Source organism: Tinamus guttatus, unplaced genomic scaffold (assembly GCF_059628265.1).
Source record: "Tinamus guttatus ecotype Peru unplaced genomic scaffold, ASM5962826v1 Tinamus_guttatus_pri_ptg000804l, whole genome shotgun sequence".
In the NCBI taxonomy this organism is placed as follows: Eukaryota; Metazoa; Chordata; class Aves; order Tinamiformes; family Tinamidae; genus Tinamus; species Tinamus guttatus.
Genome location: NW_028289338.1, coordinates 65,634 through 126,581, shown reverse-complemented (window position 1 = coordinate 126,581; position 60,948 = coordinate 65,634). Strand labels below are relative to the sequence as shown.

Below are 60,948 nucleotides of genomic sequence, written 5' to 3'. Positions count from 1 at the left end.
GGGTAAGAGCCACTCCAGGGCCCCCTCTCCAGCCTCCCTTTGCTCAGTGACCTCCCAAGGGCCCCCAGCTGCTGCCTGGTGCCAGGGAGGGCACATGGAGTGAGTACAGGGTGCCCTTCTCTTCCCAGATATCCTCTCATCAGCCTTGGGCTGATTTTGTTATTGGATTTATTCTGCTACGGACGCCAGGCGCGAGGGTGAGCCCAGAGCAGAGGGGCTGGGGCCAGGAGCGGGTACAGTGGGTGGGAAGGCAGCTGGGCAGGGCTGTGGTGCCGCTGCCCAGCCTGGGGCTGGGCTTGCGGGTCACTGCTGGGGCCACTAACATGAGCTGGGCCGTGTTTTCCTCTGCAAACAGGCCTTGGGTGAAGAGCTCGGCGCTGGCCGCACGCGAGGCCCTGTCACCTCGGTGACATGGACTCTCGCGTGCGAGCCGCGTGCCAGCTTGTGGCCCTGAGCCTCGTGCTCCTTGCCATCCTGGGCATCCCCTCGGCCTGCCGCGTCCTGGCGTCTTTTTGGATGGCCTTGATGTTCATCCCTGGAGGTGAGCGGCCCTGTCCTGAGCGTAGCCACGGTAGTGGCTCCTGGCCAGCACCCCGGCTGCCGGCGCCCACCCCTCTGCTGGCTGGGGTTGCGCAGGGGCTGCCCCACGGCACTGACAGCCTCTTGCCTTCTCTCCCACAGTCTCTGTGTTCCTCTTTGAGCTCCCGGAGGAGCCTGCTGGGAGGGGGCTGGAAGGGTAAGTGGAGCCCGGCCCTGCCGGGGCTGCCCTGAGGCGCTGGCTTGGTCCCACGAGCAGGAGCAGGGTGGGCCAGGAGGCCAAGAGTTGGGCTGGGTTCCCTCAGACCCGCCAGCGCCAGGGCCTCCTGCTGGGGACACTGGGCAGCCCCGGGCGCCCTCCTGAGCTGCCTTCTCCCTCCCAGGTGCCCAGGCACGGACGGCGGGGTGACCGGGGAGCCTCATGGCCCTTCCCCACCTCGCCGCCGTGTGCAGTTGGGGGCCAGCCAGGTGGTGTTCCTGGGGCCGGGCAAGGAACTCCTTGACCTCATCCCCAGGGAGCCCCACCTGGATTGGCCCCCAACTGCGGCGCGCAAATCCACCCTGCTGCGTCTCTGGGCACCCATCCTGTTGGTGGAGACCAGCCCATCTGGGTCTCCACCCCAGCCCGAGCCTTCCAGCAGCTCCGGGAGCGAGGAGCCCTCCTCTGTCCCAGCGCCGCAGCGCTGGGAAACGGTGGACTCCGGGGACACGGAGGCTCCCTCCCCTCCTGCAGCCGGCTCCGGCTGGCGAGCGGCGCTTCGCTCCCTGCTCTGCCCCGGCTGCGCCTGCGGGGGCTGGCGGGCGCTGGGCAGGGGGCTCCGCCGCCGCGTCGCCGCCCTGAGGAGGAGGAGAGGGCGCAGGGACCGCCGGGCCGCCCATGACACCAGTGGGACGCTGTGAAGCACAGCCCCTGTACAGAGGCTGTGCTGAGCAGCGCCCACCGGCCCGGCGCCCCTGTCCCCCTGGGCTGAACATCTGTGCCCCGCAACAGGGTACCTGAGGCCCTTGTCATCTGGGAGAGGTGCAGCCCATCAGTGCCTCTCCCTGGGCCACCTGGTGCCCTGTCCCCATGGGGCGGTGCACAAAACATCTGTGCCCCGCAACAGGGTACCTGAGGCCCGTGTCATCTGGGAGAGGTGCAGCACATCAGTGCCTCTCCCTGGGCCTCCGGGTGCCCTGTCCCCTTGGGCGGTGCACAAAACATCTGTGCACCGCGATGGAGAACACAAGGCCCTTGTCATCAGGGAGAGGCACAGGACTCCAGTGCCTCTCCCTGGGCCTCTCCTCTGCCCACAAAACTTCTCACCTTTGCCAGACAGCCAGGCAGGGAGCACCAGCACAGAGCCACAGGAAGCCCCCCTGCTCCTGGCCCTGCCAACAGTGACCCCTCCCTGCACACGGGCTCCCACAACAACGATCCTCGGCCACCTCAGGAAGCGCGGGCGAGACGAGCAGCCAGAAGATGGCCTGAGAAGTGGCCGAACAGCCGAGCTCAGAGTTGAGCTCAGGACACAGAGACCTGGGGGAGGCCCGGAGCTCATGGGGGCCTCCCCGGCTCCTCCTGGCCTTTGTCGTGTTGAAGTTGATGGGGCTGCCAGGCCAGGAGGAGCAGCTGCGGGACACTGGAGAGCTCAGCGCAGGGCAGAGACACCGCTAACCAGCCCCGCGCTGAGCCGGGTGTCCCTCTCACCGGGGGCAGTGCAGTAAATGTGCAATAAACACTTGTGTGCTGTGTAGCAGGAGTCGAGTGATTCTTCTTCCCCAATCTCACCCTCCCCTTGATCTCAACAGTCGCACAGACAGGGGACACTGGGATGGAGAGGCAGGAAGGCCCCCTGCTCCTGGCCCTGCTCATGGCAGCAGTGATGCCTCCCTGAGCACTCTGCCCCGCACTGCCTGCACGGATGCTCTGGCTGCAGGACCAGCTCCTGCCAGGCAAGGCACCGCCATTGGCAACAGCAGGTCCAGCAGCCTCACCTGCAGCCCCGTAGAATCCCCAGGGCACCCGGTGGCTCCATGGGCACACCAGCTCCAGCCTGGGAAGAAGGAGCTCAGGGTAGTGACACGCATCTACAAGGGGAAACCATGCTTAACCACTCTTGAGAGCCCTCCATGATGTCTGGGTAGAAGAGGGGAGGGCAGAGCATGTGGTCTACCTCGTCTTCTGCAACACTTTGGACACTATCTCCTTTACTTGGCAGAAAGGCAGAGCTAAGGGTTGCACTCGCGGGCACAAAGTTTAGGTGGAGACAAGAGATTTTGTGGGCAGAGGGGAGGCACTGCTGTTCTGCTGGGCTTTATACTAGCAAAGAAAGACTGGCTGGAGATTTGAAGGTGAGATTGCTGAAGGCCAGTCTTGCCAGGGAAGACAGAGGCAAAAAAGGCACTAAGCATCTCATCCCTTCCCAAGTCTTTTGTCACTATCTTCCCTTTCCCATCTAGCAGAGGGCCTGGTATTTCCTAGTCCACTTTTACCCTGGTTCCTTCCAGAGCTGAGCTGAACTTGGAGGCAACCAGATGAGACGGAGGCAAACAGATGAGAATCAGAACAGGAAGCAGCAGCTCCAATCAGATCAATGATGGATGCAGGGGCTTCCACTCTGTGGGTGAGGAGGCAAGTTGGACCTATTCTCCCAGCAGGAGCCTCCCAAAACTCCATGTCCAAGACTGCAAGGCCGGGGCTGCGGTACAGAAAAAAGCATTAGACTGAATGTGCCAAATTAATTGGGAAGCATGCTGTTAGGCAGGCCAATACAAGAAGCATGGCTGTTGGCATCTGCTACAGCAGCAAGCAAAACATAATTATGCTGAAAAAGGACTTTCCAAGTGACAGAACTCAATGCCATGAAAGTTCCCGTAGTGATGGGAGCAATACTTTATGAGGAAGATGAAATTTAAGTGTCCATACAGTCTAGATATACTTTCCTCAGAGTGCCTTATGAAAAAGAGGGAATATCATGTCAAAGACTAAGACTTCTGAGACTTGCAGACTTTGAGAATCTGAAACACACACAAACATATGGAGTTTGCACCAAACATTCAGCACTTCTACGCAACAGAAGCTGAAGCCTAAGCTGTTATTCATGAACGTACAATATCAGAATAAGGTACTTTACAGAAATGCATTAATTCCTTTGTATGACTGTAGAGACACTAGTAAAGCACTGCTAAAAAAAATAGCAGCTTCCCATCCCTCCAAAGCAAAGGTTAACAAGCTTTCTGTGGAAGGCAGAAAGTCTTCAAGGACACACTCGTGTCTCCTTGAAGTACCCCTTGCCTTATTCCCTGTTTTACCTGATAGCCACCACCTTCGGCTTGGAGGACATTAAACAGATGAATCTACACCTAGAACCAAGGACGTTTCCTGTCAGCCTAAAACAAATAAAAAGATCAAAATCTTTCAAAGCCTTGAACAAAGAGCCAGCTCCCTGCTTTCTAGTACGCTAGTGCATCTCTTCCAGAGCACATTCACATCTCTGACAGACAAGCAAAATGGCAAGTATAAGTTGCTGCTGCTCTTCCCTACCCCTGAAGCTACATGTTTGTCCCTGCTAGACCAGGGCAGCGCCACCTCTTCGACTGACGCTTTGCGGAGACACAGATCCTCACGTTGAGCTTGTGCAGCATTTCAGTGAAGCACTGTGCAAATGTACTCTGTGATGAATGAACTCAACCCAAATTCTGCACTTTAAGCCCACACACTACACAAATACCACCAACATTAAGTGGCAGTAAAACCATACAAGTGATGAAAGCCAAAAGAGTAGTATTTGCTATATGTATACACCGCTACACTGTATCTAAAAAAAAAAAAAAGAAAAGAAAAAAGGAGACCTATAGATATATCATTCACATAGTTTTGAAGGAATGGAGATAACTATGGGGACACACACAGATAATAGCTGTATTTGTAAAGAGGTTAAATATTCACCTCAGCTGAGTGTAACACTACTGTAAAATACCTTTCTCCTAATAAAGTATCAGAAACTAATACAAGAGCAGAAATGAAAACAGTGCAAAAGGTGACGATGAAGAGGTACCGCGTCAATAAAGATATGGTATATGGAAATGGTATATGCATGGGAATGGTATATGCATCACTTCAGCATCACAAAATAGTAGAGCTATGATTTTGTACTATATTATTTAGGAGATTCAAAAGAGCAGGCTTGAATTGTGTGCTGCTGAGCACAAAGCCTCTCTGTGATCAGAAATGGTTATTGGAAAGGAATATAAATGTGCAAGAGTTTCCCCTCCCACCCCAATCTCTCTTTGTTCTTTTGAACATGGAAATTCATTCCCATAGGAGTATGATCTGGTGAATCAGGCCCCCACCTACGACACTGATTTGTGACCCTGTACTCTTAAAAATTGCTTGTCCATTGCATCCCATAAATTAGACTTTTGTGAAATGGATAAATGTATTTACCTACATACCAGGAATGTTACAAGATTTGCTAATACTTTAGAAATGTTTTGATATTCCTAAGAAAACTGAAAGTTTTCCCAATGGTTTATTAAAAAAAGTCTCCCTACTAATTTAAACAAAGATGTATTTTATTTGTGCTTTCAGCAACCATTTTATTCTTCTCTGAAGTGGTTTCCTGCCTACTCCAACAGCATAAAGCCCTGAATCTGCACTTATGGATATCTGCACATATGAATCTGTACAGATGGATAGTTTGACACCTATGATCCATCCCACTGGAACTCAATGGAGTTCCTTGGGTGGGCAATTAGGATATGCATGTTTGTGGAACCAAACCCCAGATTTTATTGCGCCATTTTACCTCACAGGGGCCACTACCACTGACTTTGGAGAACTGAAAAATGAGGTTTGGGCTTCATCTGCCATGGCAATACACTGCAGAGAGGAAATTATAGCGCCAGGGCTGTGGATACAGCGAGTTTTGCCCAAATCAGTAATTCCACTTAGATAGAGTTGTTGCTCTGACAGGGCATTTCTTGTTTCACTATCATTTTCTGACATAGTCTGTGCTTCTTTTCTGACACTCCAACAGCCAAAAGAAAGAACCAAAACAGAATTTCCACTGCAGTTCTCTGCGCCAAAGATGACATCAGGGACAAAGCAGATTTTTAGTGTCAGCTCTCTGCCCTCACCTAAAATAATGTTTTTTTGTTTTTTTGTTTGTTTGTTTTAACAGCCTCTTTTTTATACCCTGTTTGTTCAGAAATTTTCATATGTCTATGAATAACCTTGCTGGAAGAAAGACTCTTTAAAATCAATCATATCCCCGTAGCTATCAAGAAGGAAATAATGGACTTGGCTCATCAGTGCTCCATTTCCACAGGACAGGAGAGCCTGGAGATGGCAGAGAAATCAGCCCAGACAGTGTTTCACTGCTGGAGCTGCTTTTGCTCTTAGCAGGGTGAGGATCTGCAGGTGTCAAGTGCTCCCTGTCAAATATTGGGCTCTTCAACAAATATCTTTTCCTGAACATGCCTACTGAAGACCTGAAGGCAGTATCCTAATATATTTATATCATAGAGTGACACAAGTGAAAAAAATAAATCAAAGCTTAGCCTGAAGCCTGATGCTGGAAACTCTTGAGAAAACAACAACGTGCTTTCTCTTCCTGTCTTCACAAAGTCATTCTGGTTCCTTATTAAACACTATTACTTTAAATTCCTGGATTTGCTGACCAGCATTTCCATATTCCACCCTACACAAACTCTCTAGAGGAAGAATACGAAGTGTTCTGGTTCCAGAGAAACTTCATGATTTTTCAGTCTTCCACATCTTATGCAAGTAACCTGAATTTAAACACAATTACAACATGAGGATGTTGTAATGTACTTCCAATGGCAAGCAGCCATTAGCAACCTCCAACATTATTTGAGTGCAGAGATCAGCACAAAGATTTAGATCCAGGCAATTTTGGCCGAACACTGAGATTGATCTCAGGCACTTAGACACGTATTTAGTAAAAGCAGAGAGAAAAGGCAATCTTGTCTCAAATTTTAAACACACAGAACCATGGATCAAGTCTATCTCAAGAAAGTTAAAAGCTAAAGTATCTGATCTGAAAGTTCCTCCTGAGATTGTCACTCCTCAGAGCAGAATCTTCTGGTATCAGGACAGACTAATGTTTGCTTCTAATTTTATACTCCTGTTCAGACCTGGGATTCAAAGCTAGTGCCATTAAAAGTGTTATGAACTTTGGAGGCTATAAGAGAAACCTAATATTCAACAAAGCAAAGAAAACGTTTTTTTTTTTCTCTCACTGCATGTTGTTCTTACAATGTCTTCGGAAAAGCCCTGAAGGTGCACAGATTAGTTAATACTAGATGACTATATTTGGACAAGAAATTGAATCTGAAATCATATCCTCAGCTACGTTAACTGAAATTTTATGTCAGCAAGAATATTACCAGGGCAGCAGTCACACAATAGCATTTCCAGGCGTAATATCATAAAATGCCGACTGTCAACTGCTGGCATTGGAGGAGAGGTAAGAGTGAATGCAAGGTCAAAACTTCAGCTTGCAGCTCCCCCAGCTGAGCAGGTTCATGCTTGAGATCTAGCCTGCCCTGTCTATAACGAGTTTTGAGAATGCTACAAGGAGACCATAGCTAGCATGGGCAATGATACAGCTTCAGAAAGCTCCAAATCCATGAAAATGTCCTTATATAAACAACTAGTTCATACTTGGTTAGTCTGAATCCTGTTTTCACTTCACTCAAACATCTCTCTGCATATAATAACAGTCTGTAAATTATCCTCTAGCTAACAAGAAGCAAATACACGGAATGGCCTGATAATGCACTGGGAGATAAGTGTGCCTGCCTTGCAGGGTGAGCCCATGGAAACACATCAGGATGTCTGGAGGAAAACATCGTGTGAAGCAAACAAATTGCAGATTTTTCTAACGGAGACCCCACACGTCAAGGAAACTGCACCTGAATAAAGAGAGCAGCTGGGCTCCTTATTGCAGCTCATGTAAGACAATTAGAAGAGATCATTTTCTATACTCACATGTGAAATTCAGGCTTGACTCTGACCTATAATTTCAAAGACGCTCCATTTTAATGACTTAAATTTCACTGCTAATACGAGCAGTCTAATCAAACCACAGGCAAAGAGTGTGAAATAATTTACAGGTTTTGCCTGGAAAGGTCAAGGTCTTAAACAATGAAAAGTGCTTTTGATATCAGACTGCTTGCCCTGCACAGTGTAAAACTAATTGACCATGATGACAAATAATGCAGGTCTTCTGTGCCCAAAGTATCTTGTTTACCACCTCGCACTAATTAATTACCAATCAACTGCTATCAAAAGTAACAGCACATGGCTGGCAGAGGTCCCAAATACCAGGCAAAGAAAATGATCTTAGTTCTTTCCACTGAAGATGAGGAAGCCAGGACAATTTAAATTAAATTTTTAAATTTTTAAAATTTTTAAATTAAAAAAAAAAAAGCCTGGCCTGGATTTTGAGGGAGATGTAAGCTCTATTCTCCTGTACTTCAATGGTGATATGGCTTTGCTAAGGGCTAGATATAAGAGATTAACGGATTAAGTGTCATTTCTAAGATGTCATTTATAAATCTTAGTGAGGGGTTGAAAGTGTGTTCATGTTCAGTATAGGTAAATGTGGAATGGGGGAACTGTTCTGGTTTCACATCTCTTAAGAGTACAGCAGCTTGTCCTTCCTTGGTGGATAGCTGGCAGTACAGGGATTCCTGCAGATACCTTAAGAAAAAATGAAGAGCTGCAAATGCCCCGATCAAGGAAAAAATTACAATGATTGATAGGAACTTTAGGATATTGGAGAAGCACCTACCTGGATATTCTATCACTGCTCGTCCTTTATATTCGCTCTTAAGGAAAGGCAAACCCTGGAAGTGGGAATTAGAACACAAAGAGGTAGTGAAAATTCCGACTGAAGAAATAGAAAAATTTCAGTCCCTGGGACCACAACACCCCCACGAACCTCTAATAGCTGCTTGGGATTGCACTGAACATGCCACTTACTGTAAGTTACAGCAAGTAACTTATTGTTACTAAGTTACAGTAACTTCCTGTTGCTTACTGTAACTTACTTACAGGCTGGCCCTGATGGAACAAAAAGATATTTATTGTTTAGCTTGACTGCATTTAAAGAAAGGGAACTACAACATTCTGAATGGGAGAAAAATGACTTTTATCCTTAGTCTGAGCAGTTAAAGAGGTTGAGAAAATACATCAAGGACAACCTGTGCAAACTAGAGGACCAATGGGCCTCCTCACAGGAGTGGAAGGGGTCTCTGGCTTGCTTACAGCAACTAAGTGCAGGAAAGCCAAGGGGCGGGCTGTGGTGCAAGGACTGTTGTTTTGGTTCTCACACCTACCTGCTCCTCTTATTATCCAAAGTGATAACGGCTCACATTTCTCATGTAAAAAAGTGGAAGAATGGGCAAAGCAAGAAGGAATCCAGTGGGTATTCCACATCCCATACTATTCCCAATCAAATGGGATGGTAGAAAGAACTACTGGCTTGTTAAAAAAGAGCCTGAACCCACACAAGGCTCAATGGGACAGCCAACTTCCCAAAGTACTCCCTCAATTCAATAATCGTTGTGGGCCTGCTGGAAGGCCTGTAAGCCCAGCATTCTTTGTGAAAGCTGAGCTTAGTGCTCAGCCTACAGGTAAAAGAGGATGTCCAACAACATTACAGCTGGACAGCCTGTGGTGGTCAATTTACCATCCATCGGCGCTGTGCCTAGGACTCTAAGTAAAGCTCGTGGCCCACCTGCCTGGGAAGGTACTGATAGCAGTGGTGCAAAACACAGAATTAGTGCATGATGGATTTTTCTTCTTTTTAAATGGGGTAACCTGTTCAGCCTCACCCCACCAAAACAAGTTGTTATTTTCTCTTGCAGCAGCGTGCAAGAGAAATTTTATTTTATTTAATAAAATATTTCCCGTGTAATTTAAAATTGCACATTACTTATCTCTTTATTGGTGAAGTCTTTGCATGGTTCCCTTGCCTGAGCTCTGCTTCGTCCAAGTAGAGCGTGTCACGAGCAGCAGGGACCTCTGCCCAATGGGCCCCAGGCAGAGGGTGTCTGGGAAAGGGGGGGACTAACTCTGAGGTATATGTTATATCCAGAGTGAGATCAACATGCAAACGAGGTCAAACGCTGCCTATCAAGGAAATTTATGGAGCACTTTCACAAACAAAATGTTCATGTGTTGTACTGAGAAAATAGTGATAGCAAAGGGAGGGAAAGAAGGAAATCTAGCAAGCAGTTGGGATAGGATTGCAAGAGATAGGCACCACCATGAATCCAGCAGCGTCCCGTTGGTCCGTAGTCTCTGTGCATGTCAGTGGTGGGGAACTCTGGATAACGGTCTATTATTGCATTGCCCAGGCTTCTGTTGCAGTTCAAATGGTGTGGCAACCTGGTTCAGGGACGGCATGGCGACCATCAGCTCGCTGACACCTATGTGGTGGACGGCAAATGGCGTTTATTGATGGGTAACACAGTGTTATATAGCTAAGGTTTACAACGTCACATCCGTCTGCTTACATCATAAACTAAACACTATTGGCTATTAGCTATTAGGGGCCCTATCTTTCCGTACAGCACGATATCTTCCGGCCACCAGACCCTAACTATCTGCAACAATTTCCCCCCTCCCTATGCTTAACAAAACTAGCCAAAATACAACTATCTTATTCTTACTTATTCTTATTACTATCTTATTCTCTTCTTATAGTTTATACCAATCTTAAAATTATATATCATAAACTTGACATAAAACATAAGGCACAAGGAAGAAGGCGCGTAGAAGGTAGGGGATGACAGGTAATACCAGGGTGTAGGAATAGGGTGTACCTTGGGATAACTTGGGGGTAATACTGAGTGGATATATTCTTAAAGCCGTTGTCGGTGTTCTACTAACATGATGTTAACCTTCTCTAGCCGATTCTTGACAAACGGCATGAGCTTATTCAATATACAGGGTCCAAAGATTAGCGTCATCATGATCATTGTGATCGGCCCTATCAAGGTGGATATCAGGGTGGTTAACCACGGCGAACCGGTGAACAAATTTTCGTACCAGCTGCGTTTGGAACAGGGTTCAATGGGTGCTAGTTGGCAAGGCATGGCACTGAAAATTCGTGACCCTGTAGTTACTTTTGTATTAATTGCTCGAGATTGTTCCATCTGTTCAAGTATCCATTTAAAGGGCTGGTGTGACTCTACCTGTCCTATAGTGACAAGCTCCAAAATAAAAATCACGCAAAGGCATCGCGGCCCCCTCTTGCAGAGGCTGTTTTGTTGTTTTCTGCATTCGGTCAGCGTGGAACTCACGGGCTCGGGCGGGACGTCTGTCACCGGGGCGTACGGGTTACGGGGGTGTCCGATGATCCGGTCCTGTGAACAGAAACTCACAATTTTCATTAGTTTTATTTTGAAGGTCTGGTTTAATAGACTTAAGCGGGCACCACTTGACTCTGCCATCTTTCCTGACAGCGACCTTTGGGTTGATCTTGGCATGGGGGGAGCGCTGCCAGCGAGTCCCCCAGCCAAGGGCAGTTTATTGCAACATGGCTGGCCTGGCCACATTTAGAACATGTCATTACGTTGGCTATTGCGGTGTGAACAGCCACCTGAATTGGGGTCAGATGCTCTTCCTTTGCAACATGCTTAATCATGTCTGCGATACTTGACCCCGCCGGCAATGATCGCAGGATTTCTTTGGTTGCGGAATTGCATTGTTGGCGTAAACATTCCGCTACGACCGGGCCTTTTGCCTCCGTGGGCAGGGACGAAGAGTCGACCGCTGCCTGGAGGCAATCTACAAATCGTGTAAAGCTCCCACTTTCACTTTGATTTATTGAGGACCGACTCTACAGGCTGTGCGAATAGATTCTCTGGCCGCACGAGTAGTTTTCATAACCTCATGGGCCCGCATGCCATGGGCCTGTGCCTGGGGGGTGATCATTGTTGGGTCTGTACCCATTAACCGCTGCAGGCTGGAGCCGTGTAATGGATGATCTGCCCCAGTTACTTGGGCTAAACACTTCGTACAGTTGCCTTCCCATTCTTGTTTGAAAACGATCATCCCTGCTCCACCAAAGATTAGCCTACAAGTTTGTTTTATATCGAACAGGAGCATATCGTCCCCCCCGAAGATACCATCTATGAGGGTTGAGACCATGGCAGAATTAATCCCTTTATCCGCAATTGCTTTAACAATCGCTTGCACATCCTTAGGATTTATCGGCGAGTAGACCCTCGGTCCTGCCTCCGTCACCCGGACTGGGAACGCTAGTGTGGCCGATGCGCCCCAGTCGGCACATACGATCTTTATTTCCTTCCAGTCCGTGAGAGGGGTTTCTCCCCTTCGCGGTTTTTCTTTAATTCGAATGGGAATATTTTGGCTCTTAGTTCTGTTTACCTTCTTTTTCTCCTTCCTTAAGTTTGAATCAGTTGTGAGCCACTCGTCCTGACTAGTGTCTGATCCGGAGCCGGAACTCGACTGACTGGTCACTTCCGGGCTCCGGTACCTTTTCGTTGGGCTCCGGCTCCGCCTACTTCCGTCCCGCCTACTTCCGTTCCGGGCGGGCTGTTCCCCCCCTCTTGTCTCGCCCCGCCTTCCACCCGCGGAGGCGCCTTTTGTGAAATGGCCGCTCTGATCGGTCCTCAGCGCCTCGCTCGGGCCTCCCTCACCTGTCCGGTCACCCCCATTGGTTCTCGGCCCCTCGCTCGGGCCTCCCTCCCCTGTCCGGTCACCCCCATTGGTTCTCGGCCCCTCGCTCGGGCTTCCCTCACCTGTCCGGTCACCCCCATTGGTTCTCGGCCCCTCGCTCGGGCTTCCCTCACCTGTCCGGTCACCCCCATTGGTTCTCGGCCCCTCACTCGCGCCGGGGGCACCCTCGCCCGGCCCTTCCCCTTGCGGCTCGGCGCCATTTTGAGGGGCATAGGGTGGTGGCCTGGCCCAGACGTCCCCAAGCTCTGACTTCTTTTCAATGTTCCTAGCTTCCTCGGCTAGCTCGCTCCAAACAGATCTCGGCTGTTTCTGCTCCTCTGTAAGCGGGACGGGGTTCGGGGATGGAGGGGATGTGTCGCTCTCTTGCAGATCTTTAGGGTCAGCAGAATCACCATCATCTGGGGGGTGCAAAGTCTGTGCGGTTGCCCCGACTCCCATTTTCGGGGTGGCCAGCAAACAGTCCCTTACCGCTACCCAGGTCTCCTGCTCTTTTATAGCTTTCTGCAAGGCTTGTACAGCTTTTCCCCAACCCTTAAGGTTTTTCCCACAACCTGAAGACATCATCTCCTCGGCTAACGCCTTAGTACATTTGTCCCACACTTTAGGGACACACTTCAAGGACTTCAGAATATCCACCGGCTGGTCTATAACCTTAATTTTTAAAAACCTCGCAACAGCGAGAGTAAAATCTTTTGGCTTACAACCAATCCCCCAATATTTATGTAATTGCGATACGACCTTCACAAGGGCTTCCATCCTCCTTGTTCGTCCGGGAGCATCCTCCCCACCAGGCTGGTCCACTCGCTCCAGCCGCCGTTCACCCGTCCAGGTGATGATTCCCGGGTTTCGGCACCACTTGTTGCCGTTCAAAGCGGCGCGGTGACCTGGTTCAGGAACGGCACGGCGACCACCCCCAGGCCGCTCGGGCCATCAGCTCGCTCACGCCAATGTGGTGGACGGCAAATGGCATTTATTGATGGGTAACAAGGTGTTATATAGCTAAGGTTTACAACGTCACATCCATCTGCTTACATCATAAACTAAACGCTATTGGCTATTAGGGGCCCTATCTTTCCGTACAGCGCGATATCTTCCGGCTGCCGGACCCTAACTATCTGCAACACCCTCCCTTGCCCCTAGGGGCTGGAATCTTAGGGCTACACACACACCTCTGCAATGGGGATGATTTCTGTGCTTGACCTCACTTGGAAACACGACACAAAACTTAAACAATGATACAGGAATGTATATTTAAACAATAACAATAAAAAAATTATAATAAACACTAACAACAACAACAATAAAACAATATCAATAACACTAACAACAATAATATCAACAATATCAAATATTACTATAAAAGTCTCCAAAGAAAAATCCAAATAAGACGTTATGGCCGGAGTCCCTGGGCCCAGCACTTCCCGGCAGCAGCCAGAGTGAAGGGGAGCTTGGTCTGCAAGGGAAGAGGAGGCATCAGCAGGGCCGAGGAGCGGCTCGGGGGCTCCCGTGGAGCAGAGGCTCTTTGGCGGCTGCGCGGGCTCTTTGGCAGCAGCGCTGCCGTCATTGGTGCCCTGGCAGAGGCTTGGCGTGGCCAGCGCAGCCCAGAGGCCGGCAGAGGGGCTGAGGCAGCAGGTGCCCAGGCCTTGGGCGCTCCTGCGCCCTGTGCAGCTCTGCCCCGGCGCCGCGGCCCGCCAGAGCGCCCGCACACCTGGGCCAGGCTCCCGCGCGGCTGCTCCCCAAAGGCAGCGCGGAGCAGCGCCAAGGGGCCGGGCACAGCCCCAGCTCTGCCCGTGCAGCCGGCAGCAGGGGCCATACCTGGGGGCTGCAGCCGGAGCTCTCCCAGTCCATGGGCTCCTCCTGGCTGCAACCGACCAGGCCGCTGCTCCCCTTCATCTGGAAGAGAGCGGGAGACCTTGGTGGGGACGGTGCGTGGGGAAGGGGAAGGACAAGTGTGTCCAGGGGCTGCAAGGGCTGTACCTGGCTTCTGCCATAACTGAGCCACTCCATAGGCTCAGGATCATTTCCAGCAGTCCCATGAATGCGCCGAATCTGCAAGATTGAAATAGGTGTTATCAGGGTAGGTGCCACAGGCAGGAAGTTCTAGTCCCAGGGTCCCTACTCCAGCTGTGGGATGCGGGAAATAGGGAAGGGGCCAGATCCAGCCCCAGGTCTACACATGCAACCCGCAGCAGGGACAATACCTGCAGGCTGCAAAAGGAGCTCTCCCATTCCATAGGCTCCTCCTTGTCCAAGCTAAAAAGGCCTTGAATGCTGAGAGTCTGGAAAACAGCAGGAGAGCTTGTGGGGACAGTCATGGTGGCATCACTGGCTCTGTGCGCGGGGCCTCGTGTCCCCTGCGTGCGCGGGGCAGGCGGTGCACAGAGCCAGGGCGCCAGGCTCAGGCAGCAGCCCCCGAGGCCTTGGCTGCTCCTGGCCCTGGCACAGCTCTGCCCCAGCACCCAGGCCTGCCAGAGCTCCCTGGCACCTCTGCCACCAGCCCTGCGGCTGCTCTCGCAGAGCCAAGCGCCAGCCGTCCCCGCGCAGCCTCTGCCTGCGCGCACAGTACCTGTCTGCTGCACCCCAAGCTCTCCCAGTCCATATCCTCTACTTCAGAGTTATCCATATTTTTCACTGTCCTGAGTCTGCAATGGAATGGAATTGTTTACATTTGCAGCCATGAGCACCAAGTGTCGCGCGGTGGCTTTGGGGCCTCCCCTGGGAGGCATCGCGCAGGCTGCCCTGCAGCCCCGCAGCTCCCCTGCATCTCATGGGCACCACGGGTGGCCCCTGGTGCTGCGCGGCCCTGCTGCTCACCTGGCCTTGCTGCTGCGTGGCCAGCACTGGGGCCACTGTGAGGCGCAGCCCTGGGAAGCATCCGTGTTCCCGTGGCGATAACTGCCCCTCTGGGATGTTCCACTGCTGCGTGGGGGGAGGAGGGCAGCGGCAGGGGCCAGGGGGGCTGCCGTGAGGAAGGGTCTGCGTGTGCTGGACTCCCCCTGGCACTGCTGAGCCTGGCGGCACAGAGCAGTGCGTGGCCTTGGGCTTGCTGGGTGCCAAGGAGGGCTCCTCACGCAGCCCCATGGTGCTGCTGGCGGCTGCCTGCCCAGAGGCCGGGCTGCACTTGGTGCTCTGCTTCTACCCCCGCAAGCAGCCTTGAAGGCCTTGATCTTTCTTCCCTGCTCCCTTTCTGCCCTTACAACCCGATGGACTCGAGAAAGTTTTGTTTTCCATAGTCAAGACGTGTTCCTTGATGGTGCAATGAGCGGGAAGGGGAGTTGTGCCCTGGGGCCAGGTGTGCGTGTCCTCAGCAGAGCCCTTGTGAGTTGGTGGAGGCCTGGGAGCCCCAGGTGCGCTGCTGGGCTCCTTCTCTTGTCCTGCCGCGCACCTTGCAGGCGCCATGTGCTGTGGCTGAGAGCAGCCTTGGTGCGGCTCCTGCACTGCTGCCCCTGCCACGGCTTCCTAGGGCTGCAGAGGGCAGAGCAGGCACAAATGTGCCCTCAGCAGCAGCAGGGACCTGCAGCTGCTGCAGCTCTGCCCAGCAATGGGCTACAATGCTCACTTGCTAAGGGAAAGAATTGCCGACTTTCAGGGTAGGACATGAAAGCCGAGGGCTGGTGGCGTGAGGAATTGTCGGCAGGCATTTGGCTACTGCCCTGGGAATGCTGGAGGGGAGGTGTGAAGCAGAGCAGTGTTCCCTGCAGGGAGGCGCGAGCAGAGGGCTGCGCAGCGAGCTCAGCCCCGTGGCTGTGAGGGCCAGTGCTGGGAGCCCCCTTGCCTGCGCGCGTGACGCCTGCAGAGCCCAGGCGTGCGCAGTGCCCCCGGCAGCAGGAAAGGCGCTGGGAAGCCCTTGCCCCACGCAGGCTGCTTGCAGAGAAGCTGCAGCTCGTCTGCCTCCTGACCTGGGCTCAAGGACCCTTGTGAGCAGTGTGTTTATTCACCGGGCAACTACTGCCCTCTTTCAGGTTGTCTGCTGTTATGCTCCCCTCAGGCTGTCTGAATTATTGAAATGCAACAAGAGTGCAGGTGGATGCAGAGTAACCCCTGTCAGACAGGGTGTCATGACTCCACCAATAATGAGGGAGTTGATGGTACATCCCCCTAAAAACACATCCATGGGGATTGAAGCTGAAGCTGAAACAGTGAAGAGATGCACAGGGGGAATCCATATGATTGCCAGAAGTGTTACCCAATGTCGTGAAATCTGCACAAAGAATAATACCAATGGTCAAAGGAAACTTTCTTCTCGGGAGGTGAAGAGAGGTTCTACACTTGGGGATTACGGGTAGGTTGATTTTTAATTGTCTTGGACATATGGAGTTAACTTGACACATTTTGAGGATGCCCTGATGCCTTCCCATGTCCTGCCAATAACGCAAGGGAGGTGGTAAAAAAAGATCATAGAATCATAGAATCATAGAATGCTTAGGGTTGGAAGGGACCTCTAGAGATCATCTAGTCCAACCCCCCTGCACACGCAGGGTCACCTAGAGCACGTGGCACAGGGCTGCGTCCAAGCGGGTTTGAAGATCTCCAGAGAAGGAGACTCCACAACCTCTCTGGGCAGCCTGTTCCAGTGCTCTGTCACCCTCACTGTTAAGAATTTTTTCCTTAAGTTCCTATGGAATTTTTGGTGTTTCAGTTTCCGGCCATTTCCTCTAGTCCTATCAGTGGCCACCACTGAAAAGAGATGTCCTTTTAATTAATCATAGCTAGATTTGCATTACTGGAAGAGTAACCCAAGGATTCCTCTTGATCAAGAGCCTCATTTCATGATAAGAATCTGCATCTCCAGGCCCTGTGTCCCTGGGGTGCGACAGCTTCCCTTTGCCTGTGGCTTGGGCACTGCGGGGACACATTGTGTGCGGCACCCGGAGAGTTGAGAGCTGCCCCGCGGTGGGGCTGGGGCTTCTTCCCCTTTGCTCATCCCCAGGGCCACGTGTAAATGGAAGTCCCAGAGGGACCTTTTTACTGTCGCCCCCTGCTCCTGGTGCCTGAAATCCTGGGGCTCCACAGACACACCTGCAGTGGGGATATTTTTGCACCTGTGCTCGATTGGAAAAAACACGCAACATATGAACAATGATACAGGAATATATATTTAAACAAGAACGAAAAAGAATAACAATAACAACAAGAACGACAACAGTATTAATAACAGTAACAACAACAATATCAATAACAATATAAAAATATCAAAAACAACCAAAACTACTGTGAAACTACATATATATTTAAACAAGAACGAAAAAGAGTATAACAACAATAGAGAAAGAGAATAACAACAATAACAACAACATTATTAATAACAGTAACAACAACATCAATAACAATATAAAAATATCAAAAACAACTAAAACTACTGTGAAACTACATATATAAAAATCCACAAAATAGGCTAGGGCCGGAGTCCTTGTGCTCAGCACTTCCTGGCAGCAGCCAGAGTGAAGGGGAGCTTGGCCTGCAAGGGAAAAGGAGGCGTGAGCAGGGCCGAGGAGCGGCTCGGGGGCTCCCGTGGAGCAGAGGCTCTTTGGCGGCTGCGCGGGCTCTTTGGCAGCAGCGCTGCCGTCATTGGTGCCCTGGCAGAGGCTTGGCGTGGCCAGCGCAGCCCAGAGGCCGGCAGAGGGGCTGAGGCAGCAGGTGCCCAGGCCTTGGGCGCTCCTGCGCCCTGTGCAGCTCTGCCCCGGCGCCGCGGCCCGCCAGAGCGCCCGCACACCTGGGCCAGGCTCCCGCGCGGCTGCTCCCCAAAGGCAGCGTGGAGCAGCGCCAAGGGGCCGGGCACAGCCCCAGCTCTGCCCGTGCAGCCGGCAGCAGGGGCCATACCTGGGGGCTGCAGCCGGAGCTCTCCCAATCCATGGGCTCCTCTGTGCTGCAGCTGCCCAGGCCACTGCTCCCCATCATCTGGAAGAGAGCAGGAGACCTTGGTGGGGATGGTGCGTGGGGAAGAGAAAGGAGAAGGGCATCCAGTGGCTGCAAGGACTGTACCTGGCTGCTGCCGTAACTGAGCCACTCCATTGCCTCAGGCTGGTCCCCTGTGGGGCTCCCATTCGTGCATGGAGCCTGCAAGAGGCTTTTGCAGGACAGGTCCCAGAGCCGGTGCTCCCTGGTCCCCAGGACCTCTCTTCCTCATCTGGGAAACAGGAAAGAGGGAAGGGGCCAGGCCCATCCCCACCTCTTCTCATGCTGCCAGAAGCAGGGGCAATACCTGGATGTTGCAGCTGGAGCTCTCCCACTCCATGGGCTCCTCACAACTGCAGCTGCCCAGGCCTTGGGCTCCCGGAGTCTGGAAGAGAGCGGGAGAGCTTGTGGGAACGGTCATGGTGGCAGCGCTGGCTCTGTGCGCGGGGCCTCGTGTCCCCTGCGTGCGCGGGGCAGGCGGTGCACAGAGCCAGGGCGCCAGGCTCAGGCAGCAGCCCCCAAGGCCTTGGCCGCTCCTGGCACAGCTCTGCCCCAGCACCCAGGCCTGCCAGAGCTCCCTGCCACCTCTGCCACCAGCCCTGCGGCTGCTCTCGCAGAGCCAAGCGCCAGCCGTCCCTGCGCAGCACAGTACCTGTCTGGTGCACCCCGAGCTCTCCCAGTCCATATCCTCTACTTCAGAGTTATCCATGTTTTTCACTCTCCTGAGCCTGCAACGGAATGGAATTGTTTACATTTGCAGCCATGAGCACCAAGGGGCACGCGGTGGCTTTGGGGCCTCCCCTGGGAGGCATCGCGCAGGCTGCCCTGCAGCCCCGCAGCTCCCCTGCATCTTGTGGGCACCACGGGTGGCCCCTGGTGCTGCGCGGCCCTGCTGCTCACCTGGCCTTGCTGCTGCGTGGCCAGCACTGGGGCCACTGTGAGGCGCAGCCCTGGGAAGCATCCGTGTTCCCGTGGCGATAACTGCCCCTCTGGGATGTTCCACTGCTGCGTGGGGGGAGGAGGGCAGCGGCAGGGGCCAGGGGGGCTGCCGTGAGGAAGGATCTGCGTGTGCTGGACTCCCCCTGGCACTGCTGAGCCTGGCGGCAGAGAGCAGTGCGTGGCCTTGGGCTTGCTGGGTGCCAAGGAGGGCTCCTCACGCAGCCCCATGGTGCTGCTGGCGGCTGCCTGCCCAGAGACCGGGCTGCACTTGGGGCTCTGCTTCCACCCCTGCAAGCAGCCTTGAACACCTTCATCTTTCTTCCCTGCTCCCCTCCTGCCCTTACAGCCCAATGGACTCGAGGAAGTTTTGTTTTCCATGGTTGAGACGTGTTCCTCAGTAGGAAGGGGACCTTGTGCAGTCTTTGTTTTTCCCAGCAGCACATTTCTGTAGCCTCAAGGTCCCTCTGAAGAACAGCTCTGGGTACCTGATGCTGTTGTGAGCTTCCTCCAGGTCTGAAAGCCCCTGCGGAGGGGACAATTCCAACAGACGGCTGTTCTGAGGGACATGAGAGCAAGGGAACATGTTTCTCCCTTGCCACATCATGGCTGCCCACTGTCAAACCAAAGGAGGTGAGTGTTAAGGACAGCATGGGGCCAGGCAGATGAGAAAAGGCTGGCATCTCCCAGTGCTGCTTTTAGAGACCCAGTAGTGAGAGTACTTGTGGAAGACCTGGTGAGACTGGCAGAGTAAGTGTTAGCAGCCTCAGTGTGTGAAACTACACACGGAGTGAATTTCCATCAAAGCCAGGCAGGCATTTTGTTTTATCAGCAACATCCAGCTGATTCTTGGGCAGTAACAGGTTAGCACAGCTTACAAGGAAATAGTTCTGATGATTTAAGGGTCACAAACGAGTTGAGTATTGAACAAACACATTTTGTTTAATGTGTTATGAAACTTGAATGTCTCTTTCCATTTGTATCTGATCATTTCTTGCCTGCCTTGTGATCACCTAGTCCAATACTGAATTTGTGGAAATTAGGATTTTTTTCTCCATCTCTTGCCCAGTGTTATTTTTCAAATAGGTTTCAGCTTACGAATAAAAGTTTGCATTCAAGCCTTTATTAATTTGCCAACGCACAGAGTCTATTGCTGTCTGAGATGCCCAGGGGCGACTGTATTGCCATATGGTGGGGGGAAATGCGATCCACGACTTACAAGCACCTGTTCAGAGCATGATTTGGTCACCAGGAGAGTTGTGGCTGGAAAGTGACTGTGAGATCTTTTCTACTTTATCGGTTAGTAGGGCCATAGCAGGTACGCAACCAGGTCTGTGCTTTTGAGATCATATCTGCCTAAGCAGATGATATGTCAGCATTTGTCTTAGGGCTAAGGAAGTTACAGTGAGGTTAATTTATTTCTGAGGCTTACAGGCCAGGAGCAAGGATATGGCTATGAAGGTGACTGTGATGACCTCTCGTTTTGAGTCCCTGATAGACCAGCAGCTTGTATCTGGTCAAGAATTAACTTGGAGAGGCCACCTCTGTCCCAGCAGGCCTGCGTATAGGCCTGCAGTGTTAGGAATCTCTGATTTCCAGGGTTTGTGTGCTGTAGGAATGACACCTGTCCGGCAGCAGGGAGCTTGCTTGAGTTGCCTGTGTGGTCTGTACCGGGTTTCTCTTCTCCATATGTACACCTGGTTTTAATACCACCTTTGGGTCTGTAGCATGTCAGGAGTTTCCAAGTATGTTCTGACTGCAGACTGGGAGCAATGGCTGTTGGACGAGACAGAGGTAATCTCACTCCCAAGGAAAGGTGTGAGAAAAATGTCCACAGAGGCCTCTTTTTGATAACAAAACAGATTCAAGATCAAGATTTCATCAAATGTGCCAGCTTCTGGCCTATCAGCTATCCTATGAGGAATGACATGAAAAGCACATGTCCCACCCATGCCCCTGTTGCTGGCCAATCAGGCACTCAGGCAGCAATGACCTCACAATCAATATCCAAGGGAAGGGAAGGTGAAGGAGTTAAATGCAGAGTGCAGTGGAGAGGGAAGGACAGCATCCCCTGGAAGGGTAGCATAACAAAATAATGTGGAAAAAAATACACAATAATATTTGAAGCAGCTCATAAAATGTCCAAACATATCTCAATAAAAAAAGCACTCATTTTGTTACGCAAAAAAAAAAAAAAAAAAAAAAAAAGTAAAATACCTAACCATAAGGTTAGAGCCTTAAAGCCTAGAGGCATGGAACTGTATGAAGTTGTGCCACAGCAACAGGTGAGGAGAGATGCAGCATCACTGATGAGAAACTGCACTGCCCTTCTAGGACCTGCACCAATATCCATGAGCGCAAAGGCACCAGGAACAGCCCCTGCAGCCCCATCCCTGGGAGCAGGTCCTGGAGCTGCCACAGTGGCTGCACGCAGTGACACTGCTCGGGGAACCAAGGCCAGAGAGAAACCACCGTCTTCCTGGTTCGGTCGCTGCTGCAGGGAGAGCGCAGCGCAGGCTGCCGAGGCCACGTGGGCTGTGGTTTTTGCACCTGCAGGCGAGGCTTTGATCTGCCGATCAGCCGCGGCAAGGGAATAACGGGCTCCTGGGTGAACACCCTGAGAGCTGGGGGGCTCTGAGCGCCTGGGCTGCCCTGTCTGCTGTCAGAGGAGTGAAATGTCCCAGCTCCCTGCTCCTGACCAAGGCACCAGCACCAGGCTGTCCGAAAGGGGTGGACGAGACCGCACGCACGGGATGTGTCTCTGGCTGCGGCTAAGAGACATTTCACTGCTGCTGCTCCCAGCACAGCGGGGCTGTAGCAGGATCAGGGGCTGTTCCTCTTTCCTTCCCTTCCTGACACAGCCCGTCCCAGGGACAATCCCAGCTCCACAGTTCTCATGGCATGGGTACAGCTGGACACTTGCACCTTGGGCGCTCGGGCAAACACAGCATGTGAGATCCCCAAAGTTCCCAGTCACCCAAGTGGAATACAAAGTGTGACAGAGCCATTTCCCTCCGTGGTCTGCCCTGTTCCGCTGGGATGGGCCCCATGATGATGCCCCAGAGCAGTGACCAGGACATCCGCAGTGGAGCCGTGCTGCATATATGGTCATGAACGGCTCTCGAGAAGTTCATTGGAGGGCTGGGCTGTGACAGAAGGGAGATAACCCCCGATAACGTCTAAAATGGTGCCTGCTGCTTCGATTGGCTTGTCCGGGAGCTGGGCCGGCACCTGCAGATATATATTGGCCTCCCATCTTTGTTGTCCTGCACAAGTCCCCAGGATCTGTGGCAGGGAGAGGGTGCATCAGGGCAGTGCCATCAGGGCAGGAGGCTGCGGATGGAGGCAAAAGGACTCCGCATCTCTTGGGTGCTGTGGCTGCTCATCTGGGTGCAGCTGTGCTGGGGTAAGTGCTGGGTAAGTGTGGGGTAAGAGTGAGCTCCTCCCTGTAATTGAGGAGGGAATGAGGGTTGGGACGGGAGATGGGGATCATCTCAATGCTCCCTGGGGACCCATAAAGCCCTGCAGGTGGTGGGTGCATTTGAGTGGTACCCATGGTGGATCGGGGTAAAGGAAATGGGTCCCTGGGCATCCCAAGAGTGCAGAGGGGAGATGTCTCACACCCCAGGGGCTGGGACTCAGCCCTGGGACCCTACACAGTCACTGTGCTGGGGTCAGTGCCCTCCTAACCGGCCCCATGTCTGTGTTTGAAGGTGCTGTGGAGGTGAGACTGGAGGATGGAGACAGCCGCTGTGCTGGGAGAGTGGAGGTGAAACACCAGGACCAATGGGGGACCGCGTGTGGTGATTATTCCTGGGACATGGAAGATGCTGCTGTAGTTTGTAAGCAGCTTGGCTGTGGATTTGCTGTCCATGTCCCTCTGTACGGATATTTTAGGCCAGGATCTGGCCAGATTTGGCTGGACTCTGTAAGCTGTCAAGGCACCGAGACCGCCTTGTCTGAGTGCACAAATGATGGTTGGGGTAACCACGACTGCATTCATGCTTGGGACGCCGGAGTTGTTTGTTCAGGTAAGGAGTCATCCAGTTCCTCAGCTCTGGAGTGGGGCCTGGGATCAGGGGACTAACCAGGCTGTGCCTTGAAGGAGCAGTACGTGGGTACCAGCTCAGGCCCTGACATTGTGACTTTCACTGCACTACTGCAGCTGCTGCTGTTCCTGGGGAAAGTCCCAGGTGAGCCCACCACGGGGTGCACAGACCCCATCAGGATCCTGGGGGCTCAGCCCACCCTCGGATGGTGCCTGAGGCTGAGAAATGAATCCCTCACCCTGTCCTACAGGTTCTAGGTCTCCATCAATCTCCTCAGGTTCTGCCAGGATATTCTGGCAGTGCTGGGTGTCCCTGTGCCCCAGGCTTCAGGATGACTTGCTCGGCAGCCCATGGCTAGGGGAATGGTACAAGATGCCTGAGGCTCCTGCAGTCATTTTCCTCACAGACAGGAGTGCCTTGGCTGACCCAAAGGGGCTTTTCAGAGGGGACAAGAGCAGGGCCTGGGGCAGAGAAGCAGGGGGATGAGCAGGGCACCCCTTTTCCAAGGCCACCCTGTAAGGACCAGCCCCCCATGAGCTCTGGGTTGGTGTCTGTGGGGCCACTCTCTGCTCCCTCCCACGTCACCACAGGCTCAGGCTGGTCCCACTGAGTCCCTGTCACTGACCCCTCCAACAGCACAGGACACCCTGGGAACAGGGAGCATTTTGGGCTGTTCCAAGGCAATTCCCCAGGCTGTCTCTGAGCTCTCCATGGCTGAACAGGCTGCAGCAATCATTAGGGCTGCGGTGCTGGGGATCTGTGCCGGGCAGTGGGGCAGCCTGTGGGGCAGCAGCATTTCCCTGAGCAGTGCCTGTGGCTATGGGTATGTGATTGAGACAAGCTCCAGAGCACTGTGTGGGTGTGAGAGGAAGCGCAGAGGATCTTGAAGGGTTTGTGTCATCAGAACCTACTGAGAGCTGCTGTTTGACATTAATGGGATCCTTTGGATGTGGCTGCCATGGTATGTAACTGCCAGAAGCTTGTGGCAACCCCATGTCATTGTGGGGTATTTAATTTTTTTTTTTTTCCCCAGGATTTGTTCGGCTCGTTGGAGAAAACAGTCCCTGTTCAGGACGTGTGGAGATCGGAGATGCAGACCAGTGGAAAACAGTCTGTGACTCACACTTTGATGTGAAAGCTGCTGGTGTGATCTGCAGGGAGTTGCAGTGTGGGGCTGCCCTGTCTGTCCGTGGGGGAGCTCACTTTGGAGAGGGGGTCGGTCCCATTTGGGATGGAGAGCTGCAGTGTGTGGGGAATGAGCCCTTCCTCTCCTCCTGCCCCAGGAGGTCCCTCAGCAACCAGACCTGCAGCCATGCCAACGATGCTGGTGTCACCTGCACACGTGAGCATTCAGGGAGGAGGTGTGAAATGCCACCCATAAGCTATATGCTAAGAGATAGGGGAGCAGGAAATTGACCATGCTGAGCATGGTGTGAGTGCAGGAGAGATGGAGTGGTTGTCTGCAGTCCTGCAGTGCTGAAAGCAAAGGAAATTGTATCTCTGTGGCATTTCTGTCTTGGGATGATGAGCTAGAGCACAAAGTGATGCTCTCTAAAGACCCTCACTTCCTTTTGTAATATATCCAGGATTCAGGCTGGTGAATGGCAGCACAGCATGTTCCGGGCGAGTGGAGATCGAGATAGAGGGGGCGTGGGGAACCCTCTGTGGCTCTGGCTGGGACATCTCCGATGCTCATGTTCTCTGTCATCAACTCAACTGTGGATTTGCTGAGTCCGTTCCTGCGGGAGGGCACTTTGGGAGAGGAACAGGCCCTGTCTGGAGAGACACTTTCCACTGTAATGGGACCGAATCCCATTTGGGACAGTGCCCTGTGACTGCACTTGGAGTGTCCCCATGCTTGCCTGACAACAATGCTGGTGTTTTTTGCTCAGGTGAGTTCTGGGAAAATGGATTAACTAATTTTGCCCCTTTTGTGTGACTTGGAAACACAAAGCAGGGGAGCTCCTGGCAGTGACAAACTGAATTTCCTGCTGGAGAAACTATGGGTTCCCATGGAGGGATTCAGAGAGCTTTGCTTGCTCCTGCAGAGCGCGTTTTCTTGGAGGAGATGAGAGCTGAGCAGGGAGCCGGCATCTGTGCTGCTCCAGGGCATCTGGTTCAGGCCTTGGGGCCACCACCAGGCCTGGGCTCCTCTTCTCTCTCCTGGGGCACAGGCCAAGGAGGGAACTGTGGGACACAGCTCCACTCCCTGCAGCTGTGAAAGATCCTCTGCTCCCTCCTGCAGCCCATACCCGATCCCAGACCATAACCTGATCCAACAGCCTGCGGGGACTGGACCATGAGTGCGCCCAGCAGGAGCAATTCCTGAGGCTGAGCAGCACCTTGGGGCTGGGATTTGCCCTTGCTCCTTGTCAGTATGAACCTCAAACTTACCCTGTTTTGTAAAGAAGGCCCTCATCCCTCTGGTTCTTGCTAAGGACACAAGCGCCACATCCCAGATCCCTAGGGATGTAGAAGGGCAGAGCTGTCCCAGCAGGAGCCAGTCCCAGCTTGAAGATGGAGCAAGGCTACTGCTCACCCTGTCACCCAGGCCTCGTACAGGCCACCACTTCCTGCTGCTGAAGCTGCTCCAGATTCATCCATAAGGACATATCTGGTGGCTCAGGAATTTGGCTTGACCTCCAATGCTTTCCCATTTCCATCACTGAGATAATATTAGAACTCAGCAAGGTTTAGGGCCTGGAAAACAAAATCCCTTGGAGCACTCCCATCCTTGAGCTCCTCACTGTGAGCTGGATATGGATAGGTGAGCTCCAGGATGTCCAAGGGCATGAGAAAGGGAATCAAGGCAGCATGCAGGACATTTCCCCTCTCTCCCAGCAGGACTCTCTGGATCCCTGCGTCTGGTTGGTGGAGGGAGCTGCTGTGACGGGCGACTGGAGATGCCCCTGAATGGGACATGGGTCCGAGTCCTGGATGACCAGTGGGACCTGAACGATGCCAGCGTGGTGTGCCGGCAGCTCCAGTGCGGAGAGGCAGAGCAAGCCTACAACCCGCCGAAGTCTGAGCGAGGGACGGGCCCTGTGGGGCTGAGAAGGGTCCAGTGTGCAGGGAAGGAGACTCGCCTGACCCTCTGCAACACCTCCCTGCCTGCGGCAGCGCCTGCAGGAATTGCCGAGGACGTGGGGGTGGTTTGCTCGGGTGAGTTGCTCTGACGGTCCCCAATGTGCTGTGCTCCCCAGGGCTGCGAGCCCCTGACAGCCCGGTTTCTCCTGGGTGCAGGGAGCCGGCGGGTCCGGCTGGTGCACAGGGCAGGGCGCTGCGCTGGGAGAGTGGAGATCTACTACAACGGCACCTGGGGGACCGTCTGTGACGACTCCTGGGACCTGTTGGACGCCACCGTTGTTTGCCGCCAGCTGGGCTGCGGGGTGGCTGTGAATTTCACCGGCTCTGCTCATTATGGGGAAGGCTCTCGACAGATCTGGCTGGATGACGTGAACTGCTCCGGGGATGAAGCTGCTCTCTGGGACTGCCCGGCCAGGCCCTGGGGGCAGCACAACTGCAGGCACAAAGAGGATGCAGGAGTCGTCTGCTCAGGTCTGTGCGGGCAGCCGTGGTGGGAGCCTGGTGCTTCATGAGGAGGGGACGAGGGAGAAGCTGGACATGGTGGAACTGCCCCGACTGCCCTGAGCCCCCTTCCTGCCCGGTCCTGGGGACACCCATGCACAGTCCCCACAGGACCTGCTCAGGGCTATAGGGAGAGCACAGGTGTCCCCACAGATCAGAGGGGAGGGTAGTGCTGCACATTGGATGCTTCTCTCTGCTCCCTTAGTAAAACAGTGCCTTGCTGGCAGTACCCTCTGACTATCTGAGCCCTGGGATGTCTAGAAGACTCCCTGCTTCTTGGTGGAGGCACGGGGGCCACGTGGAGGGCAAGAAGGTGCTCAAGAGTAGTCAGGATGGATTTACCAAGGGGAAGTCATGCTCGACTAACCTGATAGCCTTCTATGATGGAATGACCAGCTGGATAGATGAGGGGAGAGCAGTGGGTGCCAACTATCTTGACTTCACCAAGGCTTTTGACACCATCCCTCACAATATCCTCCTGGGCAAGCTCCAGCAATGTGGGATAGATGAGTGCACAGTGAGGTGGATTAGGAACTGGCTGGATGGCAGGGCCCAGAGAGTGGTGATCAGCGGTGCAGAGTCTAGTTGGAGGCCTGTAGCTAGCGGGGTTCCCCAGGGGTCAGTCCTTGGTCCAGTCCTGTTCAATTTATTCATCAATGACCTGGATGAAGGCACAGAGTGCTCCCTCAGGAAGTTTGCTGATGATAGCAAACTGGGAGGAGTAGCCGATACCCCAGAGGGCTGCGCTGCCATCCAGAGGGACCTGGACCAACTGGACAACTGGGCGGTGAAAAACCTCATGCAATTCAACAAGGCCAAGTGCAAGGTCCTGCACCTGGGGAGGAATAACCCCAGACACCAGTACAGGCTGGGGACCGACCTTCTGGAGAGCAGCTCTGCGGAGAAAGATCTGGGTGTCATGGTGGACGACAAGATGACCATGAGGCAGCAGTGTGCCCTTGTGGCCAAGAATGCCAATGGGATCGTGGGCTGCATTAAGAAGAGTGTCTCCAGCAGGTCGAGGGAGGTGATCCTGCCCCTCTACTCAGCCCTAGTGAGGCCACATCTGGAGTATTGTGTCCAGTTTTGGGCTCCACAGTACAAGAGGGATGTGGAGCTGCTGGAGAGAGTCCAGCGCAGGGCTACAAGGATGATCAGGGGCCTGGAACATCTGCCCTATGAGGAGAGGCTGAGGGAGCTGTGCCTGTTCAGCCTGGAGAAGAGAAGGCTGAGAGGGGATCTAATCAGTGTATATAAATACCTCAAGGGAGGGAGTGCAGAGGACGGTGCTGGTCTCTTTTCAGTGGTGGCCACTGATAGGACTAGAGGAAGTGACCGGAAACTGAAACACCAAAAATTCCATAGGAACTTAAGGAAAAATTTCTTAATGGTGACGGTGCCAGAGCACTGGAACAGGCTGCCCAGAGAGGTTGTGGAGTCTCCTTCTCTGGAGATCTTCAAAACCCACTTGGATGCAGTCCTGTGCCACGTGCTTTAGGTGACCCTGCGTATGCAGGGGGGTTGGACTAGATGACCTCTAGAGATCCCTTCCAACCCAAAGCATTCTATGATTCCATGATTCTATGATTCCTTCTTGCATCAGTGCATGCCCAGATGTGCAGGGATGCTGCTGCTGGAGGCATGTTCTGTGCATCACTGTGCCAGAGAAAAGGCCACCTCAAGGGAACTGACTGATGTCTCCAAAGCCCGTGGACAGCACCGGCAGCCCCTTTGCTGGCCCCAAGTCCACAAAGCAGGGTTAAGGAGATAACAAAGGGATACCAGGCACCCAAGGGCCATGACAGTGCTGTAGGGACCATGGGTGTGCATGTGCAGGGGTTGTAGGTGGGCACAGGGGCCACTTGTGACTATCACAGCTGCCTAGCCTGCGGGACAGGGCAGGATGGCAGATTTCTTGAAGCAATCTCTGGGAAAGCAAAGGTGCTACTGCAGAAGTCCCTAGGCCTGGGTAGCCAGCGGTCCATCCACACTGAGGCCCTCATTAGCCCAGTCCCTGTTCATATCATCTGGTGGAGTGAGCAGAAATTCAGGGGAGGAGAGCTAGAAGGGTGTGAGAGTTCAGAGACCAGAGCACAGAGCTCAGTGTGATGTGTCTCCTATTTTTGCGGCACGCTGCGTGCAGGCAGGATGGATTTTCTCTACAGTCAGTGTTGGAATTCATTTATTAGCATAGAGGTAGGAAACCCAGCACAACCTGGGGCACTTGCCCAGCAAGCACTGCAGTGTGACATCGTTTTCCTACAGGTGCCCTACTGCACCTGTTCCTGTCCCCACTGCTAACGCTTTCCTGTTTTCTTTCTGTAGAGAGAACTCTGTGGACAGTTCTTGTGTGAAATCCTTCAGACCCTCAAGCTCTCCTGCTCACACTCCTACCTCAGCCATGTTAGGCATCTTATTATCCTTGGTCCCTTGGTGTCAGTGCTGGAAAGGATGCTGCAGAGGGAAACTCTCCTCCCTGCACTGGGCACATCCAAGGGAGCTCAAAGAGGCGGCTCAGAGAATCCCCCCTCTCTGCTAGTGAAGGGGGAAGCCTGGCTTCCTGCTTTATCATGGTCTATGTTTAAGTGCTAGAGGAGAGATTCCTGTGCAGACGTGAAACAAAACAGGTATCTTTATTATTTATTATTTTAAGATGGATGTAAAAGAGAGAAGTAGAAAAGAAAGAAACGGATAAAATAGAGCCTTGATGCCAGATATGCTGGTGAGTGAATGAAACAGTTGTTATCACTGACCTTGTACCCACTGGATGAGTTTCTTCAGTGCCTCCTTGAGCTCCTTGTTCCTCATGCTGTAGATGAGGGGATTCAGGGTTGGAGGCACCACCGAGTACAGAATGGACACAAACATATCTAGAAGGGGGGAGGAGATGCAGGGGGGCTTCAGGTAGGCAAACAATATAGTAATGACAAACAAGGAGACCACAGCCAGGTGCGGGAGACACATGGAAAAGGCTTTGTGCTGGCCCTGCTCAGAGGGGATCCTCAGCACAGCTCTGAAGATCTGCACGTAGGAAACCACAATGAAAATGAAACACCCAAAAATTAAACAAAGACTAACCACAATAATCCCAACTTCCCTGAGGTAGGAGTGTGAGCAGGAGAGCTTGAGGATCTGGGGGATCTCACAGAAGAACTGCTCCATCACATTGCCTTGGCAGAGGGGTATGGAAAATGTGTTCCCAGTGTGCAGGAGAGCATAGAGAAAGCCGCTGGCCCAGGCAGCTGCTGCCATTCTGACACAAGCCCTGCTGTCCATGAGGGTCCCGTAGTGCAGGGGTCTGCAGATGGCAACGTAGCGGTCATAGGCCATGACTGTAAGGAGTGAAAACTCTGCTGAAAACAAGAAGTAGTAGAAAAATATCTGGGCAGCACATTCCGAATAGGCTATGGCCCTGGTGTTCCACAGGGAATTGTGCATGGATTTGGGGACAGTGGTGGAGATGCAGCCAAGGTCGAGGAGGGAGAGGTTGAGGAGGTCGAAGTACATGGGGGTGTGGAGGCGGTGGTCACAGGCTACGGCTGTGATGATGAGGCCGTTGGCCAGGAGGGCAGCCAGGTAGATGGCCAGGAAGAGCGAGAAGTGCAAGAGCTGCAGCTCCCGCGTGTCTGAGAATGGCAGGAGGAGGAACTCGTTGAGGGAGCTACTGTTGGACATTTGCTCTCTCCAGTCATGTGGGACTGTCTAAAGAATAGAAGATATGGAGAAGTTAAGATAAACTTTTGAAGATGAAAGCCCTGAAGTCATTCAGTTGTCCGATACCATCCTCCATTACCTCGCTTTAGTAAGAGTATCTTAGTGCAGTTTATCTTGTTTGTTTATTAGTCTTGTTCCCATCTGTCCTGTACGCATGTCTCCTTGAGCTAGAGAATCATTATGCTGCCTTCAAAGGAGACCAGTGTCTGCTGAGAGCAGAGCAGTGCAGTTTCAAAATGTCCATCTCCAAATTTCTCACCCTTTCTCCCCACACCTAAGGGAGATCTCCACAATCTCCTTCTAGCCAAAGACACACAGGGCTCATTTCAGCTGCTCATGGACAGCCTCCCACCACCACCTCCACACCCTCAGCATCTCGGCAGCGTCCTCACACATCGCTCAGATATCACAGATAGGCCATGAGACAGCAGAGCCTTTCTGGAGGGCAGGTGGCAGCCTGGCAGGACACCACAGGGAAACAGCAAAAGGAGCATTAGCACTGAAGACGGGGTCTCCTTAAGGGAGAGTCAGTGCAATGCCTAGGCTCACAGGCTGCATTTCCAGGAGCTCCACAGGACAAGAGGGGGTTTGGGAAACCTCACTCCCATGCAGACCCCTCTGTTCCACAACTTGTAGCATGAGTGTCTGAACTGCAGCTGAAAACATCCAGCTGCAAAAAGCTGAGAGCAAGAACAGGAAAAGCATGGACAGGAGGGGAAACAAGGAGCAACACCATCAATGTGCTGCCAAGGGAGGCAAGGAGAGGGACAGAGAGGCCTTCTGGAAAAGTTTCACTTTACCAGCTGGGTATGTCACCTCTCCGAGGGGGACGTCGCAGGGCAGTCCCTCTTAGCCCTTTGGTGGTGTGGCAGGCAATGACCTGTGGCAGGAGAGCTGCCCCTCTCCTCTGCTGCAGGTCTGGCTGCAGAGGAGGAGGCTCCTGCCCTGCACCCCCTGCCCCTTCCCTGCCCATCTCTGCTGCCTGCAGCTGTCCCTGCCACCAGCTCCTCCTCTAACCCAGTGTCCTGTCCCTGCCATTGCTCACAGATCCCATATGGTATCACCCTCTGTGTGCTCAGTTCTGCCCTGCAGAAACCTCTGGGCCATGTCCAGGGGCAGCTCTGCAGTTGCATATCCTAAGGAGTCGGTTGCATGAGATCCTGTGAGTCCACAAAGACAATATGGATGCTACCTGTAGGCTAAGGTGGGCATGAAGCGGCTTGCTGAGACTTCTCACAGACCTATTAATCTCTAGGCATGAAGATCTAGGACTCCCAGTTCCCTGCCAAAACAGAAAACTTGTTCCTTCATTCCCCCTGCAATATTGAGGAGGCTGAAAGAGCAGAGAGAGGAAGGAAAGCTCCTTCCCTTTCAAGTGGCCCTTCTGATCTTGCCCCTGTAAAGGACCCCTCGCACATGCCCTGTGTATGAGCTGGAGCTGTGAGCAGACTTCACTCTGCAGCAGCCTCTTAGCAGCAGAATGAACCTGCCTGGCGGGTGTCTGTCTCCCCACGCAGCGCTTCCCCGCAGCGCTGTGGGGAGCACCCTGGGCAGTGCTGCCCCTTGCAGGCTGCAGAGTCACTGTCCCGGGCACACAGCACCCTGGGCCTGGGGGATGCTGCTCTCAATCACAGCCCATGCAGAGCTGGATGCAGACCATGGCTTCATACCCCCCCATATTCCCTAAGAAAAGGGAGCAGGATGCCCTGTCCCTGTGAGTGTGTGGCAGGGAATCCCTGCTCTGAAGCATCTCCTCCTCCTGCTAAACCCTGGATACTCCAGGAGAGAGACATTTAAAATCTCAATCCGTAATTACATGCACTGAGTTTAGAAGAGCCCTTCAGGAAGATCAGCAGTGTTGCCCTGCAGCCAGAGACTCACTGCTTCAAGGGCTGTGAAGGTTGCTCCCACAACAGCTCTGCTCTGTCCTCCCGCTCCACACTGCCGTTCTCCTCTCGCTGCCTTCTCTCCTCTGCTGTCCACAGCAGCAGGCAGTGCCTGCAGCCCTGCTGCTCTTGGCACAGGAGCTGCTCCTGCACTCGCCTGTCTCTGGGCAGTGCTGCCAGGCTGCCACGAGCTCCAGCCCAGCTGAATTCATGAATTACTCTGTCCCTTGGGATTCCTCCCTCTGGGATATGTTCCATCAAGTAGAGTAACCTGTTTGCCTTCTCTAAAGAGTACAGGGATACAGATTCCAACATTGCAGTTTATTTCATCAGATAATGATTATCTACCAAAGTTAGAAATGTCCCACAGGAAGCCCTGATTCACATCTCTTAACTAGACAGGACACCCAGACAGGGATGAGAAGGGAGCTTGTTGATACATGGTGCATATATGATTCAGATGATTTATTCAGATGGCTTACTGGGGCTCCACATGTCTGTTCAGAAGTGCCCGGTTTGGAGAAGGATTCAGCTAACTCATGAACTCCACAAATACATGGCAGGTGGGATTCCCCCTTAACAGGCCAAGCATGCACATGGTCTGCTTGCAAGCTCCTGGCCTAAAGGTCCTAATGGAATCACTGGAGATAGAGCTTCAGTGGGAGTCCAGGTCAGGAATTTCCTTGGACATCTCTAATGACCCTGGATGCCTTCTATCCTACTAGAGCTGCATTCACAATAAAGCTGAGGGACAGGCAGATCCCTACAGCTCAAAAAGCTGATCTATTCCAGTGGAGACCATTTAGGGAATCACAGAATGGTTGAGGTTGGAAGGAGCTTTGCACATGATCTAGTTCAAAGCCCTTGATCAAGCAGTGTCGCCTACAGCACGTTGCACAGGATCCTGTCCAGGCAGGTCTGGAATATCTGCAGAGAAGGAGACTCCACAACCTTTCTGGGCAATCCATGCCAGTGCTCTGTCACCTTCACAGTCAAGATGCTTTTGCTTAAATTCAGACAGAACTTCCTGTGCTTCAGTTTGGGTCTGTTGCCTCCTGTGTCATCACTAGTCACCACTGAAAAGAGTCTGGGCCATCCTCTTCTGCTCTTGTCATCATCCCTTCAGGTATTTGCATACCCTGATAAGATCCCCTCTCAGCCTTCTCTTCTCCAGGCTAAAACAGGCTCAGTTCTCTCATCTTCTCCTCATGAAGAGATGCTCCAGCTCCCTGATCAACTTTGTTGACCTATGCTGGGCTCTCTCCAGTAGCTTCATGTCCCTCTTGTACTGGGGAGCCCAGCACTGGACACAGGACTCAAGGGGTGGCCTCCCCAGGACTTAGTAGAGAGGCGGGATGACATCCCTTGACCTCCTGGCAACAGTCTTCCTACTACAGCCCAGAAGACCACTGGCCTTCTTGGCAGCAAGGGGACATTGCTGGCTCGTAAGCAAGCTTCAAGATGGCTTGAGTGAGAGAAGGCACCTTTCTCTGGTTGCAAGGGACGTTTGGAGATCATCTAGTCAGATGATGGTCAAGTCAATGTTTGCAAGCACCTGGGAGGCCAGCAGCAGGCACATGGCACTGCTCCTGCTTGGGAGGGGGGTCACATTGTCTGTGCTCCTGACTGGACAGCACCAGGCATTAGCAGGTCCATCCATGTCTGTGAGGGTGACCGTGAGCTCTGCTCTTTGCTGAGTCCCGGGCAAGCCAGCAAGAGGCGCCTGGCTGGGCAGTTCCTTGGGAGGTCCCTGCTGGCAGAGCAGCTGCGAGGCCAGCGCTGGCCCATGGCTGGGGACGGGCTCTGAGGCCGCTCCTGTCCCAGCAGCAGTGGCGGGGACGAGAGGGTTTGCTGAGGGTGCCCCGTGGAGGGGCTGACACCTGCGGAGCTCTGCAGCCCTGGAGAAAGGCAGCTCCTTAATGAAGAGGAGGGAGATGGAGCACTTAGCACCAGGAATTTGTGCCGCTGTGAGCATGATCTTCTGTGGCGAACGTGGACAAGGAGCAGAGACTTGCGGCCAGCTACCATTGGACCAGGGAGTCCAGCAAGACCTTTTAGGCTGCTAAATGAATCCAGTGCCTGAGCAAGCATGGTGTAACAAGAGCAGCACCATTAATAATCTGTGATTGCCAGGCTCTTTGTCTGTAGTAATTCCCCTCCCAGTCCAACAGGAGGGATCTTGTGAGATTTTCCTACAGGGTCTGAACTGGGTCTCTGTCCTTCATGGGTCCACCTGCTTTTATGGTCTAGCTAGGACTGAAAGACATTAGAGGTTCGTGACTTTCTATCCAAGCAAGTTCTCCTTGGAGAACAGGTACCAATGCCTTAGCAGGAGACAGAAGGACTGTCCCCCCAACAAAATGGAGCTTGGAGCCTGCTGCCTGCTGGACGCTGAGGTTCAGGCCTGAAGCTTCCTCAGCTCTTGTCAGGATCTGCATCCAGATATCCCAAGTGGCCTGTGCCATACATACAGATATTTATCTTGGAGTACGTGGAGTAGAAGAGGTAATCTCTCAGGTGGAACTGAGAAGAACTGCTGTGGGATGTGGTCATGGAGTCCTGGACAGCTGGTGCCATTGCAGGTGCCCTCGTCCTCTCTGCTCACCCTCCCTCTTCAGCTCTGATGGCCTCTGGTCTCCCGAGGTTTCTGTGAGAGCTGCCAGGCCCAGGCAGCTCCCTCAGAGACCCCACGGCCTCTCCAAATACTAATTTTAATTCCAATATTTTCCTGTTACCTGTTAGAAGACTGAGAGTATGAAAAAATGGTTTGGAAAGTGTATATGATTCATATGATTGATATGATTCATATGAATCATATGATTCTATGATTCTATGATATGGGTAGCTATAAAGAGCCCTGCATGTTCTTGTCTAGAAGTGGAGCTTGGAGACCTCCCTCAAGTGCCCTGAGAAAGGGAGAGAAGTTGGAGATCGGAGGTTTTGAAACTGGACTTGTCTGCTCTTAGGAAGGGTTGGGTTCTTTTCAGGGGAACTTGTTTAGGGCGATCGTCATGCAGTTCAAAGAGATGTGGACACATGTCACCAGAATCAAGGCTGAAAGGCAGATGAGCTGTCCTCACTCTGCACAAGGTGACTGTGAATCCATTTTTCTCAAGATTCCCAGTAGGAATGCTGAAAATTTCTTCCTCTGAGGAACACTTCCCAGGTGGTATTTCGCCTAATCTGCTGCTATTGCAAGAGCCCTGGGGTCACTCTGAGAACCAGTCAAGAGCACAGACGCGTGCCAGCAGTATCAGTGACGGGGAGCCCCATTTCACTGGGTCTGCTCCCCACCCCAACCACCAAGACCAATGTGGAGTTAGGAGTCACCCCATGGCCTTATGGCCCCACAGCCTCACTTGTCTCCCTGGAGATTTTCTGACACCAATTGACACGGGGAGAAAAAGCTTCCAAGGGGTTTATTTGAAGCAGGCAATGGCTATTGGCGAATACAGCTTGTGTGGGCACCCGGATGCTATGGGACACAATGTGGGAGCATCTCTGCAGCCTCCAGGACACAGCGTCTGTTGTTCTGTCTCAGCTCTGCACCAGGCCCATCTCATGGGACCTGTCTGGCACGTGCGTTCGCTCGCCACTCCTCTCGCTGCCCCATGATGCAGCGGCAGCAGAACGCTCTGCGCAGAGCCCGAAGCGCCGTCCTGAGCCGCGAGCGCCATCGCCGGGGAGCCGCGACGTCCGGGAGGGCGGCGGTGCCTGCGGTGGGAAGCAGAGCTGTGGGCAATGGGCTGCAGGACACAGGGCTGCACCTGCCTGTCACTGCTGCCAAGGGCTTCCCGAGGGGTTCTGTCCTCGGCACAGCAACTCCTGAGTGCTTCCTGCTGCCGGCCTCGGTGCCACCCCCTGTGCCAGGACAGGCCCACTGTCCCCAGCAGGGCTCTCCACTTGGGTATGTACCTGGCTCAACGTCGGGTGTGGGGCTGCAGGAGGAGGGCTTCTCCTCCTCCTCTTGGGGCTCCAAGGCCACCTGCATGGGCAGAGCAAGAACACGCACCCGTCAGCCATCAGCTGGCCCTGCTGAGGGTCCCAGTGCCCCAGGCTGCACAATGGCAAAGGGTTTGGATCAGAGGAGGCTGCCCATGGCTGCATGTCCCAAGGGAAGGGACCTGCGGCTGGCACGGGAATGGGACAAGGCTCCTTGTGGGGCCGTAGCAGCAGGGCTGGGCAGGGGGAACGGAGGCAGCTGGGGGCGTGTGTGGCAAAAGGGGGCTCGTGCCCTGGTGTGGAGGGGGCTGCTGCTGGGGCTGCCCCCTCCCTCCTTGCTCGGCATCCAGACCCCAGGGCTGAATGCGACGTGGGCTGGAGGAGACTTCATCCTTGTGCCTTTGGCAATGGGAAACGGAGAGGAGCTGGCATCTCCCCATGGAGACATGGCAGAGGGCAAATGCCTGGGGTGACAGTGGGATGCCATGGGCAGAGGGGTCCCAAGGGATTGGGCAGCTCTGGGCACCCCCTCTGCTCTCCCCAGACCCAGCTCACAGGGCAGCTCCCTGGGATGGTGGGTGCAGGTGAGGCGCTGCTTGCTCACCTGGGGAGCAGGGCCTGCAGCCAGGGGAGGAGCCGCTGGTGCTGTGTCCTCAGGCAGTGGTTGCTCTGGAGTGGGGCTGTCGCTCACAGGGGGCACCTTCTGGTCAGACGTCTCCCTGTTCGCGAACTGGCTCCAGAGGCTGGGTCTGACCCATGGCAAGGAGATGCTTCCCTCCACCTCCTGGCCTTGCAAAACCTCTTCAGTAGCTTCCTCTTCCTCATCAGTCTGGCCCATGTGGTCATCCTGCTCTGCTCCCAGGTCCTTCTTCCCACTTCTCATCTGCCACTCCTTCTTGGGAGCATGGACATAGAGCCGCTCCAGCACCTCCCACTTGCACCTTGCATCTTTGAGGAGCTCCACTTGTGTGACCTTTGGGTTCCACAAGTCATAGAAGGAGTTTCTGGCGAGGAGCTAGAGGAGAGAGGGAGGTTTGTGAACAGAGCTTCATTTTCCACCTAGAATGGCCTCCTGGGTGCAGGGACAACTGGGATGTCACAATACAGCACAGCAGCTTGTCCCAGCACCGGAGGGGTTATGGCTGCCCCAGCCCTCCCTTGTGCTCACTTGTTTGGGTCGCACATTGAGCGATCCCGAGGCTGTCAGGGAGAAACGTGTCCCCTCGCCCTCCTCTTCCTCGTCCTCGCTCTCCTCCAGGCTCTGCTGCTTCCTCAGGAAGGTGCCTTCTCGCAGCTGGGCCAAGCTCTGCCCGGTGCGGGCCAGGCAGCTGCTCTCGAGCTCCTCCAGCGGATGCTGAGCACGGACAGGCAGCGCGCGGTGTTGTCTGGGTGCACACGCAGCGGCTCTGCTCCCAGGTGGCAGACGATGCCCACAGGCTGCTGCTTTGGGCCCTGTCCTGCCTGTGCTCGGCGCGGTGGGGCAGCCTTCCGGCTCTCTGCCCTCAGCTCCACTGCAATCTCCGCAAAGATGCTCTCCACGAAGCCAGCAGTCTCGAGCAGGGATGAGCACGTGGCCTCCAGTGAGGCCGTTTCACCGGGTGAGCCGGCAGCAGCCGTGTCTTCTGCAGAGCCGGGTGGTGCCTCTGCGAAGGGCAGGCTGGGGAGTTCAGCCTCCCGGGAACCCTCCTTGGCTGCTGGCGTGCACTGCTGGGCATCCTGCGGGGCAGAAGAGGCTCTTTCTTCCTGGGACACCTTGACGGGTGACACTTCCACTTGAGGAAGCTGCAGCTCTCCCCCTTTGCACCCTGAGGATGTGCTTAGCACCAAGTCCTGATTCGGCACCGCTGCCTCCGGGCGCTGGTCCTTGAGCTGTTGGCCCACCTGTGGGGAGAAGGAGGCCCATGATGGAGGTGGTTGCATGGTTACAAGTGTCCCCTGAAGCACAAGAAACCCCAGCCCTGTGTCCAAGGGAGGCTCGTGGCTGCACACAGCCTGGCTGAGCTCAGTCTAGAGCTGCTTGCTGAGCCTCAGCACAGAGCTCACAGGGTTTGGGTGGCCCTGGGAGGACCCTGGCTGGCGTCTTTTGTCCGAGAAAAAATACCCAGGGCCGAGAATAAATGAGCTCTCCTCGGAAGAGCTCCTGTCTGGCTACCTCACCCCAGCTCCCCTTCCAAATCATCCTTGTGCTCTCCGTGTCAGTCCCATCCCCTCTGCCTGCCTCTCCCTTCAGCCCCACTGCTCACCTCGCTCCCGCTCTCCTGCAAACCTGAGAGCCCGTCTGTGGGCTGGGAGCAGGCGTTGACCTGCTGCTCCTTGTCCATATTCAGGATCCTCTTGTGGGGACCTGACACTGGCACCAAGGGGAGCTGCTCTCTCCTGATCGAGCTGCTCTCCTCAGAGTGGGGATCTGGGGTCTTTTCCCCCAATAAAGGCATGGTCACCATGGGGACTGCCCCCTCACAATGACCTTGTGAGCATGATGCCACTGACATCACAAAGCCCTGCTGAGTGCCATGAGGACCTCGTCACGATGTCCTGGTGGAGACCACGGGGACACCATCACGATGTCTTGGTGGAGACCATGGGGATTCATCCCATAATGATGCCTTGGTGGAGACCAAGGGGACCCCATCATGATGCCTTGGTGGAGACCATAGGGACTCCACCATGATGTCCTGACGATCTCCATGGGGATGCCCATCACCATGTTGCTACCTCCAAGTCCTGATCCCAGCCTCTGAGCCTGCCTGGGAACTGCTATGAGGGGAGCAGGATGAATGTTCCTCCCTCCAGCTCTGCACTCCCCAGGCCTTGCAGAGGCTGTACTTCTTCAGGCGCTGCATAGCAGAGATCCACACAAGGCCATCCCTGTCGGCCTGCCCATTAATCCTCACCCCTACAATCCTGACTGACTCTCTGTCTGTCCCTAGGCAGAGTTCCCTGCATCCTGCTGCGCTCTCTGGGGTTTCCTTTGTCCACCTCACCTGCACCTTTCCCTGCCATCCCAGCCCATCAGTTCCTCACTCTTGCTGTAGTCTTCTTCTTCTTCTCTGAGTCATTCTCAATTTAAGGCTCTCCTCACCAGCTTGGCCAACTGGTTGGTGACCATCAGGTGGGCAGATGGGAACAGTCTCCTTCTAAATGAAATGTGACATCATGCAGTGTTGGTGTGGGCCCAGCTCAAGGTCCTCCTCCAGCTCTTCCTAAAAATAACAAAAAGAAAAGGAAAAAAAAAAAAAGGAAAAAAAAAGACCCTTTGCTCTTCATCCTCTCCATTTCTTGCTTGTCTTAAGCTGGTATGAGGGTACATGAAAGCAATATGAATTAGGGTACCTGAAATGCAGAATTAAAACCTGAATCTTTCGGACATGTTTCTCCTTCTTGTATCAGTGCATGCCCAGATGTGCAGGGCTGCTCCTGCTGGAGGCCAGTTCTGTGCATTTCTGTGCCAGAGCAAAGGCCACTCCAGGGGCACTCACTGAAGACTCCAAGGCCAACAGGGAAATGAGCAGGTTGTGAGGAAGCCCCAAAAGTGCCTTCGCCCACTCTGCCCATTGACAGCACCAGCAACACCTTTGCTGGCCCCAGTAGACCACCAAGCATGGGAAAGGGGATAACCAAGGGGTGCCAGGCACCCAAAGGCCATGCCAATGCCGTAGGGACCATGGGTGTGTGTGTGCAGGTGCTCTAGGTGAGCACACTTGTGTCTGTCACACTGGACTAGCCTGAGGGACAGGGCAGGACGGCTCCCAGAAGCACACTGCTGTGTTCCCCTGTGCTTCCCTGGCGCAGTTAACCGCGGTGACATTCCTCCTCTCCTGGGAACGTTCTAGGCCAGCCCAGCTGGGTCAGGCAGCCCCAACAGGAGATGGGGTTGCTGCCCCAGGGGACTCTAAAGTACCTGGGAGCATGCGACAGAGGTAAAGAGGATGTCCAGGAAGGGCAAGATGCTGCTGAGGAAATTCCTGTTCCTTCTGGATGAGGACAGCCTTTCATGTGGCCACACTGAGGACATCAGTAGCATGCTCACTGTCAGGATCACCATGAGTAGGAAGGTTCAGGAAGAGGAGACCCCTCAGCCTTTAAGAGTGTATGTTCGTGAATAGAGACCCCAGCGTCATGTGTCTCCCGTTACTGATTCCTCCTTTCATGTGTTGGTGCTCAGTTGCTGGTCCATAGGCCCTGGACCACCTTGAGAGGCCTCAGAGTTCCTGCCCTCTGCACCCATTCCACGAGGTCGTGTCTTTCCTGGAGGTGCTGTGCTGTATTTGCCAGCCATGGCTGGCTGTAATGGGCACACCAGGCACCTGGCCCAGCTCTAGAGACCTTGGACTGAACTTAGGTGCCTGCCGTGCAGGGATGTGCATGTGTCACTTGGCTTTGCTCTGATTTGAGCTCACATGCCCTAAATGCACATGTCTGGTTCCATTTCAGGTGGACAAGCATACCATCCTTGCCCCTATGTCCACCAGCTGGTGTTTGGGAAGGATGTCCATCTCTCACGATGGTTCCAAGAGAACTTGCAGACCCTTGCATTTGCCCTGGACCGCCCCAGCCCCTCAGGCATTACAAGGTGTTATTACTGACTCCTACCATCTCTCTCTAGTGATTAGAGACACCAGGGCCATTTCCTACCTGGGATGTGCTGCACAGGTCTCTGTCTTCTTGAGTTCAAGAGAATGTTTTCTTCACACAGTCATGGCTCAGACCACTTTGAGGCCATCTGCAGACCCCTGTACTACGGGATCCTCCTGAGCAGCAGAACTTGTGTTGAAATGGCAGCAGCTGCCTGGGCCTCTGGGTTTCTCAATGCCCTGGTCCATACTGCTAACACTTTCATGCTTTCTTTCTGTAGAGACAGCTCTACGGACAGTAGTTTTGTGAAATCCCCAAAATCCTCAAGCTCTCCTGCCAGGCTACAGGCATTTCCATATATTTGTGATGCAAAACATCAGGATGTGGCACAGAAGACAGATTGGTCATGGTAGACCCTATTACCAAGAGCCAAGGACACCATGTGTCCAATGGCCCCACTTGAGAGCAGAGAAATGCTGGCATGGAGATAAGATGTCAATGCAATGGTGAAAGAAGGTTCCCACTAAGAGAGCAAAGCCTGCAGTGCCCAAGGCCAGGGAGAAACACAGTGTGGCTGTGAGGAAATGGCAGGAGAGGGCTTTGTTGCCTGAGCTGATTTGTAGCACCCTGGGGCCTGTGACAGAGTTGGGCCAATCTCCAGGCAGGAGAAGGCATCATTGAAGGTGTTCTTGGGCTGGAGCCGTCTAAGATCCAGCCATCCTGAGGCCATCATTAGCCCAGTCATATCATCCAGGGTAAAGGAGGTTCTGTTTGATAAAAGCGAGAAGCTGTTAAGAGAGCAGAGACCAGAGCAGACACCTTGGTGTGATGTGCCTCTCCCATTTAGGAAGCACACTTGGCTGCAGGAGGGATGGACTTGGCCTAAAGGCAGTGGTGGGGTCCAGTTGTTTCGGCACTGGTAGCGAACCCGAGAGGTCCTGGGGTGCTTGCCCAGCTCCAGCTCCAAAGGGACATGGCTTCTCATAGATCCCATGCTAGAGGAGGCATTTGGTTATGCTGGACAACGCAGGCATCTGTCTTGGCCCAGCCAGCCTACTCCGATGTCACTGAATGATATGCCTGCCCTGAATTATATTAACTTTTTGCACTGTGATGATCTGCCTGGGTCTCTGCTTTATACTGCATGGTGCTCCCACAGTAGTGAAAGGCACCTGGGGTCATTTGAGATGGCCAAGAACATTCCCCACCTGGTCTTGTCCTGGAGCTCCATGAGAATGTGGGTCTGAGATTTGCCTCTTAAGAGCAAACAGACATGAGCAGGTTTTTGGTACCTCCTCTGCCTCTTCAACTGTCCCCAGCCGTTTGTGTGTTGCCAGCTGACTCCCACCCTCCATCAGCAGTGATTACAAGGGGAACTTAGAGAAGGAGCTCCCATGGAGATATCAGTGCTGTGCACACTTCAGCATGGGGAAGCAGAATCCCAGCTTCTGTGTATTCAGGGGAACAATGTGAAACCCATCCCAGATCAGTGACTTCTGAACCAGCATGTGATGCCCACATTGACTCATCTGAATCAATGAGCCCCCTTCTTGCCCCTGTCTCAGTGTCCTGCCTATTAGGGTCTTACTAACTAGGGACTTCCAGAGTGGGACCTTTTTAACTTGCATGGATAGTCATCCTCTGATGAAATAGATGGCAAGCTGGGAATCATTCTTTCTCCACTCAGTTGGAAAGGACAACAAGTGATTATTTTAGTTTACTTAACAATCATTTCCCAGGAGAAGGGGGCACAAGGGACAGAGAAATTGGTGAGTTCAGCTGTTCCTCTGCTCCTGAGCGGGGCCAGGCTCCTGGGACGGAGGCAGCTCGTGGCAGCCTGGCAGCACTGCCCAGAGACAGCCGAGTGCAGGAGCAGCTCCTGTGCCAAGAGCAGCAGGGCTGCGGGCACTGCCTGCTGCTGCGGACAGCAGAGGAGAGAAGGCAGCGAGAGGGGAACGGCAGTGTGGAGCGGGAGCAGAGCTCATTGTGGGGGAAATCTTCACTGCCCTTGAAACAGTGAGTCTCTGTCTGCAGGGCAATGCTGCTGAGGTTCCTGGTGGCCTCTTCTGAACTCAGTGCATGTAATCATGGATTGGGATTTTAAAGGTCTCTCTCCTGGAGTATCCAGGGTTTAGCAGGAGGAGGAGATGCTTCAGAGCAGGGATTCCCTGCTGCACGCTCACAGGGACAGGGCATCCTGCTCCATTCTCACGGGGAAGACGCAGGGGTGTGAAGCTGAGGTCTGCACCCAGCTCTGCACGGGCTGTGATAGAGAGCAGCATCCCCCAGGCCCAGGGTGCTGTGTGCCCGGGACAGTGACTCTGCAGCCTGCGAGGGGCAGCACTGCCCAGGGTGCTCCCCACAGCACTGCGGGGAAGCGCTGCATGGGGAGACAGACACCCGTCAGGGCAGGTTCATTCTGCTGCTAAGAGGCTGCTGCAGAGTGAAGTCTGCTCACAGCTCCAGCTCATACACAGGGCATGTGCGAGGGGTCACTTACAGGAGAAGATCAAGAGAAGGGCTGCTTGGAAGGGAAGGAGCTTTCCTTCATGTCTCTGCTCTTTCAGTGTCCTTATCATGGCAAGGAGAATGAAGGAACAGGTTTTCTGTTTTGACAAAGAAGTGGGAGTCCTAAACCTTCACTCTGAAAGATTAATAGGTGTGTGAGAAACCTCAGCAAGCTCCTTCATCCCCCCTTAGTCTAGAGGCAGCATCAATATCATCTTTGTGGCCTGCTAGGACTTTCTGTAACCTCCTTCTTAGGACCTGCAACTGCAGAGCTTCCCTTGGACATTGCCCAGAGGTTTGTGCAGGGCAGAGCTGAGCACAGATAGGGTCATATGGGATCTGTGAGCAGTGGCAGGGACAAGACACAGGGACAGAGGAAGGGCTGCTGGCAGGGACAGCTGCAGGCAGCAGAGATGGGCAGGGAAGGGGCAGGAAGTGCAGGGCAGGAGCTGCCTCCTCTGCAGCCAGACCTGGGCGATCTCTCCTGCCACGGGACCATCTCCAGCCTCCCCACCAAGGGACTAAGGTGTCCCCCTCTGTGAGGTGACGTACTCATCTGGTAAGGTGAAGGTTTTCCACAATGCCTCCCTGTCCCTCTCCCTTCCTCCACGCAGCACATTGAAGGTCTTGCTCCTTAATTCTTCTCCTGTCCATGCTGCTCCTGTTCTTGCTCTCAGCTTTCCGTGGTTGAGTGTTTTCAGCTGCACTTCAGACATTGATGCTGCAAGGTGTGGAAGAGAGGGATCTGAATGGGAATGAGGTTCTTCTCAAGCCTACCCTGTAGAGCTGCAGGAAAAGCAGTCCTTGGGTCTGGGAATTGAGCTGACTCTCCCTTAAGGAGAGCCCGTCTTCAGCATTGCCAGTCCTTTGGCTCTTGCCCTGTGGTGTCCTGCCAGGCTGCCCCCTTCCCTCCAGAAGGGCTCTGCTGTTTCATGGCATTCTGTGATAGCTGGGTGACCCGTGAGGAAGCTGTAGAGATGCTGAGGGTATGGAGGTGGTGGTGGGAGGCTGTCCAGGAGCAGATGAAATGGGCCCTGTGTGTCTTTGGCCAGGAGTGTGGAGCCCTCCCTTAGCTGTATGGAGACAAGGTGAGAAAGGTGGAGATGGGCACTTAGAAACTGCACTGCTCTGCTCTCAGCAGGGCCTGTCTCCTTTCAGGGCACCATATGAGCATGATGACACTCTAGCTCAAGGAGACCATTGCACAGGACATCTGGGAACGAAACATAACAGACAAACGAGATGTCCCGACTCTGCACATAAGTGACTGTGGATGCATTCCTCTAAGGACTCAGAGTTGAAATGTGAAGGATTTGTCCTTTGGGGAACACTCCCGAGGAGTGACAAGGACATCTCAAAGAAACTAAAAATTACTGTTCCTCAAACCTCTTTGCTTACTTGGGAGTAAAGATGCTGAAAAGCTCATCTACAACTTGAATGGATCTCACCTGCCAGAAAAGGTAAAACATCCAAAAGTGTGGCCTCCGTTCTCCACTTCCCACTACTGTTCAGCACAGACAGCTCTCGAGTTGAGGTCTCTGCTCCTCACAGCACACACAGCCAGTGAAAATGGAGCTCAAGCAAAGGAACTGCACTAAGACACTCTTATTAAAGAGAGGCAGTGGTGGGTGGTGTCATAAAAGAAATGACTTTGAAATTTTGTTTCTTGTAAAGTCCCTCCTAACTTTTCATTGTTTTCTGTTCCTTGGACAGGCCCACATAACTGCAGGGAGCTAATGTCCAACAGCAGCTCCCTCAACGAGTTCCTCCTCCTGCCATTTGCAGACACGCGGGAGCTGCAGCTCTTGCACTTCTCGCTCTTCCTGGGCATCTACCTGGCTGCCCTCCTGGCCAACGGCCTCATCATCACAGCCGTAGCCTGCGACCACCACCTCCACACCCCCATGTACTTCTTCCTCCTCAACCTCTCTCTCCTTGACCTTGGCTCCATCTCCACCACTGTCCCCAAATCCATGGCCAATTCCTTCTGGGACACGAGGGCCATTTCCTACTTGGGATGTGCTGCACAGGTCTTAACTTTTAACTTTTTCATTTCAGCAGAGTTTTCCCTTCTCACAGTCATGGCCTATGACCGCTATGTTGCCATCTGCAGACCCCTACACTATGGAATCCTCATGGACAACAGAGCTTGTGTCAAAATGACAGCCGCTGTCTGGGCATCTAATTTTCTCTGTGCTCTCCTGCACACTGCTAATACATTTTCCATTCCTCTCTGCCAAGGCAATGTGGTGGAGCAGTTCTTCTGTGAGATCCCCCACATCCTCAAGCTCTCCTGCGCAGATGCCTCCCTCAGAGACATTGGAGTTATTATTCTTGCCATTTGTTTAGTTTTGGGGTGTTTTGTTTTCATTGTGGTGTCCTACGTGCAGATCTTCAGAGCTGTGCTGAGGATCCCCTCCAAGCAGGGCCGGCACAAAGCCTTTTCCATGTGCATCCCGCACCTGGTCGTGGTCTCCTTGTTCATCAGCACTGGCACGTTTGCCTACTTGAAGCCCCCCTCCATCTCCTCCCCAGCTCTGCATCTGGTGCTGGCCATTTTATACTCAGTGGTGCCTCCAGCACTGAACCCTCTCATCTATAGCCTGAGGAACAAGGAGCTCAAGCAGGCACTGAAGAAACTATTCCAATAGCTACTTGTTAAGCAGCAATAAACAGCTTCTCCCCCTTCATTCATTCCAGGACTCTCCATGGGCTGACAGCAATGAGATCCTGGGGTGATGTCTTAGGGAATGAGATCTGGATTCAGCTCTTATTTGTGGTTGCCCAGTTTTTCTCCTGGTGCTGAATGGTCAAAGCAGCCTCTGCCTGGGACTGTCTCATGTTTGATATGGCTGGTGACAGATGCCCACAGTGGGGACCCTGTGAGTACAGGGGAGAGTTGTTTATGCCACCTTCAATAGAGAACCATAGTCTGGTTTGATAGAAAACACAGTAGTCCTTAAAGTTTAAGGACTAAAGAAATGTGTTGTCTATCCTCTTAGAGAAAAAAACCTATATGGGTGAGTGCAGCCATCTTTGTGCTTCCAGCTTCCAGGGTCCTTAGAACAGCAGTGAGTTATGTAGTGGGAATTAAATGGAGCAAGGATTTGTTAAAACAGTGTCATAAAAAAACACGGTGTGGGTGTTTGTATCAGTGATCACAAGGCAGACGAGCAGTTGGATACTGGCGGAAAGAGACCCAGAGCTCGTGCAGGGTTAAACAGGGTAGATTTAATAGCAGACTTGCCCTGCAGGAGCCATGGGGAGCCCAGGGAGGTGTGCGGGGATCTCTGCAGGAGGATGCTGCACACAGGGGCCGGGCACCCAAGCGGGACACCCCTGTGCAACCCAAGGGCCCCTTTTATCTATCTGAACAACTTCCTTCTCCCAGCTGTGCCAGGATGGGGGAGCCGCTGCCCAGGAAGCAGCCAGATGTTGCTGACAAATGGGATGTGTCTGCCTGGCCCTGGAGGCAGTTGGGTCAGGGAGACGCTGGGCTCCTGCCATGTGCTGTGCTGCCCGTGGGCTCCTCACCAGCTCTTCTGTAGATGTTTGCACCATATTTACCTTTAAGCCACAAAGCATCTCATAAATTATTACTATTTAGTGCGAAAATGGTTTAAACCCAAATGTGCAAAGGGAGGTCAGGTTGTCCCCATGCGCTTAGTCACTTTTCTCTGTTTCTATTGCTCAGGATGGGGCACAGTCCTGCAGGGCACACAGGAGACCCAGGTGCTGCCCTTTGTGCTTTTTACTACCTTGAGTCTATCTAGGATGTGCTGAATTAGAATTTATTTTGATGGGAATGGATTTGCATTTAAAATATATTTCTTTCCCCTTCCCTGCTCCCCCTCCCTTTTTTTTCCCCAAGAGGTCAGAACTGCTTCACTTTTTAAGTGATTGTCAGTGTTCAAGTCCTGGAAGGAAATGATTTACTCCCTGTGTTTGAACCAGGTTGCAAACATTTCCCTACATAATGGTTTTCTCTTCCCTCTGCTGCTCATTGCTGTCTCCCTCCTTTTTCTTAAATAAAAGTCAATAGGTTACATATTAATTGCAACTAATAAATGGTATTAACTCCCTTCTCCAATCTTTCCACTCAAGGCTGCACCCACAGGGCAGGAAGGTCGGGGGTGGTAAATGAGTGTGGGCAGAAACAAGCCCATGTCGGGAATCTTAGCACAAGAGTCCCAAGTGTTTTGTCTCTTCCTGGTGGCTGATTGGGGGTTGGCGCCACATGGAGCTAATGGGTTGTAAAACCCACGCTGGTGAGAGCCTCAAAGTGTGAGCAACTAAGTCAGGAGAATGACTCCAAAAAGAGTGAGGAAGTGATGGCCTGGGATGGCAAGGAATAGCCACGGGGCAATGTGGGAAAGAGAAGGGCAGGGAGAGAGCAGTGGGATGTAGGGAGCTCTGCCTTGGGGTGAACCAAGAGGCAATCGAGAGCACAGGGGTGAGGACGGGGGGCAGAGCAACAGGGTGGCCTCGTGGTGGGTGTCTGCTATGGAGCGCCTGACGAGGGACAGCCTCTGCAAGGCCTGGGGAGGGCAGAGCTGTGGAGAGGACAACCTGCACTCCAGGGACCTGCTCAGGACAATGTTCACCTCGATGTTGGGAGTCTCCATCCCACTGGAGTCTGCCCTCATGTTTTATTCCCAGGGTGTCCTGTCACGTAAGGCCAGTACATGCCAGGAGGCTGCCCGGGGCGGGGAAATCTCCACCTTCCTGTTATAGAATCCTTCTAAGACTGTGCACGTGCACATTCCGGAAGGGGGTCTCATTCCTCAGTGTGGTGGTCCCGCTTTCCTTATTCTTCTCATTCTCACAGTGACTTCGGCCTTCAAACATCCTTAGACAGCATTTTGTAGTTAGGCTGGCAGCAAGGCAGCCTGAACAGCAGTTCTTGTTTCTCCATCTTCTTTGTTTGTTTGGATAACATGTAACTGCTATGTGCTTTCTGTTCTTCCTCAGAGATCTGGGTGTTACAATCTTCCTTTGTTGGTGGCCTCTGCTGAGCGTTATCAAAGTTAAGTATTTTTCCTCCAGCCCCAGCCCTAGCACCGTCATTCTCACCCAGGCTGGGAGGAGGGGAGGCCTTGGGAGAAACAGAGCTGGGCTGTGCAGAAAGAATGGCAGGAGCGGCCTTTACCTTGGGACCTGTGACAGAGGTGAACCAATCTCCAGGAAGGACAAGATGTCAGCGAAGAAGTCCCTTGGCCTTAGTTCACAGCCTGAGGTCATCATTGGCCCAAGTCCCATTCATGCCATCCAGGGGTGTGAAGAGTTTCAAGAGAGGGAGAGCTAGAAGGTTTGAAGGGTGCAGAGACCTTGGTGTGATGTGCCTCTCTCATTGATGAAATAAGCTTGGCTGCAGACTGTTAGGAGTTGGCTGAAGGACAGTGGTGGGATCCAGACATGTGGGCACTGTTAAGAAACCTGAGTGCCCAAAACCACTTGAAAGGGACACGTTTACCCCGTAGGTCACAGGGTGTATCTGCTAGAGACACGTGGCTGTGCTGGACACCCAGGCATCCAGCATGGCCTATTTCTGTGTCAGTGAATCAAGTGCCTGAACAGAATGAGATGAATTGTTTCCATGTCAGCATCTGCTTGTGTCTCAGCTTCCTAGTGAGTAGAGCTCTGGTAGCAGTGGGCATCTGATAACATTTTGGTGGACCAAAGCAATTCCCTACCCGGTCCCAACACATGCTCTAGAAGAAAGTAGATGTGGTGATCACGGCAATCAGACACTGGCACATGCCTTCAACCACCTCTGACCCTTCCAGTGTCACCAAGGGTTTGTGTGTGTGCAGCTGACACCCACCCTGAATGACCAGTGATTGGGAGCATAGAGCAGGACCTCCCATCCAGGCATCCCTGCTGTGCTCACTTCAGCTTGGGCAAGGGGAATCCCACCTGCTGTGTGTTTCTGTGGAGCTCACCACAGAATACCGTGGCAGCCCAGGGTCTTCTAAACCAGCCTGAGAATCCCAAACTGGGTGACATCAACCAATACCTGAACACTGGGAAAGTGAGCTCTATTCTTGTGTTCATTTATCTTGCCTAGCTAAGAGTTGGGAAGAGGGGCTTCCTGAGTGGGACATTTTCAGCTCTTCCAAGTAACCATGCTCTGATGAAACAAACTACAGTGCTGACACCAGTCTTTCCTAGTGTTTAGAGAGGGATAATCAGGGATTATTTTAGTTGACTACAGTGCACATTTCCCAGGAGGAGGGAGCACGAGGGACAGAGAAATTGGTGAGTTCAGCTGTTCCTCTGCTCCTGAGCGGGGCCAGGCTCCTGGGACGGAGGCAGCTCGTGGCAGCCTGGCAGCACTGCCCAGAGACAGCCGAGTGCAGGAGCAGCTCCTGTGCCAAGAGCAGCAGGGCTGCGGGCACTGCCTGCTGCTGCGGACAGCAGAGGAGAGAAGGCAGCGAGAGGGGAAGCGGCAGTGTGGAGTGGGGGAAAAGAGGAGACCTTCACAGCTCTTGACATGGTGAGTTTTTGCTTACAGGACAATGGTACGGAGCTTCCTGAAGGGGACATAAGAACCCATCACACTCCATGGGTGGCAGCATTTTTCTCTTCTTTCTTCTGGCTTTTGCAGTGCAGAGGAAGAGGAGCTGCTTCAGAGCAGGGATTCTCTAACATACCACCTATGAGCAGGGCATCCTGCTGCCTTACCCAACAGAAACAGCAGTGATGTGAAGCTCGGGTGTGCAGACAGTGTGAGAGGTCTGCCCTTCAGAGCAGGGTCTTTGCACCCAAAGGTGCTGTGTGCCCGCAGCAGTGACTGTGTCGCCTGTGAAGGTCAGCGCTCAGCCTGCCCAGGGAGCTCCCCACAGCACTGAGGGGAGAAGTTCTGGGTGGGAGGATTATCCCCTACCAGGACAGGCTCCTTCTCCTGCTGGGAGGTGCTGCAGGGGTCAGGTCTGCTCACAGGTCTAGCTGTGAGCACATTTCAGGGAACATTTTGCAAAAGGAAAGGCAAGGCAGGCATTTCCTGGAAGGGAAGCCAATGAGATGGTGCTTAGAATTTCCTTCCACTTGCTAAGAGGAAAATGGAAACAAAATTGTCAAATTTGGACAAGAGACTGAGACTCATTAAGAGATTCAAGGAGCAGCCAAAGAGTCTGCCAGGGACATCTGAATGTCCCCTCAGCCATCCCTTAGTTCATAGACAGCACCAGCTTCCCCTGGGCTGCTGCATCAGGGTCTATCTAAGCTGCTCCTTAGCACCTGCAGACATGGAGGTGCCCCTGGACAGTGTCCTGCTCCTGGGAGGTTTCTGCAGGGAGAACTGGGCTCACTTGTGAGTGTCGTTGTCCTTCATCTGAGTGAGGTGCGAGTACATGACAGTGAGGGGCAAGGCTCAGTGATGAAGCAGGTCCCATGACAAAGTCCTAACAAGTTTTTTTTTTTTTTTTTTTTTTCCTTTTGGAATGCACAAGGGTTTATGCTGAGAATGATTGAAGCACCAAAGATTTCTGCTCTATCAAAGAATGTTCCGACAGTGAGTAGGCACTTTATCAACAGACTCCTCCACTTATCCTTTTGCAGAGAAGACTTGATTTCCAAATGTTGAAGAGCCCTTCCATAGAAGGGGTGGACATCGTCTCCTGCAGCTTGTGTGCATCAAAGCTACTCCTTTTCTTTGCAGTGCCTGGAATAAGGGTGCAGGGTTAAAACAGGCATGAGGACAAGGTCTATCTCTAGACATCTTGACATGTAGAAAGGGTAAGGTCTATCCTTGTTTCCTTTTGACTGTTTTTCCCCATTGCTGGAGTGAGATCTGGTGTGGCAGACTCAGATACAAATATCTCTGTTGAGGAGGGCAAGAGTGATGGGGGTGAATCCCTCACAGAGCTCTTCTCCTTCAGATACAACTGGTGTGAGGGCTGTATTCAGCTCTCATGGTGGTGAATGGAGAATATTCCCACCTGGTATCTGGACTAAGTCCATTGCAAGCAATGCAATATGCCATTCCAAGGCATCTCCACAAATACCACTCAAAGACTAGTGCATCTATTTCCACCTGCAGCAAAGCAAAAACAACTCCTCCGGAGCTATGGAGAGGAGTCCCTGCTGAACTTGGCACACTCAGCCAGTTCAAAGTGGAGCACCAGAAAGGGAGACGAAATAAGGGAGAGAGGAAATGTGGGGAGTTCCTTGAGAAAGTGAAATGGTTTGGCTCAGAAAAGCCTTCCTTAACTTTTGGCTTTCTTTCCTTCCTTGGACAGGACTCCTGGGCCCCGAAGGAACTAATGTCCAACAGCAGCTCCTTCAGCGAGTTCCTGCTCATGCTGTTCTCAGACAGGCGGGAGCTGCAGCTCTTGCACTTCTCGCTCTTCCTGGCCATCTACCTGGCTGCCCTCCTGGCCAACGGCCTCATCATCACAGCCGTAGCCTGCGAACACCGCCTCCACACCCCCATGTACTTCTTCCTCCTCAACCTCTCCCTCCTCGACCTGGGCTCTATCTCCACAACTATTCCCAAAATCATGGCCAATTCCCTGTGGAACACCAGGGCCATTTCCTATTCAGAATGTGCTGCCCAGATATTTTTCATGGTCTTCTTGTTTGGAGGAGAGTTTTTTCTCCTCACAGTTATGGGCTATGACCGCTACATGGCCATCTGCAGACCCCTGCACTATGAGACCCTGCTGGGCAGCAGAGCTTCTGTTAAAATGGCAGTGGCTGCCTGGGCCAGTGGTTTCCTCAATGCTCTCCTGGACACTGGGAACACATTTTCCCTACCCCTCTGCCAAGGCAATGTGGTGGAGCAGTTCTTCTGTGAGATCCCCCAGATCCTCAAGCTCTCCTGCTCAGATTACTACCTCAGGGAAGTTGGGATTATTGTGGTTAGCGTCTGTTTAGGCTTTGGGTGTTTTGTTTTCATTGTGGTGTCCTATGTGCAGATCTTCAGAGCTGTGCTGAGGATCCCCTCTGAGCAGGGCCAGCACAAAGCCTTTTCCATGTGCCTCCCGCACCTGGCCGTGGTCTCCCTGTTTGTCAGCACTGCTCTGTTTGCCTACCTGAAGCCCCCCTCCATCTCCTCGCCATCTTTGGATCTGGTGCTGGCTGTTCTATACTCGCTTGTGCCTCCAATTCTGAACCCCCTCATCTACAGCCTAAGGAACGAGGAGCTCAAGAATTCCCTAAGGAAACTCATCCAGCGGGTCTAGTGCCAGCAACAAGATCTGTCCTAGGGGCTTTGGCATTAAGGATAAGTGTTGTTCATTTTTTTCTTGCTTGCTTTTTTTTCTCTTATATTCCAATAAAGGAAAAATATATAGTCTGGTTCATGCCATTTCTCCACAGGAATGTCTCGTTGGAATCTGCCACAGGGACCATGTTGGAGCAGGACGCCAGGCTTCCCCCTTCACCACCAAAGAGGGGATAAACTCTGAGCCCCACTAAGCAACCTCCGATGTCTCCCATGCAATGAGGAGAGTTTCCCTTTGCAGTGTCTCTTCCAGCACTGGAGCTCAGGGCCACAGAGTCAGGCTCACACGAGCACAGACAGGGTGAGACCATGGCTCCTGTGTCCATTAGGAGAACTCGGCTCCCCTAGCCACAACCAGGGGGTAATTTTACCTGCTCTCCCTATGGAGGTCATAGTCATGTGTCGCCCTACATTGGTCCCTTCCCTCTACACTGCTCCAAAAGTCCAAGTGGGGCATGAGTGGAGGAGAGGCTGGATGCAGCATGTGGAGACAGAGCTCTGCTGCTTAGGGCCATCCCCACACTGCAAGGCATTTCCTTGTTACACCCTTCAAAGGGCCCGCAGTTTTTCTGGCTACATGTCCACCAACAGCAGCAGGACTTTTTTTTTTTTCCTCTTTTCAAGGCTCTTCTCCTCATTTTCACACTGTCCTGCTGTGCTCTCATGTGCCTACTTGCCCTAAGTGCTCTTGTAACATGGTGTTTCCTGGTACATTTCTGTGATGTCAGGCAGGACTAGGGCCTGGGCACCCATATGCCAAACCTGGCCTACACAAGAACATTTACTATAATAAAAGAGCATCTTCCCTGTGATTTGCCTCAAGTGTGGCCTTTCTTCACAGATGGATCTCAAAGGGGTCTCGTGTTCTGCTTGTGAACTCCATAGGCTCTAGGGGACGAGCTCCAAGGATGTTTGATCTGTGTGATCTCCTAGGGACCGAGGGCAGCACTCAGAGTTCATCTCTCAGTGGCAAGTGCCAATGGAGATGGGAAATTGTTTCTGAATCACCTGCAGCAGGTGGTCTTACAGGTGACAGTGCTGATGTGATTTGTCCTCTATCCTTCTGGAGGAGAATCTCCAGGAGATCCCCAGGAGAGCTTAGGGGATCTCCACAGCCCAGGTGAGGGCTGTGAGTGGAGCCTTACAAAATGAGGGATGGTCCACCATGGAGTAACCAGAAGGCAGATCTTTAAATCCAGGTGCACAGGAAATGCTCTGCTTTGGTGTGGCCAACTTTGAATAAATTGACTACACTCCTGTTAAAACAATATTTTAAGGAAGTCTCTAGAGTATCTTCAATGCAATCATTGAAAAAAAAAGTCATACTTTCCAGAATTTCTCACAGCTTTTGCCATTGCAATTTACTCTTTTCTGCTGTCTCATGTCTATCTTAAGCATCACAGTGTAAGAAACCCTGCTGGGGAGTTTTAAAAACAGAGATCCTCCCTTGGTGCCTGTAGGAGGAAGGTTGTGTCCTGTCCTGTACAGTCCTACATCCTGCTGTTACTGAAAGAGTCACTGACCGCAGAAATAAGATTTGAAGCTCCCCAAAATATACCGACCTGTGGCCATACTTTGTGCTGTTTCATCCCCCATGACTTTGATCCTGTCTTGGACCACCCTGAAGCCCTAAATTCCCTCACTGGACTGCCTGGAGAAGAGATGTGACAGTGCAGGAGTGCAGAAGTGTCCTCTCCAGGGCTCTCTTTGAGACATTTTTCAGTCTTTGGCATCATCTGGAGATATTCCTGAAGGATTATCAGCAGGTTTTGGGAAATATCTGCGGGGAAATGAGGTGACTGCTTTCCAGGACATGAAGAGACACCTCTCTGCTCCTCCTGGCTCTGGGATGTGACTCCAAAGGGCAACACTGGGGAGCACATGAGCAGTGCCCAGCAGAGCCTGGGCCACACAGGGCAGGGAGGGCACCACTCTGGCACCAGGGAGACCTCCTTGTGATGACGCACATCTCACTGTGACCTCAGATCGTGTCACTGGGAGCTCAGCAGGTCACTGCCGTGGAGATAGAAGAGCTAGGCAGGGAGGAGAGACGTGTCCTTGCACATGCTGCAAAGCGGTGACCTCCCTTCATATCTGTGCTATCACACAACTCTCCTCTGGCCTAACCCTAATCCTAATCTACAACCCTAAAACCCTAACCCTAACCTCTAACCCCTAACCTGTTTCTAACCTAAGCACAAACCTAAAACCCCAACTAACCATAACACCCTAACCCCCAAACCCTAAGACTAAACTCTCCAAACCCTAAACCCCCAAACGCTAACCCCAAACCCACTCACCCTCTAACGCTAAACACTCTAATCCTAACCCTACCTCTAAACCGTAACCCTCTAACAGTCAACCCGAAACTCTCTAAACCTAGCCCAAACCCCTAACCCTCTAACCGTCACCCTAAACCCTCTAACCCTTAATCCTCTAGCCCTAAATCTTCAAACCCTAAATCCTCAACCCCCCTAACCCCTAACTCTCTAACCCTAACAAGCTAGCCCCCAGCCCCCCAACCCTGACCCATAACCTTCTAACCCTAACTCTCTAACCCTAAACCCTCTAACCCTAACCCTAAACTCTCTAACACTAACCCCCAACCCTCTAACGCTGAAACACCTAGCCCTAAACCGTGTACCCTAAACCTAAACCCTCTAAACCCTCTAACTCTCTAATAGTAAACTCTAAACCCTCTAAAACTAACCCCTAATCCTCTAACTCTTTTACGCTATAACCTCTATCCCCTCCAACTCTAACCCTAAACCCTCTAACACTGACCCTAAACCCTAAACCCGCAAACTCTAACCTGCTAACCCTAAACACCCTAGTCCTAAATCCTCTAACCCTAAACTCTCGAGCCTTTCAAACTTCTAACTCTACCCCCAAACACTCTTCCCCAAATGCTCCTCTCTACAGCTAATCCTCCTTCCCTCTAACCCTAACCCTAAGTTTTCTAACCCTCTCACCCTAAAACTTCTAATACTAAACCCTCTAGCCCTCTCAATCTAACTCTGTAACCGCTCACAAACCAAACGCAAGTTATCATCATTTGCTGATTTGGCTCTATAAAAGATGGACACTCTTGCCGCGATGTTGGAGACCTCATGGGTGGATGCACCACGTAAGACCTCCCAGTTGCCGGGAAAGTTCTCCAATTCCTCATCGCAACAGGGACTCCCCAGAGACTGCGGATCTGGATGATGATGGCATATGATGGCATATTTAGGCAATTGGTGATGTATCTTTTAATCACTATTCCCTTTCTCATATAGTAATGGTTAGGTGCATTACCTTGCTTATTTTGTCTGTTGCTAAAACCGAGTGTGTAATAAGCTTATTTTATTAAATGTATCATTCTGTACTGCCTTAATATTAATAGTGAAATAAACCATTCTTTCCAGTGGTGTCTGGTTCTTTCCATAGCCCCATGTGTCCCAGTCAATTGGCAAAACACCGTGTTCTTTGCAGATGCCCATTGCAGCTCCCAGGAAGGTTGGCCTCTGATTTTCAGCCTTGCAGGCCACAGTATTTCTGAAGGCAGCTGTACTTCTGGTCTGGTGCTGCTTTCTGCAGGTGCTCACACACAAATCAAGATCAGCTGGAGGGAGCCATAAGCGTTTCCAGCCAGCTCTGAAGAGGTTTTCCTGGTTTTCATGCGATGTTTGTTAATCAGGTCACAGATTCCTCCTCTCTACATCCTGTGGTGTAAAGAACAAAGCAGAACAACTCTCTAGTGCAAAGGTGGTCTTTTCTGTGTCCTCTCCCACCAGGGCTTTTGGCCCATTTAGCAGCAGGCCTGTATTTTCCCTAGTCTGCCTTTTGTTCCTGCCATATTGTTGTATTGTATTTTAAATGATTATTTATTATTATTTTATCAGGAAGGTAAGAGTAAGAATTAAGAAAGAAATAAATGAAGAGCACATGTTTCATGCCAAGTACATGGGAATGACAAGTGACTGCACACAGGACAGGTTTAGGCACTGACATTGTACCCATTGAGGAAGTTTCCTCGGTGCCTCCTTGAGCTCCTTGTTCCTCATGCTGTAGACAAGGGGGTTCAGTGCTGGAGGCACCACTGAGTACAGAATGGCCAGTACAGACAGATCCAGAGCTGGGAAGGATGTGGAGGGGGGAGAGGGGGGAATAAAGTGGCTAAGGGTGACATTTCACTGGCCCTGTGACCAGGGGTAGGAGTCAGACCCAACCAAATGGGTATCACAACCTCTAATCCCTCCAGCGGAACTGCAGATGACTGCACAGTCCAGGGCACCTGGACTGCAGAGCATTTCCAAGGGTGCTCGTTGTGTCCAGTTGTGCCTATACATCCTGCCCCTGGTATTTGATAGATGGTGACCCAGAGGGCTCTCCGTTCTCCCTTCTTCCTGACATTGAGTCCTCACTGCCTCTCCTGAGACTGCAGAGTCCTCTTTTGCCTGCGAATACCCAGTGCTTTACCTCTAAGAAACTCCATCTTTGAGGAGCTCTCCCTTTATGAGGCTCTACTCACAGGCCATCCCAGGCATAAGCTGTCCCAGGAGGATATCTGTGCTCTCCTGACACCGCCAGCTTCCCCTCCATGAGAACAGCCGCCTGACACTGTGCCTTAATACGTAGGAGAGCTGTGCATGTGTAAATCCATGAACATTCAGCGTCTCCACTATCCTTGGACTCTGATAGGTGAATTCCCAAACCAGCCCTTGGTCTATGAAAGATAATGATCATATGATTCTGAGCTCTGTGTTGCTGAACTCGTGGAGAACCCTGTGCAGCAGACCCTTGAGGGATGGAAGTCCTTGGGCCTATTCTTGACACCAGCTTTGGAGGAAAAGCCCAGCTTTCATGCACTACTCTGATAGAAATTACTTTATTACAGCGATAACTGTAATAAACAGTTTATAAACAGTTCTAACTGTAATAACCAGTAACCTGGTAACAGATTAGTGTTAGGGAGCCAGTCCTTGTGCAGTATTTGACACAATTTAAGGTATCAGGTGAGACAGAGCAGACACCGTAAAAAGGGGAATGAATACAAGTAGTTGTGTAGGAACACGGAAACAATTATTATCACTAATAAAAGCCATAATAAAAATAACATGAAGAAACAATGCTCAATCCAGTTACGGGATACAGAAAGAGTCATTTGTGGAGAGATATGGAAAAATTACCACTGCTTAAAAAGGTCCATGGAATCACTTTCCTAATGGCATCCTTGAGCTCCTTGTTCCTCATGCTGTAGATGAGGGGGTTCACTGCTGGAGGCACCACCGAGTATAGAACGGCCAGCACCACATCCAGAAATGGGGAGGAGATGGAGGGAGGCTTCAGGTAGGCAAATAGACCAGTGCTGACAAACAGGGAGACCACGGCCAGGTGTGGGAGGCACATGGAAAAGGCTTTGTGCCGACCCTGCTCTGACGGGATCCTCAGCACAGCTCTGAAGATCTGCACATAGGACACCACAATGAAAACAAAACACCCAAAGGCTAAACAGGCACTAACCACGATAATCCCAGCTTCCCTGAGGTAGGAGTGTGAGCAGGAGAGCTTGAGGATCTTAGGGGTCTCACAGAAGAACTGCTCCACCACATTGCCTTGGCAGAGGGGTAGAGTAAATGTGTTCTCAGTTTCCAGGAGAGCATTGAGAAAGCCACTGGCCCAGGCAGCTTCGGCCATTCTGACACAGGCTCTGCTGTCCAGCAGGGTCCCGTAGTGCAGGGGTCTGCAGATGGCAACATAGCGGTCATAGGCCATGACTGTGAGGAGATAAAACTCTGCTGATATGAAAATAGTAAAACTTAAGATCTGCCCAACACATCCGAAGTAGGAAATGGCTCTGGTGCCCATCAGGGAATTGTGCATGGATTTGGGGATGGTTGTAGAGATGGATCCAAGGTCAAGGAGGGAGAGGTTGAGGAGGAAGAAGTACATGGGGGTGTGGAGGCGGTGGTCGCAGGCTACGGCTGTGATGATGAGGCCGTTTGCCAGGAGGGCAGCCAGGTAGATGGCCAGGAAGAGCGAGAAATGCAAGAGCTGCAGCTCCCGCCTGTCTGAGAATGGCAGGAGGAGGAACTCATTGACGGAGCTGCTGTTGGACATTTCATCCCCATACATATGGGAAACTCACCAAGGGAAAAACAGACAGAGACAAGTTAGGAGACACTCTCAAAAGGAAAATAAACAAATTAATGATGTTTTCTTATCTATTCATCTCATTCCCAGATCTCTGAGGCTCATGCCTCTTCTAGCTAGAAAATGATGTTACTCTAAAAAGAGAGCAGCCCCTGCTGAGAGCTGAGTTTGGTTTCAGAGTGCCCATCTCGGACCTTCTCACGCTTTCTACATGCACCTGAGGGAGGTCTCCACACTCCCCTTCTAGCAAACAACACATACGACCCTTTTCTGTCAGTATTTGCATAGGTTCCCCATGGGTCGCTGAGATACCACATATAAGCCATGAGACAGCAGAGGCTTTCTGGAGGGCAGGTGGCAGCCTGCAGGACACCACAGGGTAACAGCTAAATGACTGTGAGGATTTAAGAAGGACTTTCCTTAAGGGACAGTCAACTTAGTTCCCTGTACTGCATTTCCCGGAGCTCCACAGGACAGAATGGGGCTGTGGAGACCTCACTCCCTTGGAAATCCCTCTTTTCCACTACTTGTAGCTTTGGTGCCTGAACTGCAGCTGGATCTTCCCAACCGCAGGAAGCAGAGAGCAAGAACAGGAGCAGCATGGACAGGAGAAGGATTAAGGAGCAACTCCATGACCCTGTTGCCAAGGGAGGCAAGGAGAGGGACAGAGAGGCATTCTGGAAAACCTTCACTTTACCTGCAGGGTATGGCACCTTGCAGAGGGGGACATTGCAGCACTGCCCCTCTCAGCCCCTTGGTGGGGAGGCACCAAGGAGATGCCCCTCTCCTCTGCCACAGCTCTGGCTGCAGAGTTCAGCAGAGTCCCATGCCCTGCAGTTCCTTCTCCTTCCCTGCCCTTCTCTGCTGCCTGGAGCTGTCCCTGCTGGCAGCTCTTTCTCTGTCCCAGTGTCTTGTCCCTGTCACTGCTCAAAGATCCCATGTCACCCTCTGGGTGCTCAGTTCTGCCCTACAGAAACCTCTGGGCAATGTCCAGGGGCAGCTCTGCGGTTGCAGGTTGGAATGAGCAGATCACATAAAGTTCTAGGATGCTGCAAAGAAGATGCTGATGCTGCTTTTAGACTAAAGTGGGGATGAAGCAGCTCACTGACGTTTCTCACAGACCTACTAATCTCTCAGAGGGAAGGTTTACGACTCCCAGCTCATTGCCAAAACAGAAAACTTGTTCCTTCATTCTCCCTGTCAAAATTAGGAAAGTGAAAGTGCAGAGACCTGAAGGAAAGCTCCTTCTCCTTCAAGGAGCTCTTCTCTTGCTTTTCCTCTTGAAAGGACCCCTCAGACATGTCCTGCGCAAGTGCTGAAGCTGTGAGCAGAACCTGACCCCTGCAGCCCCTCTCAAAGGCAGAAAGAACCTGCCCTGCCAGGGATCTCTCTTCCCACCCAAAGCTTCTCCCCACAGCACCACAGGGAGCTCCCTGGAGAGGCTGTGCTGACCCTCACAGGTGGCAGAGTCACTGCCCTGGGCAAACAGCACCATGAGGTACAGGGACACTGCTCTGAATCACAGCCCCAGGCAGACCTTGGTGCACTCCCTGCCTTCACAGCCCTTTGTTCAAGTGGCATAGCCAAGAGAAGCATACCCTGATCCTTTGACCATGTGTCAGGGAATCCCTGCCCTGAAGCATCTCCTCCTCCTGCTATGTCCTGCTTACTCCAGGAGAGAGACCATTAAAAATCCTATGAGCCATGGTTTGGCTGGGGTGCAGAAACCCCCTCCAGGAGCCTCAGCAGCATTGCCCTGCAGACAGAGACTCACTGTTTCAAGGGCTGTGAAGATTTCCCCCACAATGAGCTCTGCTCCCGCTCCACACTGCCGTTCCCCTCTCACTGCCTTCTCTCCTCTGCTGTCCGCAGCAGCAGGCAGTGCCCGCAGCCCTGCTGCTCTTGGCACAGGAGCTGCTCCCGCACTCGGCTGTCTCTGGGCAGTGCTGCCAGGCTGCCACGAGCTGCCTCCGTCCCAGGAGCCTGGCCCTGCTCAGGAGCAGAGGAACAGCTGAACTCACCAATTTCTCTGTCCCTTGTGCTCCCTCCTCCTGGGAAATGTGCATGAAGTAACCTAAAAGAATCACACTTGTTGTCCTTTCCTAATGAATGGAGAAAAAAGGATTCCAAAATTGCCATCTGTTTCATCATAGGATGACTAGCTATGAAAGTTGGAAGTGTCCCACTCTGGAAGGCCCTAGTTATGAAGCCCCTAATAGACAGGACACCCAGAAA

General features: G+C 52.6%; 2 protein-coding genes and 1 pseudogene across 2 annotated transcripts; all 3 read left to right on the top strand.

Annotated features, from left to right (window-relative positions):
- The first annotated feature begins 411 nt into the window (after nucleotides 1–411).
- LOC148591463 (scavenger receptor cysteine-rich domain-containing protein SCART1-like) lies at nucleotides 412–26,738 on the top strand. Its single transcript, XM_088537523.1, has 6 exons — nucleotides 412–541; nucleotides 682–736; nucleotides 24,423–24,481; nucleotides 24,726–25,031; nucleotides 25,984–26,301; nucleotides 26,383–26,738. The coding sequence occupies exons 1-6, from the start codon at nucleotides 412–414 to the stop codon at nucleotides 26,736–26,738; spliced, it is 1,224 nt and encodes a 407-aa protein (XP_088393649.1).
- Nucleotides 26,739–45,088: 18,350 nt separating this feature from the next.
- On the top strand, nucleotides 45,089–46,024 carry LOC148591462 (olfactory receptor 14A16-like; annotated as a pseudogene).
- A 5,592-nt stretch (nucleotides 46,025–51,616) lies between these two features.
- Nucleotides 51,617–52,537, top strand: LOC148591461 (olfactory receptor 14C36-like). The gene has a single exon (XM_088537522.1). The coding sequence runs from the start codon at nucleotides 51,617–51,619 to the stop codon at nucleotides 52,535–52,537; it is 921 nt and encodes a 306-aa protein (XP_088393648.1).
- The last annotated feature ends 8,411 nt before the right edge of the window (nucleotides 52,538–60,948 follow it).

Bases quoted from the DNA above. Each gene is read 5' to 3' on its own strand.
- LOC148591461 (XM_088537522.1), top strand. From the start codon at position 51,617: ATGTCCAACAGCAGCTCCTTCAGCGAGTTCCTGCTCATGCTGTTCTCA.
- LOC148591463 (XM_088537523.1), top strand. From the start codon at position 412: ATGGACTCTCGCGTGCGAGCCGCGTGCCAGCTTGTGGCCCTGAGCCTC. The intron at 542-681 runs GTGAGCGGCCCT...TCTCTCCCACAG, and splicing joins CTTGATGTTCATCCCTGGAG to TCTCTGTGTTCCTCTTTGAG. The intron at 24,482-24,725 runs GTGAGCATTCAG...TAATATATCCAG, and splicing joins TGCTGGTGTCACCTGCACAC to GATTCAGGCTGGTGAATGGC.